Source organism: Aulonocara sp. 'chitande type north' Nkhata Bay, linkage group LG19, assembly GCF_057382095.1.
Source record: "Aulonocara sp. 'chitande type north' Nkhata Bay isolate Kocher_YH1m ecotype deep benthic linkage group LG19, A_spYH_male_GT1.1, whole genome shotgun sequence".
NCBI lineage: Eukaryota > Metazoa > Chordata > Actinopteri > Cichliformes > Cichlidae > Aulonocara > Aulonocara sp. 'chitande type north' Nkhata Bay.
In genome coordinates this window covers 27,799,971-27,872,059 of record NC_141362.1, presented here as the reverse complement: position 1 = coordinate 27,872,059, position 72,089 = coordinate 27,799,971, and the positions used below count along the sequence as shown (strand labels likewise).

At 40.5% G+C, this 72,089-nt stretch overlaps 1 protein-coding gene and 1 long non-coding RNA gene across 2 annotated transcripts; one reads left to right on the top strand and one right to left on the bottom strand.

Annotated features, from left to right (window-relative positions):
- Window positions 1-25,040: 25,040 nt before the first annotated feature.
- sox11a (SRY-box transcription factor 11a) lies at window positions 25,041-28,220 on the bottom strand. Its single transcript, XM_086274956.1, has one exon. The coding sequence runs from the start codon at window positions 28,045-28,047 to the stop codon at window positions 26,956-26,958; it is 1,092 nt and encodes a 363-aa protein (XP_086131082.1). The 5' UTR covers window positions 28,048-28,220; the 3' UTR covers window positions 25,041-26,955.
- A 10,617-nt stretch (window positions 28,221-38,837) lies between these two features.
- On the top strand, window positions 38,838-53,460 carry LOC147307223 (uncharacterized). The gene is made up of 3 exons (XR_015126395.1): window positions 38,838-39,034; window positions 50,107-50,187; window positions 50,376-53,460. It is a non-coding gene; the product is annotated as an uncharacterized LOC147307223 (long non-coding RNA).
- The last annotated feature ends 18,629 nt before the right edge of the window (window positions 53,461-72,089 follow it).

Here is a 72,089-nt window from a genome sequence, read left to right as displayed (position 1 = left end):
TTGAAGGCTTTTACTAAGCAGTTTCATATAGACAGACCAACTAACCAGCCCCCCATCATCTGCCTCGCACACACGAGGACAACTCTGGATGATCTTTCATATACAGTATCAGTTTCCATTCAGTGTCAGTCTCACATTTTGTATTCACACATAAGCAGGAAATCTGTCCATTCTGTATCAGTGTGAAATATGCTGTCAGTTTTTTTTTTTTTTTTGGCTCACTTTCCATCAGCTTTCTACTGCAAAATCATAATCATACATGGCTATAGGCTGCCTGGATTGTCTCCCTGTGACATGCCATCTTTAGCCGGCAGTCATGTTATATCTTCTCCCACAACAAACAGCATCTGAGTGATTATGCACATTCCCATCCAGTGGGTGTTGCCCAGCCCAATGTGAGGAGTGCTCTATGGATATATCAGCTTTTCTAACGGCAACACCTGATGCAGCTTTTATGTATCTAAACCTTATAAAGACCGGATCAATTTGTATTTGAGGCAAAAGCAAAAACAGGCAAAAGAGAGTGTGTGTGTGTGTGTGTGTGTGTGTGTGTGTGTGTGTGAGAGAGCGAGGGAGAGAGAGTTAAAAGACCGTCTGCCCTGCATCGCTTCATAGCCACAGGCAGTTGCACAGCACAGAAGAAATGTGCTTACATCATCACATGCAGTCCAGGCATCCTGCAGAGGGCACTGCTAATGGAAGAAACACAGAGCAGAGAAGGCAACCAACCAACCCAGGAGAGACTCAGCAAGGCACTCCTACGCATCTAAGATATCTGACATTCTTGGCAGCCTTTCAGAGAGGTCAGTGGTAAAATATTCAAGCAGAACTAACCTTAAAGAGGGACCATGTTTGAGCAAGCTGAGACCAGAGGCTAAATTTGTCACTAATTAAAGTCTGCATGAGATATGGGGAAGAGTCTTTTCCAGTGAATCTCCAACTCCGCTATGCAGAATAATAGTGCTTTGATTTGGATAAGATGTTTTGCCATTTTAGGCGCTGGGTGATATCATGGAAAGTGTGCTGATTTGCTGAAATGGTTTTCCTCTAAGTGTAAACAGAGAGAAAGAGAGATTTTGCATCTCCCAGTGTGACCCAGATAAGGGCCTTGCTATAGAGATGTGGGATAGATCACACATGTAACATGTGAGTTACGAATGCTGTTCTCAGTCTAGCTCTAGGGCACAGGGTCACTTTTCTCAATTACAAGCTCAGGTGTACCAAAGTGAATATCACAACAAGTTATGAGCATGACTGCGAGGAACTAATTCCACATGTTCTTATCTTTCCTAGTCTACAGGCGTGGCTGCAGTGGATATAACAGCAGAGAGGGATCGCATAACAAACGTGAGAGCAAAAAGATGAGCAATGTGAATACACTAATTATTCCCATTAACCACAGTTGCAACTAAATCTTTGTGGTTAAGTGAGTATGTGTCTAAGTGTGTGTCTTTGCAGGTTACAAAGCGTGGGTTGCCAGCTGCAAAGCTTTTCTGGATGCTGATTGGAAGTGAACGTTGAGCACTCAGGACAATTATTGAATCATTACTGCTACCATGCCTCAGGCAAAATATGAACACCATGTTATTTGTCAACTGACCACAGCTTCCTAATCAACCTCACATGCGTTTGTATGTTTGTCTTAGTGTGCACATATGTGGCAATGTGTGTGTGTGTGTGTAGCTTGTTGGCAGAAGGACAGGAATGTCCTTCAGTATGTGGGTGCACATGGTTGCAGAGAGTAATGGATGAGTCAGGAACCCTGCCCAGTATTTTCTTATTTATATATTTGTTTAAATTGGGGGTGGTATCTAAATGAAGTATAGCACATTGACAGATGCCTATGTATATGAATATGTGTGCATGGTAGTGACTGAGGAATGCCCTGTTGAAACGCAACTGTCTAAACATGTCCCTTTCAGCTGTCTCTCCGCTCCCTTCGTGGAAAAATAACTTAACATGAGTTGTTTGGTATTTTCACCGCACCCCACACTACCATCTCACATCGACTGCTAAGAGCTTGTATGCTGAAATTTCCCTCTGAGGCTTAATACTGGAAAAGTGTCTTTCAAGTGCACCACTAGACTGGTAAGGGAGCCTAAGAAAGAAGGGATGGGGGTAGAAACCTGGGGGAGAACCCATCATATTCAACTTTAACTCTTTTCCTTCTGCCTTCAGGAAGACATGTGATTCATCTCTACATTTCTGGGTAGCAAGTGGTGGAAATGTTTCAGGAAGGTTTGATTAATTGACTTAAAGAATGATAATAGAGGTACTATTCATCACAGGTGCACTCACTTCATGGCATGAACAATCAAGTAGTGTGTCAATCTATCAAACCACGAGCAGCTAACTGTAACATTTCTGAACAACTTACAAGAATGTGAATGTAATAACATTTAGCCTCTGTATACCCAGTCTATCTCTCACTGTCTCTATGGCAATGTGCTAGTGTGCTTGGGCTTGAAGTTTTGAAGGTATCCATCAAATCAGCGACTGAGATATGAGTGTTTTAAGCACACAAGCGATTAACAACTCAAACAATGATCACTAATAAGCCACAACAAGTAGTTATACATCTTTTCACCTTATCTACAATACAGAGACGTCCTCTCAACATTCAGTTAAGTTGATCTCTGTATGTAAAGCAATACAAAAAACAGACATTTCCTGCCCTGATGAAATCCCCATTTGACATAGCTAACCATGATCCCTCTCGACAAAAACACGCCATCACTATTAGTCAAAAGAGATCAAAGACATACCCCAGCGTTTGGGGTTGCATTATCCGACAACCATCTGCGCTGGTAAGACAGGAACAATCATTAAGCATTCAGACCAAAGGAAAAAAAGTTTATTCTTAGTGTCAGCTTTGATAAATTTGTGCAAAATGCACTCTTCTCGGTATGTAGAAAACTTTAACAGGGAGGGCGAAAGAAAGGGGAAAGTGGAGAAGTTTTAAGAAGGTGTGGTAAAAAGATAAAATGGGAGAGATGATAAGAGAAGTGGAGGATTGGCAAGGAAGACAAAGGGGAAAACAGTAAGACTCTCTGTCCCTCAGTGAGATAAATTGGCAAGAAGTTCACAGTGGGTAAACATCTTCATCTGAAAGCCTGTGGAGCAATTGATGCCCAGAACAAATCAACACGTTTCACAGCTTGCCTGCATAAAACGCAAATACCATCAGCTTCAAAAAACTATGATCTTCCCTGGAGCATATGAGCAGGGGTTTGCTCCTCTGGGTTCCCTGAATTGGTCTGTGAATCGATCACAAAAACAGCATTTCAAAGGGTTTGAAAAACTATGAGGTCTTTCTCTTTCTCCTACTTTAACAAAACAGACTCTATCATAGACAGCCCTGCAGACACTTGTGGCTGTGGGGTCCCAGAAGGCTTAGAGATGTCTCTAGTCTTTCACTACCACTCAGAAGAACTTAGCGAAAACAGCAGTGCATCAGTCTAGTACTTTGCACCAAACACAAGGCAAAAAGAAGTTAGAAGTAAACTGAGAAAAACAAAGAAAATCACTTGGAAAAAAAAAGAAAAGAAGTATAATAAAATAACGGCAAAATAGATAATATAGCGCTTTTGGGCAAATTATTCAGATGGTGTGGAGAACAGGTACCATATGTGCTTTGGTCACACTGACCAAACTTACCTACATCCTGGGCCTCAGTTGGAACATGTGTTTTGACTATCAGATCCATTAAAATCCCATTATATAGTGCAACAAGAGAGATCACAAATCTTGTTCTAAGATTTTAAAAATCGTTTATCACGTAAATTTACCATGAATGATATATTTACATCCAAATAAGGATGCATATTTTTGACATTTAATAGGTCTTCTACAATTTATCACTCGTATGGTTTGATAAACAAATGCAACACAAAAACATTTAACTGGTGGACAATTAGCAAAGAGGCTTTTTTTTTCCGGAAGACCACTTAGAGAAAAAAAAGTGAGAGGTCATCAGTTGTTTTTCACGTTGATTGCTATTGTCAATTGTAAAGTCATTACAAATGGTGTTGCATTCCTTACAGTGTAGGCTAATGGTGCTCTGACCTGCAGGGGAGGAATGCCAACTCTCACCACAGCTGCACACTGAGGCTAAGAGCCAGAGCTGACTTTGGGGTCAAAGGTTATCCATGATGTGACTTGAAACCACACAATCAGTGGATACTGGGTTCAGGCCTGTGGCAATCATGTTCTTAGTGGGGTATACCAACTGGACAAATGGAAAAGTAAAAAGGGATAGAAAAAAAAACAGAATGAAAGAAGAGAATAAAGACAGAGAATGGACATGGACTAGAGTAATTTATCTATATTTAACATGGTTGCATTAAAAAATGGAGATTTTCTGGGTGTACATGCATGAGAATGAATTTTAAATAATGAAAATATATTGGATGGATATATGACCCAACTTTCTTATCATCCCACATGCAGAAAGTCCTAACTAAGCCGTATTTTAGAATATGAAACTGATCAATTTGTACTGATGATTTTTAGACAGGGTCACTTAGTTGATGACAAACACAACCAGCCAACTAAACAGATAATGAGCAAATTGTATTGAGTGTCTGGGTTTGGTGGGTCAATAGGATTCACAATTTTGTGTACAGACCATTTTATTTGCAGCCCCTGGACACAGGCATAAGTTCTGTAAAAAACACAGCCACTTTATAAATGTGTTCATCATTATGCCATTCCATCCTCTAAATGGAAATAGCAATTTGGTTCTGCTTTCACCCCAAGGAGGTAGATAAATAACAATTATGTGAATGAACCAACTCCTTAAATATTTTTTACTAGTAAAAATTTAAGTGCCATTGGACCCATAAATTTAAGTTTGCAAACTGGGATTCGGGGGTGTAAATGCTCATAAATGTGGAGTCACCTCCACAATGAGCAACAAACAGGGAGAGCCTTTGCATTGGTCCATTTCACACTTCATAAAGCCACGACATATTTATTCCATGCATTCATACTTACATGTCCCCTCAACCAGGTAACGGCTCTATAACTTGAAATGATTCATTTGCCCAGTCATTTTCCCCACTTAGCTTTGAGTTTAAAGGGCAGGTTTTAGGCTGCTGCATTATGCAGCAATGCTTCTGCATGCTGATTTTATCTGAAAACAAGGAAAGCATACCTACAGTCTTAAATAAAAGCACAAATGACTATACATTGCTTAAAATGAGGCTTTAAAAATAATACCATAACCCTGAAAGGGCAATTTAATAAACCTTGTAATTACCTTAACAAATATCATAAAAAGAACTTTCTTTTGTTCCAAATTAGTGAACAAGATTTTATGATAAAGACATTCAAACTTAATCAGGAATATGATTTGTTCCTTTCACAAACATGCAGAGCTGAGGTCAAAAGGCTAAGCCTCAGGTAAATGCAAGACAGTGGGGGCATGCAGTTCTCCCTCTTATTCCTGTCTGATTTAATAGAATCCATAGGGGGGCTGTGGTAAACACAGCAGGGATGTGAACCTTCAGGAGGAGGAGAATGAGGAGCTGGTGTTCTACTTAGGCTTCGTATAATGACCAACAACTCCCCCTTTCTTCAGTCCCCACATACCACCTCCCACTCCACCTCCCACTCCACCATTTCTGTTTTAATTCTATAGGTTTGACCACTGAGACCCTCATTCAACCTGCATATAGGAGAAACCTCTTCTTTTTCTCTCTACTCTTTCCCTTCTCCAGTTCAGTGATCTCTCACTCCAATGAGAGGCAGGTCCTTTTCAGTTGGCTGGCCAAGCTCCCGCTGTTTTATGGGAAGTATTGTGATCCCACAAGCTCTCTCGGGGCAGGGGGGATCAGCTCTTATGAGGGCTGATGGAGTTGCTGATTTGATCTTCTCTTTTTTCACAGCCTTTATCTAGTTTTCATCAAAACTTCTCAGCCCACTCTCCTGAAGAAGCCTGGTACGAATGCGATTCGCCATGTCTATGAAACAGACATCATCTGTGAAAGTGCAGAGGCTGATGAGGACAGGAATACTAGAGAGAATAACGGCTAAACTTCACATCAGCCAAACTAAATGAAAGCAATAGAACTCTAAATATTCAGCAATCCTTCCTTCAAACAGCTCTTCCAATATTTAAAAGCCATTCCTTTTAGCGGGCAGCATGAATCATAAGAGTGCCCTTGCAAGAGTTCACTCGCTTTAAAGGGGAATAAATAATCAATAACTATAATTGAGCTCTTTTAAAGTCAAATGAATTACAGATCTCTTGCAGAGTATACAGTGGCCTTTTATTATCCCGCTAAAATCAGTGTTGGAGTTCAGTAAAAGACGAGTCAAACTTTGTTTTGGCAGTTTAACTATTCCTAGTTTGTCAAAAACACTGTTTGCTATGTATACTTTTCTACTGTCATTTTTTACTTTCTTTCCTGTTAGGCAAAAAATATGTAAACATACACAGAAATGCATTATATAAGCTAAAAACAGAGTTTGCCCAATTTTCAAGAGCTTGAAGGTCAATATGTGGTATAATCACCTTTACTGTTTAACACAACCTGAACTCTCTTAAATGTCTTTCTGTAAATAGTCTTTTGGAATACTTCTCGAGGCTTCTTGAAGGATATTTAAAGCACTTCTTTGGATGCTGGCTGCTTTTTAATCCATTTTCTGTCCAGTATAAATTGACTTAACAAACAAACAAACAAAAAAAACGCCACTAAAATGGTCAGGTAAATGAACTGGACTGAAAATGAGTGAAACAGCAATCAATGTCTAAAAACTAAAAGCCTGAAGAACTATTGCTCTGAAAAAGACCGCTTCAAAAAGATTACAAGAAACCATGGATGTATTAGATTCCAAGTTACCCTAAATGAAAACTTTTTAAGTGAGATTATGTTTTGCCCTAACCCTTTCCTGAGTTCAATTCCACCATCAGGCCGGGGTCTTTCTGTGTGGAGTTTGCATGTTCTCCCCGTGTTTGCGTGGGTTCCCTCCGGGCACATGTCTATAGACATGCAGTTTGTGGGGATAGGTTAATTGATTAGTCTAAATTGCCCCATAGGTGTGAATACGGGAGTGAATGTGAGCGCGCATGGCTGTCTGTCTCTGTGTTAGCCCTGCAACAGACTGGTGACCTGTTCAGGGTGTACCCCGCCTATGACAGCTGGGATAGGCTCCAGCACCCCCGCAACCCTGAAAAGGTTAAGTGGAAGCGAATGGAGGGATGGATAGATTATGTTTTGCATTCTAAAGTGAAATTTTGCACAAAAACTGGTTTGGACCCAATTCTAAATTTCCCATTTTTCCTGGTTAGCTAATCCAATCAAGCAAACATCTGTCACAATTAAATTACCCTAATCTTTATGGATTATATCATTGAAAACAGGTGTGCATTCCCATTTAGTAGCAGAAGGAATTTATTAATGAACCACTCTGGAGATCTTTAAATAGATATCAGCTTCGTCAAGGCTACAGGACTTGTGACACTACAGTGCTCGGACTTATATCCAACAATGATGAGACAAACTATAGGACAGAGGTGCAACAACTAGAGTCATGGTGCCACGACAATAACTTGGTCTTAAACACCAAAAAGACCAAGGAGATCATTGTAGATTTCCGGAAGAGGGGTCATAACAACCATCTGCCTCTCTTCATTGGCAGTGAGGCGGTGGAGAGGGTGAGCAGTTTTAAATTCTTGGGGGTAACTGTGACCGAGGACCTGTCCTGGGGCAACCATATCACCTCAGTTGTACGGAAGGCCCAACAGCGCCTCTACTACCTGAGGAGACTGCGGAGCGCACACATTCCCAGATCTCTGATGTTGAACTTCTACAACTGTGCCATCAGCAGCGTTCTGACGTATGGATTTCTAGTGTGGTTCCCCAGCTGCACCAAGGCCAATCAGCAAGCACTCCAGCGGGTGGTGAAAGAAGCTGGCAGAATTATTGGAACAAGTCTGCCAGAGATCAGTAATATCTTCCCCACTCGCTGTCTGAGGAGGGTGCACAGTATCCTGCGGGACCAACATCACCCTGCGCGCCACCTTTTCCATCTGCTGCCCTCAGGGAGAAGGTACAGGTCTATACAGGCCAGAACATCCAGACTGGCCAACAGCCTGTATCCACAGGCTGTGAGGCTCCTGAACTCTCTGCCCCCCTCTCACGGACAATAACCATATCCAACTTCTTAATAGCAATGAACTGGTCTGCATTGGTGCATCATATCTTTATTCTCTTCCCCCTCCTGCCCCCCCCCCCCTCTTTCTTAAATAGATAACTATCATATCTGATATCATATCTCACAGTACAATAATATTGAATGGGTTGCATTGTTGTATTTTGTCATGTTTCTCAGGTCTTTGTCTGAATTTCTACGAACATTATTGCTAAGGATTGTCTTATTGCATTGGAGTCACACTGGGTTAAATATGTACACTTGGGTTTTAAGGGGTATTTATTATTTTCTTCTTTTTTTTGGGTTGTATGGAAGCCCCAAACGCAATTTCATTGTTCTTGACAATGACAATAAATAAATAAATACTAAATACTAAATACAAACAAACGTACTGCCTAAACTTACTGTATAATTTCCAGCTGACAAAGCTTTTTGGTGTTTTAACTATATCTCTGTGTATTTATAATACTGAACCCATGTGGGTTAATTAGTGTCAAACTAGAAGTGAATTAATCATGGAAAGACCTCATATCACATTCTTTAGCGAGACAGGCCTAATTTACAGTTATGTGGAAACTACTAACACTTGACATTTTGTGTTTTCTTAAAAGAAAGGACTAATTTATGAAGTGCTATGACTATTCTTATGGTGTTACCACGATATGCATACAATGAACATAATATATTGAGATCATAATTCATGTATAATAGCATTTTTACACACTTACTAATAAGTTACTTACTAATAGTGTGTTGTGTCGAACATCTAAAAGCCTTTGTGTCACTGATGAACCAATCATTTAGTGAAATTTGAGTTTTTTTTTGTTTTTTTTACTCTTTTGAAACTTTGGTGATACATTTTTATATGAATACAGGATACCTAATCAGTAGTTGCAGACACATCCCATTTTTATTTCCATATTTATAGAGCTGCAGGTGACTATGTCCTTTTTCAGAAAGATCAACAGTGATGGAAAAAATGGCAGCTGATAATTTTTTTGCACTTTTTTTCCTTTTATCGCTCACTGTTTAATTAAGTTAAAGCACTAACAACTATGTAAAATAGATTTTTAAGGTTAAAAAGAAATGGCTGTATGCAATGTTAATCTTGCACACTGCAAAATGATGCAACAGTGCCAAGTGAAAAATGTATTCTATACCATGACACTCCTGATAGTCCATGATAATCCTGCAACTGTTCATATGATAAATTTTAAGCATTTCGTTTTGTCACTGCCTACCTTCACAGTCTCAGAGCACTGCTGTTCTAGTATGTTTGACTTTGAATATCTTTCATTTAACATATGTCATCCAAGAGATCAAAGCAAATTAGATACCTAGTTCATAAAAATTGACTTTTTATCTAGAATAATCAACTTTTCAGGTCAGCAGTGCACAATGCATCAGAGGAATGAGCAAAGGAACATTGCTAGCTGTCAGGATATCCTCTGGTCTTTTGGTTCCTTGGCCCCACTACTTCCAATGTCCTTGCTTTCAATATCTATTCATTTTCTTTAGCCCTTAAATAACTACGGTTTCAGAGGGCCAGAACCTATCCCAGCTGACATTAGGCGAGAAGCAGGGTACAGGCCGGACATGTCACTAGCCTATCACATATCTAACACAGAGCGACAAGCTACCATCCACATTGACATCCACACCTAGAGTCTATTTAGAATCACCAATTAAACTGACATGCATTTATGTGGCTTGTAGGAAGAAACCAGAGCACACATTGGGAAACAAAACATGTAAACCTCACATATGAAGGCCCCTGCTGACCAGCATCAGCATTTATCCATTGAACATGTCGTGCTAAAGTTGTAAACTAAATACTTTAATAGATACTAATAGGTAGTACTTTAATGTTTACCCTAGCATGATGCTAATGGCTTTTATTGTTTTTAGAGTTAGCACTGGAGTTTTGTGTCCTCTGCACTTAATGTTGAGAAATGTTTTGGAAGTGTAACTTATAACTCCAAGTGTGAACAATCCTTCTTTTCAATATATCACAATTTCCTGATTTCAAAATTTAATTGAATCACTGCTTGTAGCAGTGCTGCTGTATGAATATACTGGGAAGAATTCCTTTAAGAGATCATGACAGGAAGTTTTAAAACCAGAAAGTAATCCTTAACACATTAGTCAACAGTGAACAAAACTATTTCTCCACATTTATTGTTCTTTTCACTCCATTTTTACAGGATACAGACTCTTTTTTTTTTCCATGACTATTGCAAGATAATGTCATTGAGTGAAGCCACACAGACTTGTTGTATTGTGTTTTGATATCCTTGTGGATAACTGCAGAATGCAGAAGTTACTGTAAACTGATAGCGAAGGCTTATGTGGGGAAATCCCATTGGCATAGCCAGCATTTACTGGTATACCAAAACACAAAGCCAATAATCTCTGTGTCATTAAGAGTGATTTTCCTCCACTCAACCTAATGTGATGACAGAGATAAAAACATGTTGGTCTAACTGTACATGAGAACGAGAGGTGCTATTATCCAGAAAAATGTTCACAGCAACACAATGAACTGACTCATAGTTGTGTTTCTCAAAAGCAGCACTGATGGTTGATTAGTTTCTCACTTACATCTGTAATTAATATGGACAGTTTAATATGGATAATATAATTTAGAAATCAAAGGTTTAACTGAGAATATTTAATGCTTTTAAAAAGTTGAATTTTAAACAGTGAAACACAACATCTAACGTGAAGAACCCTTGACAGCACAAAGGTATTGCCCTCACTATATTTTCTTTTAGGGAAATTTTATGGGGTCATCTAAATCATGTAAGTCCATAATGATGTGTTCCAAAGCACCTCCAACCAGAGGGAAAGAGCTCTTAGACAGCACTTTTCACAAAGATAGCTTTTAGCACAGCAATCAGTGGTTAGCTACATGGAGAGGTGGCGTGCAGGTCATGCATTCATTTCAGAAACAAGTGAAAAGTTGTCACACAGAAGCCCTAGCTTAATTACCACTGGCAGATAACCCTTGCAATCTCTGCAGATACGAAGACTTCCGCTGCAGCTCACACAGGCTCGCACAATTGTCTCCAGTCCTTTGAGGGCCTTGTTATACATGTTTGTTTTGGTTTTGACAGGTTTCTGTCAGACAGACAGAGACAGGCTTCTCCAAAGGCCGACTATTTTCCCAGTTGTTCCACGCTTTGTTTAGTTAGTCACTGTGTTTCAGGAGCTTAATAGCTTCCTCTATTTTCCATCGCCTCCAGCTGAAGCTCAGAGCCTACATGCCTGCACAAAAATGTCTCCAGGATTATCATGCATCTGTGTTTAAGCAAAACCTGATTATTTTTCCAAGTGCATTTCTTTGCGGTGCTCTGTGTTAGCGCGTCTTAATAACGCTGGAATGAGCCGCCGCTACCCCATGGTGCAACAGTCGCTTGCTTCATAAACATCATTTGGAAGTAATTCAGTAAGCACCCTCATGAAAAAGAGATGAAAAACAGATTGCCATTGGGTATATTAACACCTGTCACATCAGACCAATATCATATTGCACTGTTGTAGTTACGCAGCTTTCTATTATTTTTCTCAACTCCCAAAACGTCACCTTGCCTTCTCAATCTACCGGCGTAATTACCTCATCAAACAGACCATCAGCAAAGCCGCTAAAATAGGATATGTGGAAGTGGAGGAAACAAAAGAAAATAAAAAATAAATAAAAGGAGAAGCATATCATCACACCCAACATTTGAGTCGTGTGACGTTGAGAAGTCAGGGGAGCAAAGCCTTGAGGGCATACAATCAATATTACATTTTCCATTGCCACCTTCATAGCTATTGTAAATGGCTTGTGTCAAAAATAATAACAGGTTGTATCAGGAACCTTGGGTTTGCAATTTCGCTCCTAGTGCTCGGAGGCCCCGTCTGCTCTCCCTCCCTTACTCCAACACCACTGGGTGTTAATGATGCTGTGGTGGCAGACACTTCTCACACCACAACTGACTTCCCCCACCACCACCACCACCACCCCTCCACCCCTTCTGCCCATTCTTTATCTCTTTACTCCTGACAGTTCTGAGAACAGCGGGGAAAATGTGTATGTGTAAGAAAATGCTTACTACTAGAGATGATTAGCCCTTTGTGCTTTTTTCGGCATTCAGCCAGTAGCTTAGTATTATTAGCAGGGCTGGAGAGATTAAATATATTCTCACTTCTGTTGTCATAGCACTCTAGGCAGCAATGAGCGAGATGAGATGCAGTAATATGCACAATAGAGGGACAGACTCCTCTTTACTAGAAGCAGAGCTACTTTAAGTTTTATTTTATTTTTTTTAGAGGGGAGAGAGGGGTACTTAAGTGATTTTTTTTAGGGGATTTGATTACTTTATCTCATCCAGCCATTATCTCATGTGTGGACAGCTCAGACTCCAAGATTCTTAACAAAGAGAACGTGAGACAGATGTAGCCCTTAGCCCTCATTTAAAAGCCATCATTCTTTTAGATACCTACTCGGTTTTGTGCTTAACTTAAACAACTTTTCCACTGAAAACAGATGCTACCAACACAAGGAATAACTCACAAAGGTCACATTGAACTAAGTCTGTAAAACAAAGTGAAATTTTATTTCAATATTTATTTTTCATTGAAATGCATGCCAAACCCTGCAATATTTTTCTTAGTTATTTGCTATTGTGATCACTTCTGTTGCAGGCACTCAAAACAGAGCACTTTCAAAAGCAGATTGTCACGCTTTCAGAAAAGGCCCCTGTGATATATTACAGTAGTGTCCATTCCCTGCAATGTGATAAACGAGTTTCAGCAAAGAGTGCAATTGAGGTGTGCAAAAACCAAAACTAATATAGTATGACAGGATGATGTTGTGACCAGTCATCATGTCAGCAGCCAAGAGCCTGGTTGCATTGACTTTTGTTGTATTTTTTTTTCTCTTGTAGCCTTCCAGAAAGGTTCTTTTATACTCGTGTCTTTTTCTATGCAGGGCTTTTAAATTGTTCTCCCTTATCAGAGGAAGAATCTGCAGGAAGTCACAGAATCCCAGCTTATCTCAGCTAATTGTGGATGTGTTTGTGTGTGTGAGTGTGTGTCTGTATAGCAAAGGAGGAGGTGACTTGAGAGGGTGCCAAATGCCGCAGGATGCAGCAGAGCACGTCGGGACAGGAGAAGCAGAGACACCAACAAGACTGACAGACACAACACTAACATCTCGTGGAAACAAACATCAAAATTGCTTACAAAATATCCTCCATACATAAACTGATTAAAATACCCAGTGCTAAGGTGACATTTAATCTGTCCATTATACTTGAGCCAAAAGGCAGATGTCAAGGATGTCCACATGCTGGATGTGCACTGTTTGGGTGGTAAATGTTAACACTATAAACAGTGTAAACAATGAGTTGATTGCTGACATGAAACAATTTGAAAGCACAGAATATTCTCCAAGGTTGCTTACATACAGTTCATTGGCAAAACTGGATATACAGATTACAGATTGCCCCATTTTACCAACAATTGGAGATACAGAGAAGGGATGTCCAGTCGTGCGATACAAGAGGTTCCTTGAATGAGTGTTTAAGGAGGTGATAAAAAGGTCTTTGACCCTCCTCAAATGAAAACTCCTCCATGATTTGAGAGCAACAGCCATGAAACATGTTTTTGAGGAAAAGGAAGGTGGGTGGTCTGTTGCTGAGATCATGCACTTGTTTCTCTATGACACAGCTAAAATGTACATCTTTTTATTGCCTGTGTCCACCGCTTGCTTAAAATTAAGAGAGCACGTTAACCTCGAGGCACCAGCAGGGGTTAGTACTGAGGGCGAGGTGTTTTGGCCTTGGAGTGAGAAAATGAAAATCTTCAAAAGAACATGCTTCAGACTGGCATATATGGATTTTACATTTCTTTTAGCTTATATGTAGTATTGTTATTACTAGCTCGTAGGCCACAACAATAGAGTTACACCACCAACTGAATATGAATAACCAAATAATGATTTAACTTGATAATGATGTTTATGAAAGGCCTGATCTTTTTAGTGCCTATAGAGGGACCTATAAGTGGCTGATGCCATTGCTGATATTGATGCTTACACTTGTGCATCATGTGTTAATTAGCCTGTGGTCGGGTCGCATTGTTTTATTTACAGTGCTAGCTCACAGAAACAAATCTAATGATGTGACTTTTTCTCTCCTGTTCTTTGTTGTAGTAAAGCAAACATATGTGTCCCTGCACATCAGGTTACAGCAGGTTACAGAGTTTCAGAGGTGTTTGCAGTTACAACATGGCTACAGTGTAAATTTCATGCTGAAGCATAAACAACATAGGTTGGCAAGTATGTGTGACTTAACGAGCAAATTAAGATAACTTATACGAAAGAACCAAAGTGGGGCATAGAGGCATCGAGACAATGCAGACACCATGAAAGGACTGGAGCAGACCAGTAACAGTAGAGACCAACAGGCCTAGAGTTTTAAATATCCAAGGAAAATACAGGCCAGGTGTTGTGCATTTCCTCCTGAATCTCCACCCATGAAACTTCTGCAACACAGAACACCAGCACACACCAGAGCCTAAGGCCATAACAGCGCATTAAATAAAAAATATACTGAAGACAACAAAGGACAAAAATAAAAATAATATTACATATGCGAGTCACTTACAAATATGGGGTGTCTTAAATCTATAGTAGTTTATGATCTAATCAGCAACTTGTACACTTTAAAAAAACATGTCATGTCACTGTGTCACTTCATAATGAAAGTCATGAATGAAATCCAGGAAGAGCTTGCGCTTGTTTTACCCTTTCAATTCCATATTGACGAACAGTACTTTTCCCACTGGCATTTAAATCATAAAGGGCATTCATATATAGTGATCTCTCCCAGGCACAAATGAGCAATCAGTATATGAGCCACACACCTGGTAATACTCTGAAAGGCCATTGACGCACCAGGAGAATTGGCTTCCTCGTAACAGAGATCCTGGCAGATTATTCTCATTTGATTGTCTAATGACCATCTGAATGAGATCCCTACTCCAATAAGCATCCTATTTGACCAGACGCTGCAGGTGTGCAAGTGTCTGTTAAATCCTTGTGTATTTGGATTAATACAATTCAAATTATGCATGGGATTTGGAAAAGTGGATTTTTATCCTTAAAATAATATGTATGTTGTTTAATCAGTCTAAAAGTGAAAACAATGAATGAAACATCACAGTTCACACAGCAAAATGAAGGGAATAGAGATTGATTAAAAATTTTCAAGTGGCAGTTTTTGACCTGTCATACCATAATCCCCATTTGTCATTGCTTTATCAATGTTCACAGGGCTATTTTCAAACAGTTCTCCAAGGGGGAGAAACACTGCGGTCCCCACTACCACGATTCTCAGTCCACACATATCGGTGCTCAAATGAAGTTATTGATTATGCCCTTGCAAATATGGTGAGGTGAAGTAATGACACTCCACTTAGAAACCATTGCACAAATGTGCCCTAAATCACAAAAATGGAGAGGGGGAATCTGCTTGCATGGGCGTCAGTCTTTGCAAGGGTGAGTACTTGCGCATTCACTCAGTGTTTAATCAATGGATAAAACTGTCTATCCATTCAAGTATTGATGTTTCATATGAAAACTGCTTATCCACATAGAGCAGGGGGGACACCGGAGGCCTTTCAATCATCTGCCAGCTGAATGTAACACAGAAAAGGAGAGGTGGGGTGAGACACATGAATCTCTAATACTGGATTCATGGTGGATGCTCAATTATCCCATTGCCACAGTGCAAGGGAAAGCAAAGGAGTCAATCATCATGTACATAGCGCAAATTCTGCCAGTGTGTGAGAGCTCGACTCGGTTAATCAATATGGATTCACTCTTTTTGATCTGTTGCCTCTGACTGACAACAATCGCTAATAACAGTATAACTGCAGTGACCATAACAGTGCGCGTTGTGATCACTTCACACCGGTGGTGGAGGAAGAATGAGGGAGAAAGCACTAAAGCTGTAGACTATCTCTGTCACTCTGTTACATGTGCACAGATTTCTCTGTTTCCCACATTTTGTGGTATTGCAGTAGTGTCTGTGCAGTCACCTTATTAAAGTCATGTTTAGACACATATTGACCTGACTGCAGCTCTGATCAATCTGTGGTAGGAAAGACAATAATGCACAGTTCATCAACACGTTGCGCAGCGTCTCTAGGCACATAGCATATGTCGTACACTTGTAAAAAACAGCAATTATTTCCCAGTCCCAACAGTAAACGACTGAATCTATAACAGTCAGAAGCCCATTACTGACTATTAATTAACTATTTTGGAAATGTTGCCCATGACAGTATATCAAAAGCACAAAATGAATGTAGACTTAGATTTACTGAGTTGCTAAAAGGAGTCTTGTATGATGATGACAGCCTCTACCGCGTCTAATAGGACCAGGCTCACTTAACATTTGATGAGTAATATGGCTTCTTAATCTGACTGATACTGTGAACCTAAGACAAATCTATGAGATGATGAAGCAGACTGGTAACATAATAAAGGCACCCTTCTTCTCACTCAGCATCTCTCATATTAATATTTTCATCCTGTAATAACTAAAAGCTATTTCATTACTCATTAATCAGTATCTGAAGCCGCCGCTTTGCAGTACACATAGAAATATGATCCTGCGCGTTCGCAGGAAGAGCGATATACAATGACCGTGCAGCTGGCAGGGTAATAAAACACAGTATGCAAGTTGTCTGTCAAGAAATCTTACCTAGGCATGCCAAAACAACAGACAGGCCAATGTGATCTACTGCGCTAATTCCATACAGCAACATATAGATATTGCAGTGTAGTTGTACTTTTTCCAGGCAGTAAAAAAACTGTAAAAAAAAAAAAAAGTGGAATCAGCATTTTTGTCATAAAAGAGTGACAAAATTGATTTGCGGGAGGTTCATTCAAGCTTTCAAGGGAATTTCAGCAGCTCTCGATGTTGCCAGTCAGATCACTTATGAAATCCATATCAATTCTGAGCTTATGAGTTTTGGGTGTTTATTAAAGCGAACGAAGGATAAATAAGATAGGTCAGCATAAAACAGCAGATCCTGAAATATAAGGATGCTGAGTCTGATTTATGTGTCTGGTCATCTGTTTCAGAAGTGGTGCGCGTGTGTGCATGTGTCCATGCGTAAATGTGTGTTTTCTTTGTGTGTTTAAATCAATGGTCATCCCCTGATACGAGATGGTCTCATAAATCATTGTTTGTTGATCACTTGTCAGGTGGTAGGGCCCTTATGGCGTTCTCCTAATTATTCCAGCTCACAGCCCCACTGGATGAATAAGGACAGGAATGCCAAAGCAAATCAAAGCAGCACACTTTGCAGAAATGTGGCCATAAAGGTGGTTTGGCTTGGATGGATGATGCAGAGGGTTGCAGAAGTTTTAGGAAAGGGAGAGCCAAGGATGTGGTGGTGTAATAGGCTTGGACTATTTGGGTTTTAGGCTGAACTGATTTGAGAAATCTACAGTATGAGGTTTCAGTCATGCAATACGATAGGGGACCCTATCACGACTGAAATGAGCCAGGTGCCTCATTGAAAATGGATTAAATCAACAAAATCTGATATTGTGACTGTTCAGCCAGCCTTGTATCTCTATTTAAACACAATTTAGGTCTCTATAATCCACGATTGAGCCCTGTGCACTAATAATCCTGTAGTTTTCCGTCCGGGCATACTGGTAAGAGGCTTTTTTTTTCTCTTTTGCCGTTTTTGTAAAATTAGAGTTAAGTGCAAAGAAGATAAACATGAAATTCATCAGTTTCTTTTTGAAAATAAGGAACTGTGTTATGACAAATTCTGTCAAATGGCAGAGCTAAGTGGTCAGGATACAGTATTGGCTTTCAGTGTCATTAACTTTTCACCAGTAAGCAGGTTTCTGTCACCACTGACCAAATTGCTTTAAAAACACAGCCATTACATAGTTGAGGCTGGCAGTTAAAAGATGAGTAGAGTATTTCTATAACGAAGCCTAATGGGATTATTAGTGAGGTGGAGTTTTTTTTTTCTTATTGTGAGCTGCAAGGGAAATTTGCAGCTCACAGTAATACTGGTAGAGGGATTAGACAGTACGTTTCAGTGATATACTGTACCAGCCGGCTGGTCCTTGGGTTAATTACTGGATTACCCCTTCTAATTGGGAAATCTGTAACAGGGAGTTTAATAATTCATTGGATAGCAGCCTCAGATTTATTTATTTATTTTGGTTACTCTCTCTTTCCCCCTCCATACCAATTTTGATTTTCTCTTTATTTTTTTCATGTCTTTTTAACTCTCCCAGACTTCTATATGAAGACACAGAGGCAGCAACACCTTGTTATTCTGTTAAAATATGTTCGCTTGAGGCTTAAACATGGTCATAGCATGTTTAAATCATTTTGGACATATCACACAGACCCATGCAGCCTGTTCCCTTTGATATATTTGCACTATAACGTGTGGTTTTGAAAATCAGCCGGTAGCCCTCTTTTGATCACAGCGGTGTCCCTAATCATACCACTCTGTAAAAATGGAAAATGACAGTCCCGCCACAGAGGTGAGTAACATAGAGACCTTACATGTAAAGAAGCCGAGATTCAGTGCGTGAGTCATGTCCGAACAGCAAAACTCAGTTTATTTACCAGCAGTCTGGAATGTATGAATAAATATGTATACTCAGTGAAGTATTCAGTGTTGCATACATAAGGTATATATGGACGAGTCAGTTGCATACATGAAAAAGGAACATAAGCATGTAATTGTGGGTGATTTTAGTGTGTTAAATAGAACTAGTGATGGTACAGTATGTTTGTCATTTTCAGTCTTTTGATATATGACACAAAATAAGTATTCTGTGGTGTCATGGTTTTGTGAGGTATGAATTATCCGAAAGGGGGAACTAGGTCATTCAGAACACCAGCAAACAGCAGCAGTCAGGCAGTGGTATGCAGGCCCACATCTCTCTCTCTGTCCTGTATCTGTGAGGACATTCGCAACTGCTTGTGGGTATTTGTAATAACCCAGTGACAGCATTTCTCCGCTGGCGGCTGAGGTGCTCAACAAAATGAATAACTCTGACCACAGAAAGAAGGTGTGTGTGTGTGTATACATGTGTGTGTGAGTGTATTTGTGCGTATCACTGGCGGGGTTACTTGTCACATCTCTTCAGACACTACTTCTCCACTCCCCACTGGCTACAACAACAATCTACGGCCACACATAACCTCCCACAGAGGTTGTGTGCACTGCGATTGTGCCATTAGCCCAAACAGTGCATTTCTACATGGTCTCGCTTGTCATCTTGAGGAGACCGCAAGCTTCTAAGCCTCAAAGTCTGCGTTGTGATGGGAGCGTCGCAGAGCCAACAAAATCAAACTACAAATCCTGTTACAAGAGGTGGGAGCTGCCAAATTTGTGCTTAATTCACAGAAGTAAATCTCAGGGAACTAGATTTATTAGCTCGTTCCCCGACAGTCTTCGAGAGGTAGCTTATGGTGTGCTGTATTTTTTATGAACGCAGCCATTTCTCCATAATGGATATAGACTACTGTACATTCAGCTTGATGCATATGAATTGTTCATACACATATGTATTAATTATTCAGCAACATGATTGGTTTTGCCCTTTCTGGGGTTCAACATGCACAGGAGGACATGGAGGGAGGAAAGTTTTCAAGTCCCACTCAGGTATGGGCACACTGATCTCTTGAAATAACATCTAAAGTTGTCGCTGCATCTATAGTTGGACAGAACCATTAAAATCTATATGCGGTTAATGGATTTTTTGGCAGGAGTTGTCATTTTTTTAAATAGAGGCAATCCTGATGGGGAATTACTTTGCGTGAGTATCTGCTCTGCAAATCATTGAGGTTAAGCATCCATCTAGCAATTGTTTGATATTTCTAGTTTGATAAAATATGCTTTGCTTTACCACAATGATGAGATTATTGAAAGTAATAGAGCTCAAGTAGCTGCTGTCATTTGGAACGAAAGTTTATGTTGAACTTCGCAGCACAGTGGTGTTGTTTCCACCATCTCAGTGAAGTGACGTGTACATCAGCATATTAATTTGGCTGATTTGTTAACATAATGACATTTAATTCCGCAAAGTTCCCAAAAACATCTGTTTTCAAGAAAATTCTTCTGCTTAAGCAGACCTAAAAAGGTAAGCAGAGTATTTCCCAATATAGGCAAAAGATTTAAAATAATCGTATAGCCTTCATTCAGATTCACATTTAGAATTAATATTTGGTGGGTATATTCTGTTTCTTGTTGTCCACACAGCAGCATGATGCTTGCTATCAGAAACCTTGTAGGAAAGCAGTCATTAGAACCTTAGCCCCCCTGTTAAGCAAGCCATGCTTCCTGTGTAGGGCCCCCAGAGGATTCAGTGGCTAATTATTTACTGAAGCAGCAAAGACTATCAAATGAAACCCTGTGTTGAGTCTAACTATTGGGGTGGGGGTGCACGGGTGGGGTTGGGTGGGGGTGGGGGTGTACCCTGACAGTGTAACCTGGGCAACATGCAAATAGACTCAGACAGGGGGAGGGCAAGAATGAAAGACAGGGAGGGTGTATAATGGTCAGAGTGCGCTGGAGGAGTCGAGGTTCACTGGTGAGTCAGGAAAGGTGGGGCCGCTGTGGGGCACAGCAGCAGGGTATTAGATTTCAGATGCATATGAATGACCAACTGCTGGCTGTGCTCTAGCTTTAGGGGGAAATTGCATGGGCTAACCTTGGGCTGCAGTTTAGAATCTAGATGACTGCCTGACTTAATCCTGTGGTGGGAAGGTAGGCGGTCATGAATGTCTGTTGTTGGTATCATTAAAATGAAGAGTTCCAGGAGAGCAGGGTACCTTTCTTAAACTCAGTTTTATTACAGCCAGAGAACCAAGTGCCATAAATAAAATCTTCCTCATTGTGCTCACCGGTAATTGCATTTCAAGTTTTATCTTTATTGCTAATCCAAAAAAAAAACAAGGAAAAAAATAATGCATTGCAAGATCACTTACAGCCAAATGCTCACGCTTAAAAGCAATCACCAACACCAAAAACAATGAAAGAGGCAATACTGCAGTCTTAGTCCAGGCATTTGGGCAGAAAGCCCATGTGGACTTTCCTCTTCAGGCACACACATGTAATAGAGGAGCGCTGAGCTTTAATAATACAAGATTCAGTTCATCTGATTAGCAACAGCACCAGCGGCTTGACGGCAACTTTTACAGCAAACATGTATGGACTACTGAATTATCCAAAGCAATAAAGACTACACCAAATGTATGTGCTTAATAAAAAACACACCAATACAACCCAATCTCGATTAAAGTATGATTTCAATTTAAAAATTCTGCATATATTATGAGTCCTTTAGACTGTAGGGGGTTTATGACCTTTTTCTTAATGGAAGTGCAAGGGGCTCCTGCAGCTGCCGTAAAGCCGTAAGATAAATATCTAGCGTGGAGTCACAATTAATTCCAAACAAGATTATGTAAATCCTGAACTGACCACAATCAGGCCAACAGACTTGTGTGATTGCACTCTAAACAGAGCTAGATGTCATTACGAGTTGACTGTAATTACACCGGGCCCATTATTGTGGCATTTTCTTTCCTTTTTCTTTTTTCTTTTTTAAATGAAAAACGGCTCCATTTATTTTCCCTCACACGCTGAGTGATGCAAACAGAATGTTTGCCCGCCATCTAAATCTGCAAAGCCCACATCCAGAAAAGTCCATTCATTTAGAGCAATACTCACGGGCTTTGGGTTTAAAAAAAAAAGAAAGAAGAAGAAGCAGGTGTGCGGCTGAGTTCCTGCCCTCTCACCAGATAATTCAAGTGAGTGATGTGTGACCTCCAGCAGCTCCACACAAAACATGCGACCTCCTCGCGATGAGATCTTACCAGGTGTCAGAGCAGATTCTGGGAGGAGTGATTGAACTGTTTGTTTTTTTGTAGCGCCGGGACAATAGTGCTGCCAGCTTAAACTGCTCATGGCAACCTGCTGTGTCTGCTTTCAGTGCAGCGCCTCCCTCAAACTTCTTTTCAGTGTCTCTTCGCCTCTTGCTAAATCGTGAAAAACTGCATGCAATGATGCTGTGAATGGAATGCCGAGCAGGTTTCTTGTTTCTGTTTACACTCATCCATTATGTCGTCTTTTTTGCATCCAAGCCACATCAGGTTAAATCAGAATTTAACTCTGTTTTATATGAACAGCACTTCTTTTTTTTAAACTCTTTCCATTTGCCTCTGATCTCTCTCTTCCTGTATGCACATGTGTGTATCTGCCAGAGTGCTAAAACACCATGAGGGAATTGGGCCTTTGCCACCCCCACTTCTCACAAATGTGAGGGGATAGTAAATATCAGCGTGGCAGATGGGGCCGATGCTCCCTCTCTGCCTCCCTCCCATCCTTAGAGAGGGCAGAGCAAATGGATAGCCATCAACAGCAGCAGGAGTCGCCCCAGGCCAAGACTGGAGCAGAGGACACAGGGACTACACTGTTGCTCAGGCAGGCAATTTTACAGACACATTTTCCCTGACTATCAGCAAGGGAACCACACAACATTAGGAATAAGTACTCATAAGGTCATTGCGTCTAAGATTTCATGGTATATAGACATCTGAGTAATAAACATCTTGTTTTCTCATATATATTCACAAGATGATTAATGCTATTTATGGTTCAAATAGCTTTATTTTGTTATTTCTTTTTTTCCCCATTTTGGGTTATATTGCAGTTACACAAGAGACCGACTGCTGGTGTGTCATTTCAGTGCTCTGTCACACACCTCGCAGGACCTGTAAAGCACTGGCAGTGTGAAACAGCATGACATGCTTGTATAACATAGCAGGGGGAGGTGGGGGGGGGGGGGGGGGGCTTACTTGGCCAAAACTGGTGTCAACACAATCTTGATCACAAAACAGGAGATCTTCAGCTGATAGAATAAATCCTGCCCACTTAACAATCAACAATCAGTAAACTGGTTTAAATTTGGGCGAGCTGAGATGTTATTGTTGTGATGAAACCTCCAGCTAGGAGAGCATATATCAGTATTCCCACAGCAATATCAGCTAGCCTCCCGCTGGGGCAAGAGGAGCACATGTGGATTAACGATGACACAACATGGAATCTTACTGAGCGGCGGCACAGACTAAGCAGTGATGTAATGCCTCTGAGCTCACTGGCGAGAGGAAGAGAGAGAGAGAGAGAGAGAAAGGGGGAAAAAAAGATGTGAAGAAATCATAACATGCCTTATTGTTACTGGATTTAACATGATTAGGATGAAATAGAGAGCAGAGTTTCATCCTTGAGCACTGTGACATTGCAGACATATATTAGATGATCATTCGCAAACTAAAAGCTTTACCTCCAGCCCCCTCCCCAAGCTCTGCAGCAGGGACTTTATATAGGTGTCACGTACTGTGTGTGTCTGTGATATTGCAGGTTATATGAATGATTTCAGCACTCGTGGGATTGGAAATTACTTTTTCGTCACCACAATAGGACCATCTGGGGCGGAGTGTAGAGCTGAATTCCTTGGAAGACAGTATTTCACTCAGTGTCTCCCAAACAATTTCGATTTCCATTTATTTATTTAAGGAGGAAATAGAAGGAAATTTCCGCGGGTCGCTAATTTCATTTCAACGTGTACCAGTGGCTTTAGCCTTGAGCAGATATTTCAGAGGAACACAAAATCAATGTGGAGATTCTATTGGGAATAGCTCTGAAACCCATTAGCAACTTTGACCAATAGGTCAGGTAAAGTAATAGCCAGATAAATGTTTTATTACAGATTTGCAAACTGACCTAATGGAGGAGGCTAGTACCTGGGCAGCAGTGCAAGGCAAATATTCATCATGAGATGCTATTGCTTTAATGAACACAAATTTCTCAGTGGCCAAGGCCTTTGGTTCTTTATATATAATGCGTGAAAGATTGGTCGCTCTAATCTGGCCCCAGACAAGACAAAAGGCAGCATCTGTTGTCCTCGCACAACACTGGAGCGATGCAATCACTCTAAAAGATTTGTTGTTATAGGGCTAATGCTTCATTTATATTACATCATACATAGCTGAGATCTATTGTTCAGAGAAAAGAAAATACAGCGGAATCAAGGACTAAGATTTTGTATTTAATCTGCTCTGGTGATAAACAGTTAAATAATTAAAATCAGTGATATAAGTGTGTGCTACATACAGATCTGTGCCAGTTTTAAAGAAATCATCTCATTCTATTTTTTCCCCTTTTTGTTTTTGTCCCATGAATTTTATTTATTTACTGTCCAAACAGGAAATCAGACAATAAGTGGGTAGAAAGAAAACCCTCCACTGACAACCACTGGGATTATTTTTTTTAACCATCTTTACTATTCACAGTGATCTGCTAACTGTGTGCCCCTTATGCACATTTAACTAGTGACAAAATGAAGAATTTGTGGTCTTAGTTGCCCTTTAAAGTTTTCTTTTACATAAGATTTATATTCTTCCTGATTTTTTCCAAAGATTAAACACTAAGTGCAAGTGCCATTGTTTATCCCTGAGCTGCATATGCCACAGATCCTTCCTTTCATACACTTTTCATGCTGCTCTTTGCTGGGCAGTATGCTAGTTTTCTGAATGAAAGCCAGACAGACTGAGAGCTCCCACATGCAGAGAGGAGCCGCTCCTGTTTCCAGCTCAGTTTCCAAGGGGACCACCAAGCCCACCAATCACATCGCTCGGCGCAAGCACGCGGGCAATTCAATTTCTTAAAGCCGCAGTGTCCATTATCAGGGAGGTGTAGAGAAAGAAAGTACAGCCAAAAAAAATCCAAAAAACAACACATTTGAAAAAGAAGACGAATAGAAAAGCACCTCAACGCTGCAGTTTAAAAGTGTTTTTCCTTTTTTCTTTTTATTAAATGTGAATTCACATGGTAGTTTGAGCCCATCCATTTAAAGAATCCGCCTAAATACAAAATAGGCATCATTCCGTCATCACATCCTTTTCAAACGCAACAAATAACACATCTGTGTACATATATTCACAAACTGAAAGGACAGTCGATGGTGGTAGGTACTTATTTATTAAAAGATGAGTCAGAGACAGATTCACACTTGGAATGTGAAGTAACTACTGCCTAGAACTTCCCAACAAAATGTTTTGGCATATAATTAGGTCATATTCCAAAACTTTTTTTTTTTTTATCAAACAAACTTCATATGTAAGACCCACATAAAAATAAACAATATCTGCTTTTTTTAAGTGCAAGAAATAAAAAATACAGGTTTATGGTTAATGTTTTAAAAAAAGAAGGCAGTCTTCAGTTTTAAAATAAAGTTTCATTTCATGAAACAGGACTATGGAATGTTCTTTTTTTTGCTTGCTTGTTAAAAATGCCAGACCACCACTGTATGAGACTATGCCCTTTTGGAGTTAGTATGATTTTTTTTCCCTAATTTGCAGTCAGGTTTAAGATGTTTGGTGTCAGATATGCCCATTATCTGATATCATGCGTCAAATAACATTCAAATTGCGATATCAATGTGTTTCAATAGCATGTATCACACCATGAGGCCATATTAAATTGTTTTGTATCAGTTCCAGCTGATTTGTTTATTTTCCTGCCTGGACAGGCTTCAGCATCATAACATGAAATGATGTCGACAGTGCACAAGTCTGTTTTTCCATCACTTGCTACAATTGTTGATGGTCTGTATCTTAAGAGTATATATTGCACAAAAAAATGAGAAGGGGGGAAAAAACAGTATGTGCCATAAAAAATACCAAAATCCAGTTTCACACCTGCGATTGGGACCCATCCACATATCACGAGTATGATATACATAAACTCCTAACTTTACTATATTACAGTACATATACAATCTTGAAACTAGTTCCAGCTCTGAGGTATGTGTTCCCCATGATGCCATTGTATCGTCTACAAATACTCAACAAATCTGCTCTACAACTGTACAAAACCTAGTTTAAAATCACAAGGCATTTTTGATGCAAGTTTTAATTTAACTTAATCCTTAAAACCAGGACTCCCTTGCATGCTAAAAACAAATGATAAAGGGAAGAAGTGCCTGAAACTCACTGAAAGCACAGTAAGAACATTCCCTTTGCAACTGTACAAAAATATGCCTGAAAATATCTTACTTTTCTTTTAAAAAGATGAGGTCTGTTATGTATCAAAATGTTTCCTCCACACTTGTATTCTGCAGAGGTTTAGGCTGCTTAATTTTTCCAAACCAGGAGGTAAAACGGAATCAGTTACAAAACAAACAAACATTTGCGGCATTAAGAAAAAATTACATAAACCGTTGTAAAGTAACATCCTGAACAATTTGTCAGTTCACAGATTTGCTTTGAGACAGTCCACACAGTCCGTGTTCAGCTCCCTGCAGTTTTTGTTGTTGTTGTCGTTGTTGTTTTAAGAGGAAAAGATGCATAGAAGTTCATGTATTTTCCCTTTGTGGTCCGTTTTAAGCTGAACAGTAAATGCAGACCTACGAGGGAAAACAATCCATAAAACCCTGTCATGCTGCCAGATAAAAAAGTCTGCAGACTTTGCTTTTTTTTTTTTTTTGCTACCAGCTTCATAAGCATCTCATTCCTCAAACCTCACCTCGCCTCCTGGTCCTCCACCTCCCTCCAGGACCCTTAAGAAAAAAGAAAAAAAACCCACAGGAGGCAGGGCTGGGGACAATTTGACCAGGACATATATAATTTCATATCTCCCTTCTCTGTTATTACTAGCTCAACTGTTTTTTTCGGTTTTGTTTTTTGTTTGTTTTTTTCAGTATGTGAAGACGAGGTCGGAAAAGTTCGCCTCCAGCCAGTCCCCGGCAATCATCTCACTGAGTTCTGGCGTGCAGTAGTCTGGGAATTCAAAGTGAGAGCCCAGGCTGCCCTCACTGAACGAGTCCAGGTCCTTATCCACAAGAGACAGGGAGAGGTTTCCTGAATTGGGGTTGCCCAGCTCAGAGCCCGGGGCGCTGGGAGCGAAATTTAAACTAAAGTCAAACAGCAAATCGTCCGCGTCGTCGCCGGAAGAGGAGCTGATGCTGGACGAGGAGGAGGATGTGGAGACCGACCTGGAGGATGCTGGTGAGACGGAAGCAGCGTGCAATGTGCTTTGCTTGGTAATGTTTTTGATGCTGTAAAACAGTCTGTTGTTGTTCCGCACCTCTTCGTACATACTCGTCCCCTCGGACTCTGCCGAGGAGCTCAAAGTTGGACTAGCGGGAACTTTGGCTACACTGTACGGCCTCAGGCGCTCCTCCTCACCCGGCTTAATCCCCATCCGGTAGTCCTCTTCGTACTCGTCGTCATCGTCCTCATCGGTGAGCTCACTCTTTACAGTCTTTGCAACTTTTAAGCTGGGAAACACGCAATCCTCCGCGTAGCCGTGCGTGGATTTCGAGCCGCTCTTAGTTTTTATCTTTGAACTCTTCTTGTTGGGAGTCTTTGCAATCTTGCCGCACTTCTCCGGAGACGGTGCTGATGATTTTGAACTGTCGAGCTTTGGTTTTTTCTTCGGTCTGTACTTGTAGTCGGGGTAGTCAGCCATGTGTTTTAGCCGCAGCCTCTCGGCTTCTCTGATAAACGGGATCTTTTCGCTGTCCTTGAGCATCTTCCACCTCTTCCCCAGGCGCTTGGAAATCTCTGCGTTGTGCATGTCCGGTGACTGCTCCATTATCTTTCTCCTCTCGATTTTGGACCACACCATAAATGCATTCATGGGTCTCTTGATGTGACCGGTGGCTGTTTTGCACCAGTCCGGGTTTATCGCTACCGGACTGCATGCCATAAATTCACTCTCCTCCGAATCGGTAGCCTCCCTGGACATGCTCCCATCCGTCTCGCTGTTGTCCGTGTGCTGCACCATTGTCCTGTTTCAAAGTCACTTTGTTTCCGGACGCTGCAGTGTCTTAACGGCCCCACACTGCCAAGACGGCTCAGCTCTCTGTGTTTTGCGCCGGTTCGTTCACGTCCTCTGCGTATTGTGTCTCAAGCTCTGCACTCTTTTTCCAGAGTTACAAACTGCCTTCTTAACTAGTTATCAGCTTTTTCATGTCCCCTGCGTCACAGTCACTCATCCAATCACGTCCCTTCCACTCCGCCCAGCAGACTCCATCCAAGACTCCCCGTAACCCTATTCCTCCCTCCCGAAGCTCTCATTGGAGTGGAGGTGGGGATTTGTGGTACACAGCGTCTGGGGCAACACGCCGGCCGAGACAGGCATATTAAACACACAGTTAACGAAATGCGCTCTTGAGATGAGCGTCATGCGCCAAAGCGCACATAAGATATATGTCTGTTTCCTTACTTTAACTTTAAAAAATGTGAGAAGTTGCTCTTAAAACAAATACAATTTTGCATATGTATCTTGAGGAAAAAGATGTAGGCTGTATGATTGTTTTTTTCCCCTTCTTCTTCCTTAGGTTGAGTACTGAAGGTGGCGCTTGGACACAGTTGCAGGCGCCTGGATGCGTCGGTACGTCTGCTTGTCTGTTGTAAAAGGATGCATTTTAGTAGCCGTTAATGGCTTTTGAGGAAGACTTTGTTTTTTTGTAGTTTTGTTTTTTAAATTTATTTTTTATGTATAACATTGTACGTTTGACACTTTTTTGTGTGTGTTTTGAGTGGCCACGTGTTATCACATGTTTTGGCGTGGCTCGTTCCTGCGCGTTTCCATGTCTGTGCTTGAATTAAGAAAATAGGTCAGTAGAACACTCTGCCTCACAGATCCTGTTTATAGTGTGTGAGCGCTTTAAACACCTGCAGCATCACATAGACCCCATAAAAATAAAAATACAGCTATAAGAGAAAAACACGTCATGCGTATAAATAGTAATTAATGTTATTGTGCTGACACTATGTAAAACTGGGTTTCTGTAATCTGGACGGTAAAACACAAAAGCATGCTATATATATATATATATATATATATATATATATATATATATATATATATATATATATATATATATATATATATATATATAAACCTTTCAATAGATGCTCATATAAAACATGCGATTGAATCAATAACCCTTATTCAGATGGTAACATTAGTGTATACAGCTTTGAATCGAGCCCATACAGCCAGGGATAGATGGAAGGCTCCCCGCTGAGTTTGCTGTGTCAAGAAGCAGAGTAGCATCTAGCTGGCGTCTCCTGCACACCCTCCACCCTCTTCCTCCCCCTTGGCGCTAGGTGCTAGCCAGCAGTGCTATTGGAGGCTGGGGCGATAAGGCGTCCTGCTTTTTTCTCTCTCTCTCTGCTTCGTCCCCTAGAGGGCAATCACTTACCCTTTTGAAACCCTCCCCCCACCCAGCCACCGTATTTTCCCCAGCTGGGGTTTAAGAAGTGTCTCTCCTGATACAGAGAAAGGGAGCTAGAAAGGCAGACAGAAGGTAGTGGAGAGAGGGAGAGAAATAGGGAAAAAGAGGCACACAGGGGGAAAAGAGACAAGGCTAAGAAGAGAAATGCTAAGATAGAGGGCGTCTTGCCTTTCCATCCTTGGAACACTGAGGCAAACCCTGTGTCTGTCTACCCAGACAGAGATAGGACTGAAATGCTTTATCATGACCACCCCTTGCTGATTAAGCCTTATCAGATATATGTGTCAGAGCCAGAGTCTCATGGGGTTGGCACACGCACATGCATGTTTTATTGTCAGCCTGTTTTTTTCTGTTGAATTAATTTGAGCAGTATTTGATCTTCTGATTAGTTCACATGTGGTGAAGGAGGTTATGTCAAATTAACCGATGGCATTGCCTCAAATGTAGGTGTGATTTATTTGTGCCAGTTACTGCAAATATTTGAATGAAATTGTATATATGTATATATATATATATATATATATATATATATATATATATATACATATCCAGCCCTGTCTCTTTATATGATGGTTCCATGCTGGACATGAATCACAAGACTGCTTAATGATGAGCGTGCAGGGCGGCTGTCCTGCTCATTAGCATGGCTCATTATTGGCTGTGAATGAGGTGCTGGTGTCAGCTCATACCGCCTGTGAGTCATCTTAGGGAGGGTCTCATCGCCATGCCTGTCTCACACAGATGCACCAGTGGTATTCCCCCCCCACACAAACCCATTCCAGCTGCCTCATTCAGTGACTGGGACTGTCATCAGAATGAAGAGAGTTGTGGGACACTGAAATTTGCCGTGTTTTTTTTTTCATTTTCACTCTAGAGATGACATATAATTAAACAGTAAAAGCTGCATTATCATGTTTGCTTTCTAATACCCTTTCCAATACCCCAAAGGCAAATGCTTTAATGCTTATTTGCTGATTTTTGTGCGTGCGTGTCAAGGGAGAGGACATTTTATTCCAAAGCAATGGAGTGTTGAATTAAGTGATGGTTTTCATGTATGAACATTGAAAGTGGGTTTCAGGAGAAACAATTCCCTTTGCATTGCTTATCTAAAAGCCCCCCAAAGCAGCTGCTGCTCTCACAAAGGGCCAGTGAAGCGTTAGATCAATACTAACCCTTGCTAGAGGCTATCTGATGCTCAAAATGCATGGATCCATCTCCTCTGCATAGCCCTGAGACAGGTGTGGAGTCCTGGAAGCCACTATCTGATGGCTTCACAATGGGGTAAAGAAGTGGTGGGGGCCTGAAAGCGGGCGGTGGGGCAGCTGGGCTTGTTTTCATAGCACAGGAAAACGCAAATTAACTGTTCACTTGACAAATGTACTCTTGGATATCCTATAAAATCAGGTTATAATGCTTATTGGTGTGCAGTAAATTGGTATTTTCAGGCCCGTGCAGCGGAGTCACTTAATGTTGCTCTGATGTTATGCATAGAAATAATGTAACAAGTTCCAGCAGTGTGCAAGTGAATATACTTCACCCACAGACACAGAGTCATCTCTAGCCATGCATTATCCAGCTTATGAGTCTGACGATTTATTGTTTGTAAGTTTATACCACTTACCGCAACCCAGTTTGTTATCTTAACTTGTGAGATGATACTAAAACAAGTTGTATCAGCTGCCTGTGTGCATTTTACTGGCTGTCTGTCGCTGTGGTCTCATTCCTTAAAGATCATGCTGTCTTTCTCTCTCAAGATAAGAAAAGCTTTGACAATGAGGGTAATCTCACAGCAGTTTGTGGGTAGTTGTTTTACCACTGGAGTGTTTGGTTCCTCCAAGGGCATTTTATGCCTTGTTGTTGCTTTACATTCTCGACTCAATGCAAATGTATCTCCAGGGTGTCAGGTTCTTTGTTGACCTCCTTGATGTGGCCTCTGTCTTTCAAGGTCTGATACTTGGCGGATACTTGAAACTTGAGTATCATGTCGTGAATGTAAACAGCTGACGTTTGAGCACTCTGCTGGAAATGTTTGTCACAGGGATACACAAATACAGTCAGAGGCCAAAGCTGTAGGTACCCTTCGTACAGTTATTTTGCAACAGCTCCCAAGTTACGGAAGCATGTCAGTGCGTCTTGTTAAGTAAATTTATATTCCTGCACAAGAACCTGTGCACAAACGAGTTTTACGAGAATTAAAGTGCCCCAAATTGCATTTGACGTGTATGTTTGATGTATGGTGGATATTACCTAAGGAGTAACTTTACAGAGTCATATACATTACCATAAGGTAAACACCAGCCAAAATGGCATTTTACATTTGTAATAATAATAATAATTATAATCATACTTAATTATGATGTATAATGACTTTGTAGTTATTGCCACTTATCCTTAAATAAAAAATGCACATGCTACATTCATCAGTGATGATATAACCAAATTCAACAACCACGTCTTTAAATACTCGACCACTCCAGCATGCAATAATTCCACAGGGAGACTATAATCTTTCAGTGCAGCCAGAGAGAGACACGAGGAACAGTGTGGGTGTAGAACACAAGTATGGTAACTGAATACTATGTGACTAAGGCAATTCTTTCACTTAGGAATGTGGGATATCTGAATTAGACTTTTATTAGCTTGCTACGTATACGCAGCCTCTATGGAGATGACAACTGTTTGAATTCTGTGAAAGAATTTTTTAAAAAAAGCATAAAAGCTCTCTTGTCTCAGCTCACAGTGCAGATCTGATCCCCAAAGCAGAGGGAACCCAAAATGACCTGAAAGGGATTACATCATCCTGGAGCAACACTGGCTTACACAGTGCAGTACGTTCTACAGTAATCATATTGCCATGCCATTCCCCATAAGCTCCGTCTATTTAAATCCTTTAATTATGTACCAGCAGCACCGAAGCAGTGTTTACTGTAAGAGTCCCGGGTACCTAGTTTTGTATTGTACTTGTGCCTTGTGTTAATAAACTTGGGTGGAGGAAGAGCCCTCCAGGCACTCACAGCAACTGTAATGAGAGTGTGTTTAGTCTAGAGTCCGTGTAAGACTAATACTGATTGATTGTATGGCTCCAGGTCAGGTCTTGCACTCTTACATATTGGTGGAGGCTTATAAAAGAATCAAGGAAACGTTTCATGAGGTCATGCTCTCTCCATTTATTCATTTGAGAAGAAATGGCGATAATGTGTAGTTTTGAAAAACTACATGTTGTCACCAGAAATAATAAAGAGATTGTTTATAGTTTCTAGCTGTCTGGAGTGGTCACAAGAATTCATCAATAAAATGCAGCTGCTCTAGTTAAACAAGTAGCAAAACATCAGGATAAGATACCTAGATATGTTGATAGTGTTTCACTCAGAAGTTCATTTTCTAAGAATTAGCGAACTTTTCCCACTGAAGCCACGCGGCTCTGCTTCCCTACTAGCCAGCCCAGACTTGCCCTCTCACGAGATAAGATAGTGTTGACTACAGGCTAGTGTGTAGAGACTAGTGTGGGGCCTCCAGTGCGCTTAGTCACCCTCATTCACATCCTGTGCTCTGAAGTTTTACTGGTTTATGATCTTTGCACCAGCAGTCGAATCCTGACAGTTCAAAGTAGCATGACAAATTGAGAATCCCTGCCCCGTGGACAGATCCTAGGCAGGATTTTCTTAGGCTGTTGAGTTTTTTTAATTACTAGATAGAAAACTGAAAAAAATGGATTCAGGTTCTGCTTTTATTTTTCTTTTGACAGATTTCTCACATCTACTTTTTTATCGATAGTTAAGGTAAATTAATTATTATAGACTACACAAAAAAACGCCCTTGCAATGACAGTTCTAAGCTAAAATGTGGGGTATCTACAGTATTGTGTAAAAGACTTGAACCTACCCTCCTTCATAGCTTTATAGGAAAATGTGGAAAATGTGAAATAGTTGCAAAAATATATTGCAACATATTTAAACATGCATGGAATTATATATAAGGCATAAATAGAGTGAGTAAAATTCCAACAAGCTTGAAGAAGAAAGCTTATCTGAATTTGTTCCTCAACAAATTCTCAACTGTCTTAGATAAGCTTTCTCCTAATTTCTTTAAGTAGTCTTAAGAAATAGTTCTCCAGGCTTCTTGAAGGACATTCAAAGCTCCTCTTTGGCTGTTGGCTCCCTTTTGTTCTGTTCTCTGTCGAGATGATCCCACACTGCTTCAGAAATGTTGAGGTCCGGGCTCTGGTAGTGTTTTTCTATCCATGTATGCTTTTACTGCATTGGCATTGTGTTTGGGATCATTGCCCTGCTGAAAAATGAAGCTGCATGTCGGATCAAGAATTGACTGTAGTTTTCTGCATCGATAATTCCATCAATTATGACAAGCCCACCAACAGCACAGCAATGCAGACCTGAACTATGATAGAGCCTCTGTTTAGTTTCCTTAAATTTGTTTAAGAATACACCGCACACCCTGCCGAGATATGCTATTTTTGGCTAATATACAATTTAAAATGCAACACAAGTTAATCCCTTATGTTAGATGCCCTTTTTATGCAGGGTTGATTCATAGGTCAGTTTTATGTGTAAATGGTCAGGTACAAGAGCTGGACTGAAGAAGAGGAAAAAGCAGCCAATGTCTTAAGAAAAAATGTATATCCTACAGTCTGGTGAGTTTTTATGTTCTTAAACAATCACAGCGCTTCAACGTGGCTGGACAAAACAGCACTGGGAAAAATCAACCACATCAATCAGGCTTTAACCTTGAAAACAAAAACAAGAAGAAATGGACCCTTGGAGAGACAAACACCTGAAGCAAATCTGAGAATTCACTCTTGTTTGAACAGTGACCAGATAAGATAGCTCAAAGTTATCAGCACAAGATGAATTCCCAGAGGAACCTCCAGGAGGAGTTTCATCAGAGTAGTGGGAGGGAGAAAATCAATCCCTCAAACCACATATAGTGACAAATAACCACCAAAACCTGAAGCAAAATTAGTTATACCCTCAACAGCTTTATTTAGTCAGAAACCACAAAGTCTAAATTGAAAAAAAGAAAAAAAAAAGTAATTTCCGCATGACTGTAAAAGTTCCTAAGTAAACACTGTACAACTGTGTAAACACAATCAGAATCATGTGGCCCACAATGAAAGCATACTTTTATTTTTCCCAGACACTGAGCCAACTCTGGTGATGTTGCACGCAATTCTCAATTCAAAGAGACTAACCATATTCATTTTGCAAACTCATTCATCGCATTCACTCATTCATTTTGTGTCTGTCGAGCAGTAAAAAATGTATTGTCTTGCATGCAGGTTTTACACTCCTTTATATACTAACGAAAGTCAATACAGAAGGTCACTTCAATATCATCTTTTATATGCTGACTGAATCGCAAGTAAAGTTTTCCTCAAACATATTTATGCTGTATGTCTGCAGAGAGCAATGGTGCCACAGAAAAAGGAGAAAAAAAATCTTCAATAGAGTCCTGTGACTTCCTTTTTACTTTGCATTACATATGCACATATAGACTGGTATTTTCTCCATCCGTATCAGAGTCTCAGTATGTCTTCTCCATATACTGACTCACTGCCCTTTCCTTCATGCCTCTGAAGGATTTCTAAGACAGGCTTCAAGAAAGATTTTCATAAATGTCCACTTTTGCAAATCCTCCACATCCCTCTGTATGTGCCAAGAGCTATCTTTATCTTAACAGTAAAGGTCATTGGAGGAGACTTAGGGATAGGCAAAGGGTAAGCTGTATTCATTGGACTCTACTTTTCTATCTATCTATCTATCTATCTATCTATCTATCTATCTATCTATCTATCTATCTATCTATCTATCTATCTATCTATCTATCTATCTATCTATCTATCATTAACATTATTATGATTTCTTAACTCCTTAATGTAATGTGTGGAGGTAATCTATGTCTTAAAACATAAGCAGGATTTATCCCTGCATACAAAATATTAACACAGATCTGATATGAGCGACACAAAATCTCCAATTTATTATTCCAGTCTCATGGGATCTTTTTAAACTGAGTTCGAGTGTCAATAGAGGAGCTCAGGATTACAAGATGAGAGCTGTAAGACAATTCGGATAATGAACAGGAAAGCAAAGTTTCGAGAAACCATAGAGAGAATGAATTTAGTCATAAAAGTGTGAGCGGATTAGCGCTTCTCTTATTTCTAACATTTCCTCTTTGAGGTTCTTACACTAATCTCATTATAAGTGTCTGTCAAGCATACATGACAATTCATTTTAACAAGGTAGAGTGTTCTGCTCCCTTTAAATTCGCAGATTGCTTCACAAATGAAAACACAGAGAGAAGTTCCTTTGGAACAGGCACAGACTAAAGAAAGAAAAGAGAAGGTTGAGGATTTTTGATCATTTCAAACCCAGAGTAACAGTAATGGTTTAAATGAGAATGTTTTTTTTCTTCTTTGGAAAGGAGTTCATTGTGACTACTGCAGTGTTTAATAGTAGCCAAAGGGAATCAGTTGTTGAAAAGTAGGAAAGGAGATGCTGAATAAATTTTCATGCTTAATGTTTATTCTTTTTGCACAATATGATTCATTGTATGAATCCTTGTAATGAATAAGTGCTGGGAATTATGATTGCTGACTTTCAGACAGAAGCTTTGTTCTCATTTTTCACTTCAGGAGTTTTTATTCCCCTTAAGATCAGCGCAACTATTGTCATAAAGAAATAATACTGTGCTTTAGTCATATTGCAGTTTTACCACGAAACTATTGAAAGAATAAAAGGGCAGCTCATAAAACACTGTGTTCCAGATAAACCTGTGGAGGAAGCAACACATAATTAGTGTCTTGGTAATTGGGGAGAACCATTATAGCGCACTTAGTGTGATGCTAGACTAAATTGTTTGCCAACAGAACATAATGATTTTACACTCTGTAATTGTGTTTTTTATAATAGCTGCCTCCCTTTTCTTTTAACAAGAAAATGTGAAAAATATCCTGAGGCATTGGTTTTGAACTACTTTTATATAACAATCCCACTGCATAAATATTACACTGCCTCTTTGAATGTGCCTGCTGATATATGTAACTTTTAAAGCCACCCAAATGAAAGTGGCTATAATAGGCCTCATACTAACTATCAAGATATATCACAACCCCTGTGATCTCTAGGTGTCCATCACTGGAATAATCTGACCACTATGGATAAATACCATGAGGGGTCTTCAAGCACCAGGAAGACCAGCACCTTAATCATGGCTAATCCCTGGTAGCTAGACATGTCTTGGGGGGACAAAGGAATGGACACATCACCCCAATTAGTAGAAGCTCTAGCTTTAAAACCCTGTCATTAGGAGTCCATAACCTTCCTATCACTCAGCATAGCCTCTCCTTGATGCAGTGTTACAATTTGTCACTTTTATGCACAGTAATCTTGTGGTCTGGTAGTATGCATACATGCTCAGAGCTATACTGTAATAATATGTGTATTTACACACAAACATTACACAGAGTACAGGAAGACAATCCAAATATATCATTTTTGGTGAGGTAAACTGGGCCTGTGCCATGTTGCTTGAGAGTGTATAAACTTACTGGGATGACTTATGTATGATATTCCTTCAAGCATTAATATGAATAAACAGGGAGTGTTGCCCAAGCCACACAGTGCCTGCAAAGGTATGTCAGTATAGTTTGTGGTTGGCATATTGGAATTATACTTTGGAAAGAAACTTGCATTTCAAATACTTTTTCTTTTGGTTAATGAACGGGGAACAGGTACATGGATTATGAATGTCCATATAAATATCAGCTCAGTATGCAGATAGGGTCCCCGGTGTTTTAGTGTAAGATAGCATTTGCAGGTCTTTGCTGCTAGACAGCGGAGCATTAACCGTTATCTCGGCACAAGCACTACCATTAAGCCTGGAACAATAAGACCTGGGTCAAGGATGAAGTTGAATGACAGCTCGGGATGAATATAATTTGCAAGGAAGCGATAAAAAGGGGTCTTGTACTCACACTAAAAAGCAGAATAATAATTTTTTTCACCAGGTTGTCGGCTCCAACATATTTCCATTCTTCGCTCCATTTTCGAGCGAAGGGGTCAGATATAAAAGAGGACAATGACCAAGACGGCGAGATTGATGGTGAGAATGAACAGGCCAGCGGAATCTCGACTAAATCAAAGCCATTCACCGTTAATGAAAATAAGAGAGAGACCACACTGTAAATCATCTTATGGTTTAACATATTAGTGATAATGAATTCACGCTGCCACGTTTAACCTTAGTTTTGCAATTCATTATATTTGAGATTAACAAGGGAGGGAACTTAAGTGAACTGTCTGTAGGGAATTACAGCTGGGGCCTCATTGTCAATCAAGGATTGTGTTTCGATGTCTTTCATTAGGGTTGGAGGAATTAAATAAGACTTTCTTTTAATGGCGAATGGCTCTCCTATTTAACGCTCCTCTTGCTCTCCCAAGATGGTTAACTCTTCATTACCCAAATTAAAGGCATCCATCTCTGTTGGCTCCTGCCACATTGCCATGACCTCTACCTGTCAAAACTTTCATGTAAGCACTTGAGTGATGGATGATACCCCCGAACCCCGTTGTCAAAATTATCCAGTGACTGTCCAACCCTCTCTGATCCATTCAATCCATCTCCCCAGGCTACCTGCCACCAGCCACGGTGTAACAATGAAGCCGAGGTGCTAATTTACTCTCATAGAAATTAGAAACTACCTTTTAATTATATGCCTGGGAGTGTTCTAAGAGTTCACAAGGATCACCCTGAAAGCTTTTAGCTCCACATTGTGGGGGCTGATCATTTATATTCTTCAAACGTTTTATTTCAGGGGTCGTTCGACATACTTAGGACCGGAGGGAATTTGTCACACCATCAAGAACGGGAAAGAAAGAAACTTTTGGCATCATTTGAAGGTCACTGCTGTTGTTTAAAGAAGCGATAAGTTAATGCAGCAAAATATTTACGTTCATCTGTTTGATTAAAAAGTTTTAGGACAGATAATTGAATTTAGTTGTCAATAGGGACTTGATGACTGAAATACAAACCCTAATATATGCAGCTCGGGCTCTGATCAATAGATAGAAAAAAAATGTGGTTGTTACTGGTTCCACTCTGGAATTGCATCATGTTGAACTGTTTATAGAGACTCTTTGTCGACAAAGGAAGCAAAGTTGTCTGAACTTCTTCCCAGTTTTTTTCCCTCTCTATTTGCATCACCTTCAGACACATGTAAATATTCAAACACATGCCACACGTCATACATAAAACATGATATAAGTGGTCCCATTCTTGTCTGACCTCTTGTGCTCCCGCTTCTTTCCAAGACAGATGTAGATAACACTCCAGACACACCTCACTTCCTGAGAGGAGAGTTATGGCTTCCTGCAAGAGGCACAGCCATCCCCTGGAGTCCTGAGGAGTTAGACAGCTACCTATGGAGAGGGCACATCTCTGACTTGTAGACCTGCTCTGAGGCTTCTCCTCTCACTTTGAGATCCTCCATGTACCTGTCAAAGGGTCAAAAGGGTACGTTCACTGTAGACAAGAGGACTGTGTTTGTGTTTCTGGGTGTGTTGTTGTGTGTGTGTGCGTGCATGTACATGTGTGACCCCACCCCCACCCAAGCTGTGACAGATGCCAGGCTGTTTATGTGTGAGGTGTGGGAATGCTTTGCGGGCAGGTGGGTAGATATGCATGTATTTGCGAGCGCATGTGTGTAGGGAGGTGTGTGCGTGTGGTTTGCTGTGGTTGGGTTTGAGCAGCGGTAGTATAATGTGAGAAACTGCACTTGTCAGAGTGTGCAGACATGCATGTGAATTTATTTGCGCACGTGTCAGTACCTTCACACACTTCATCTAACTGTACAAGGAGTCAAATGAGAACTTGTTGCCAGGCTCTGTAGAAAAAAAATGAACCCCAAAACTGCTGTCCATAACCAGAGCACAACAGATGGGGAGCTGCTGTTCTCGCAGCCAAGCAAATGATGAGCTAATTGTAGTGAACGAGGTGACCAAAGTTGGTCATATCTTATTCAGGATTATGACTCAATCCTAGAAGCTTGTGGCACTTAGGCAATTATTCAATCAAAGAGAGGATGTGTCAATAGAAGTCGACAAGAGATTAATTATAAGTCAGGGATGGGTTCAGCTCTTTGTTTTTCCTGGTCTTCTGTCACGGTAGTGGCAAAAATGAGAGCTGATGGGTGAGTGACAGCTCTAGTGAAGCAGGAATAATCACAGTGGTATAGTTAACACAAACTCCCTTTAGCACGGACTGAGATCAATTCAGTGCTGTCCTTGATTAAAATGTTTAATTAGCTGTATTAAAGTGGAATATGAATCTTAGGAACACAGAAACATTCTTGAGTGAAGGAAATAATTATTTGATCCCCTGCTAAATTTGTAAGGTTGCCCAATTTTAAAGAAATGAACATCTTTAAGTTTTTATCATAGTTTGATTTTAATAGGGACAGACAGAATATCAACCACAAATCCAGAAAAAACACACACAAATAAAGTATTTTATTCTCAAACAAAACATGGCTTAGTACTTGGTGGCAAAACTTTATTTGGCAAGCACAGCGACGAGACATTTCTTGTAATTGGCACTAGGTTTGCGTCTCAGGAGGGACTTTGGCCCAATCTTCTTTACAGAAAGTCCTTCATGTTTCCTGACTATTTGTAGGCCTTTCGAAGTTTCAGCACACTCCACAGATTGTCTCTAGGACTGAGGTCTGGAGACTGGCTAAGCCACTCCATGACCTGCTCCATAATGTGCATCTTGTCTGGCTGAGCGAAGGAGATTCTTGTCTGAGATTTTATGGTACATGGCCCAGTTCATTGGTCCCTCAGTGCAGTGAAGTTGTCCTGTACCCTTTGCAGTTTACACCTGCATGCTTGACTGTCTGGATGCAGTTCTTTAAGTCACACTCAGCATTTCTCTTCTTTCAAACACAGCAGGTCAAGTAACTTCAAGTACATCCGACCACATAACTTTCACAAAAGCCTTTGCCGAATCATTTAGATGTTCACTGGCAAAGACGGGTTTGTACCCTGTATCTTCTTGAGCAGAGGAACCTTGTACGGACTGCAAAACATCATTTATTATGGCGTAGTGTGTTAAAAATGGTTTTCTTGGTGACTGTGGTCCCAACTGTTTATCATCCTTAAATCACAAGGCAGGATCTTGCATCGTGAGGTCCAGACCACGGGTTATTGGTTGTTGATGGTCATTTTGTATTTCTTCCATTTCTGAATAATCATCTCAACAGTTGTCACCTTCTCACTTAGTTTCTTGCTGATGGCCTTGTAGCCCATTGTGCATGTCTACAGTCTTATTCCTGACATCCTTTGACAGCTCTTTAGTCTTCCTCGTGATCGTGGATAGGTTGGAATAGAAGAAACTGATACGGTGGACAGATGTGTTTTATACACATAATAAGTGAGCTCAGGAGTATCTGTTATTGATTGATTGATTGCAATCTGTGTGCCACATGGACACAGCCAATCTGTGGTAGTCTGGCTACGTTGTAGGGAATCGAATACTTATTTCACTCAATGACATACAAATCAGTTAATAAATTTTATGTAACATGTCTATCTATTAAAATCAAACTAGCATAAAAATTAGAGACCATTCATTTCTTTGGAAGTGAGCAAACCTACAAATTCAGCAGGATATCAAATAATTATTCCCCTTACTGTAACTTGAGGCCTTTAGTATAAGCTAAAGCTAACTTTTTTCTGTATCTACAGCCCTCGTTGGTGGCTTAGGTAATATAACACAATGCAAATATATAGCTGCACATGGGAATGTGTGTGTATGTGTGCCTCTACAAGCTCTTCAACAGCTATAGGAGATTAAACAGGCCAATAGAAGGTCTATGAGTCACTCAGCCAATCCTTAGTAACCTGCCATTACTGCCATTATTCATAGAAAACTGTACAGGGATAAAAAGCACTGGGAAATTTTCTCTTTGTTATCTGCCAACAGGTTCAAACGAATAACTGTCATCTCTTAATGTATATGCCCTTTCAAGTTTGAGGGAGTGACCAGTATCTTGACATCTCAGAGACTGCAGCGATGATTTATAAATCAGACCGTCCACAACTTCTCACCTTCAAACACATAACCCGAGGAAATGATAAATTTCAGCAAAAAGTTGTGCAAAGATTTGTTTGTGTTTTACTTCCTTTGTTGAAATATGTAGTTACAAGTTGTTAAATTAGTTTTAAACAAAGATTATTTAATCTTTTTCATCTTTCAAATATCAGTCATCAAAACATTTCAGTCCTCTAATCAGCCTTTGTTCCAGAGAGGATTGAGACAGTGCGACTGAAGCGTCATGTATCCCGATTCCTCGGGATTCCCCTCCATGTGTTTTATCGAGTCCTGCTGTTTTATTTGGCTGACGGGGAACAGGATGTGAGATTTACACCAGCAGAGACAAACAGGAGCAAGCTGAGACACAAAGATGGATTTGGTGGTTAACTCCCCGATCGTGTCATCAGAGAAGAGAGATAAATGGTGAGAGGAAAATAAGCGAGGGGAAGCGGACTATTTTTCCTAAAGCTCCACGGAAGTTTCTAATTATATCCACTCTGAGACCTGCAACCTCCATTGAGACACTGAACCACCCACTGACACATTTTCGACACCAGATATATGCACATACACACACCCTTACTAAGACCTGACCTTCGCTGGCTTTGTAGTCCCTTCTGAGTAAGAACCAAATTAAAGAGAGGAAAATACAGCCATCTCTCTTTGCTGCTGTTAAAGACCACTAATCTCTTATTTAAAGTGACATTAATATGCAGCAAGTTTTCACACTAACATACTTCTGTCACTAAAAAAAAGTGATGGGAGAAAGGGAATACAAGAGGAGGGAAGATGTGTATGTGTGCATGTGCATGCGTGTGAGGTTGATTGAGGGCAAGGGCTGTCAAGCCTTGTAATATGGAAGCTAAGCCACAGAGCCCCCAGCCCCAGGCGGGCAGATGGTAGGGTGGGCAGTGAGGGGCGAGGGTCCACTATCTCTAATTCTCAGCTGTACTTGTAAGATATGCACTATGTATAAAATGTGCTGGCAAAGATCCATGTCCTTCAACTCCCTATGTACCCCTGTTGGCTCCACCCTAGCCAGCTGTGTCTGTGTGAGCTCACTGGGCAGCAGGGATCAAAACAACATGTGAACCTGCCACGACACGGACCACCATCAAAACAAGCGAGCACCCACGACAAGTCTCCCATATCTACATCACAAGAGTTGAGGTGTGTTAAGAGCGGCGCCGGGACTTCTGTGTGTGTTTGTGTCTCCATCAAACACGACGATGGCTAATGCATTAGTCAGTGATTGTATCACACTGGGATGAGCACAATTAGCTCTTTGAGCTGCAGTGGAAGCAAAACGTGAGCCGACACGAACCACAGAGCTTTGTATTCAGATCAAGGGAAAACTCAAAGCTCTACCAAAACTTTGTTACCTTTTTCTTTGTGTGTGTGAAAGTGAGTAGACACACTTACAGAAGCACGCCTCACAAAGACAGTGAGAGCATGATAGACTGACAAAGTGAGTAAGTGGAAGAATATGAAAAGAAGATGAAAGTATGTGCGTATCCCTGCTGATGTTACCATTCAGTCCGCACGGTCCAAAGACAGGAAATGTGTGCCTTCCTGTTTGATCATGTTAAAACAGAAGAAACATAAAAATAGACAGGACAGTAGAAATATTTAACATGCCTGCTTACTTTTAAGTGAACAGGTGAACTTAATAAAGAGGCCCCATTGTGGAACTAGTTCATTTTGTGGGTATAAAAACAGGGTGGGGGATAAAAGAATAATATGGAAAGAAAAATGAGGAAAACATCAAAGCAGATGACAGCTCAATCAATTCATAAATGCCTCTGGACAACTGCAAACCGAGGATTAAATTAAAGAGGCCTGCCTGAAGTACCTAAATACATTTACCACATCAAAATCTCTTATTAACAAATTTAATTCAGCCAATTATAAGGGAGAGATTGTGATGACTTAAAGAGAAAAAGACATACTACACTGCAGGCTTCCCCTCATCTCTCACGCGAGCGCGTGCATGCACATGTCACACTTGAACTATGTTCTCTTGGCAGCGAGGTATTGTCTGTAGTATTTGTGGGTGACTGGAACAGATAATCAGTTGTTTAGCTGTCCTCTTCTTCCCACAGGAAAGAGCTGACAGCTTTAGGCCATCACTTAGGTCACGTATTAGAGGCTGTATTATCATGGTGTCTGCACAAACACATACACACACAGACCCGCATTCGCGGCCATATACACACTCAAAATGATCCCCTGTGTGGCAGCTATAGCAGATGGAGTCCTGAGTGACATGTCCTGGCAGAGGAAGGTTACATCATGTAAATAATGTGATACTCTGCCAGACTTTAATGACATTAGAATTAATTCCAACTCTGTGTTTTATGCCCCACACATACACCCAGTCAAACACACGCGCGCACACACAGAGACCTCATTCAGTTGTTTACTATGCTCGTTTGCATCTGTAAACCTCAGCTGGCTTTGAAATTACATTTCTGGTCGTTATAAAGTTGATTATGACATTTTAACTTAATGTATTCTAAGGTTCAGAATACTTACTTGCTAAGTGAAGTTTTTTTTTTGGAGATATTCTCCACTTTACAGTGCAGCTCTGCTAACCATATGCTGTTTAAAACTGATTATTAGATTTGATTAATGTGTATCATGCACAATTACTGGAATATAATTGAACACAGTGGTCGCTTTTGGCACTGCTCCCTGACAGTGGACATGTGCCGACACGACTGAGGGAGTTAAAAAGGCCAAGCAGCTGCCGAGACAGACGTGACTTCTGCTCGAGCCAGAAAAAATGTAATATGTTCAAACTATATTTCACTGTATTGTTTACTTTGAAGCCCCCAGATGTTGTGAACATGTGGATGTTTTATATGGTAGTTAACAGCAGGTCACGCTTGGACTTCCACTCCCTCAGAAACAATTAATAAACTATAAACAGTCTAATGTCCCCTCCCCTGAGCATTAGGTTCATACTGCTTCCGTGCAGAGAAGAAAGGCGGTGAAAATTTGCTTTCAGTTCACTGGGGGGGGGGATTTCTTTTAACTTTTTACAACTTCTCTGCTGCGGAGCTGTTGCTGTTCATTTGACCAGCACTTAGGGGACGGTACAGTGAGAGCAAACTGATGATGTGGCTGAACTCCATGACTCCATGTTTCTCCCGGCTGTTTTTGTTTGCTGCTGTACACAGACACCTTATCCAAAGTGTAAGCGTATTTTGTTTCAAGTGAGGCTTGTTCTGACATGATGCAAGTAAATATATCTGTTGTCTGGTGGCGTCTGATCTGATTAGTGTGCCATGAAAGGCTCCATTGAGCGCAGGAATCTGGTTTATGCAACATGTCCAATTATAAATGTATAAATGGATGACTGGATTTCGGCTTTGAAGGCAGATGGAAAATTCATTACACCAAACAAGCCTTAAAAGGAAAACATGGAAAAGTCTAGCTTTTGTTTATGCTTTTCTGGTTTGAGCTTCACCTGTCCTTAAGGATGAATGCATTAAACATTTGTTTTACTGTAGAGGAACTGAGCAAAAGCTTATCAATTTTTTAAACAACCCCCCTTTGCAAATATTAAATAAATCTGTATCAATAGAATTTTATGCATAGGACAGATTGTGTAGGTTGGATTAAGTCATCACAGTCCCTGGGAGCTAGCATTCTCAGTTTCATCATCACAGATGGCTTATCCCTTACCCGGGATCCTCTAGCAGGGGTTCAGGGGTCACCCTGCCATCAGAGGAAGCCATCACTGAGTAGCTGACCCCTCCTCTAGCCCCCACCTTTCATCTGTTTCTCTGATTAGTTTACCCATGTGACAGATAGCAACTCAAAATGAAACACCCCATGGACACCCTCCTGGATTTATATATATATATATATATAGGTGTTTCACACAACTCACAGGCTGAACAATATATATATATATATATTGTTCAGCCTGTGAGTTGAGGTGGACGGCCTTGTCTTGGTAGGTTTACAGTTGTGCCATACTCCTTCCATTTCTGAATGATCGCTTGAACAGTGCTCTGTGGGATGTTCAAGGCTTGGGAAATCTTTTTGTAGCCTAAGCCTGCTTTAAATTTCTCAAGAACTTTATCCCTGACCTGTCTGGTGTGTTCTTTGGACTTCATGGTGTTGTTGCTCCCAATATTCTCTTAGACAACCTCTGAGGCCGTCACAGAGCAGCTGTATTTGTACTGACATTAGATCACACACAGGTGCACTCTATAGGTCATTAGCACTCATCAGGCAATGTCTATGGGCAACTGACTGCACTCAGACCAAAGGGGGCTGAATAATTACGCACACCCCACTTTGCAGTTATTTATTTGTAAAAACTGTTTGGAATCATGTAGGATTTTCATTCCACTTCTCACGTGTGCACCACTTTGTGTTGGTCTTTCACGTGGAATTCCAATAAAATTGATTCATGTTTGTGGCTGTAATGTGACAAAATGTGGGAAAAGTTCAAGGGGGCCGAATACTTTTGCAAGCCACTGTATATATACATATCTATATATATATATATATATATATATATATATATATATATATATATATATATATAGATATATATAGATATATATATATATATATATATATATATAAAAGATAGGGTTAAATTTAGAAACTGTACCTTTGAGTTAAAATATATATTTATAATTTTAATAAATGACAAATTAAAAAGGCATGAACATTTTTTTGTGTATTTTGTGAATTTTGTGTATCGTTGCACCCCTAATATATATATTAGGGGTGCAACGATACACAAAATTCACGGTTCGGTTCGATACTTTGGTGTCACGGTTCGGTATTTTTTCGATACAAAAAAAATGTTCATGCATTTTTAATTTGTCATTTATTAAAATTATAAATATATATTTTAACTCAAAAGTACAGTTTTTAAATTTAACCCTAACCCTTGTGCGTGTTTTTTATTTTGACAGTGAATGCGCACCTGCGGACCACTTATGTGCAGCCCTGGTTATTTAGCTCGTCATATTGCAGCCACAGAAATTATTTTGTCCATGAAACCATAAAGCTGCACTTTCTTTTTGCCTTATAGTCTGATTTGTCATAACTTCTCCGTTTTGTGGTAAGCTTTTCTTTGGCTGTCACTTCTTCACCCTGACCTGTCTTGTTTGGCTCAGCAGAACTGAAATGCTTTTACACACTCACTCACATAAGCTCAGCGATTCTCTGCGCGATCAACCTCTCACATGTTTAAGCTGCGGGAGATTTCACTTGTCATGTTTGCATAGTAAGCTAACGATTAATAAGACGATGTCAGAGGAATTGGTGCGCAAATTATCATCACTCACAGATCAGTGCTGTCGCTCTCTATACACAGTTCGCACGATTGCAAAGTGAAAGCAAAAAAACAAGCGCAAATTCAAACGCGATTTCAATATGTCACATATTGACAGTGGCTCACCGATGCCAATGACATAATTACCCAGCTACATTTCTGAAAGAATGCAAAAGCATTGACATATATTTTTCCTTCCTACAATAGCCCGACGGGCAGGGTAGCCCGACTGAAAAAATCGCTAGCCCCAGGACGTCAGGCTAGCGATATTGCAAGCCCTGTATCTGATTGAGGAATCACTCATCTTTGGAAAAGAGAGTTTATTACAGAGAAATGGCTCTTTCCAAAATAAAAGCTATACTATCCGCTTCTTCTGGGCTATATTCTCAGCAGCATAAGGAGAATCATGTGCTAACAGCTGTCTAAATGACTCGGCTAAAGTTAGTAGCATGCTTGTTGTTTTTGTCTTTGCACTAGGATGATGTCGGCGTAAATGTGCAGTCATATTCGTTGTGTTCCCACTAGTGCTTTCAGGTTAATCTCGTTGAAATGACCTTAACACCACAACACGGCAAATCTCGAGCTACCGCCGATCGCCCCGTGCATGGGGCTAGACGGCTAACACGTTAACGAGCTAACTGCGCTAACACACTAGTTCCCACCCATGTAATTGAGCATTGCATGGCACATCCAACATACTGTTTTACTTTAGTCCATGACTCGCTTACCTTCAGGGTCATACGTCACATGAAAACCAAAATAATTCCAAACGCCAGATCTGAATGAGGGTGGGGGAGGTGCCCTGCGCTCTTCCTTCTGACTATGCTGTCTGTGTGGAGCACTCAGTGGATCTGTGCTCGACAGTGCAGCCTAGGCGGAGTAGTCGAACGCAGATTCACTGAGCGCTCCACACAGACAGCATCGTCAGAAGGAAAGTTGATAAAATAAATTACAAATGTTGTATTGTTCGATACATATGCGTACCGAACCGAAAGCACTGTATCGAACGGTTCAATATCGACACACACACACATTCTGCTAGTGAATGCACTTTCAATTACAAGAAGAAGAGAGTTGAGCCTTTAAATGTTCACGACTCGCAGCCCAGGGCTCTGCTCTGTTGGGTTCTAGAGAGCAAATCCATCCACTTGCCTTCAGCTGCATATCAGGTGTCCTCTAGCTTGTCTCTCACACGTGATTGGTGCGTATCTACCCCGCAGCCACAAATGGGGCTCTGCTAAATGCAATGGCATCCAGTACTCATTCAGTCTTGACATTATGTAATGGACAGCTAGCAGAGGCTCAAACAAAACTTCACAGTCTGTACATCTGTACGTGGTTGCTGTGTTTATAAGTAGAATTAAAGCATTCTCCTTTACGCTTATTCTATACAGTAACATTTCTCTATAATAAATGCCTGTTTTTGTTTGGACTTTGCACAGGTTGTAGTCTATGTTCTCTATCGTACATGAGGTAGTCGGTTTGAAAGAGCTTATTATATTTGAAGGATGTCACATTGTCAAGTTCATGACTTGAACATTAAGCCCTGGTCTTAACCCACTGTGGAGGAGTGACAAAAATGAAGTGCAGCATGGGTCTAAAGGTGCTCTTTAGACAACAGGTACCAGCGTAAGGGCTGATTTGAAGATTTCCCTTCGCCATACACTTAGAGAAGTGTAGGCTGCATGTTGATGCAGTCATCAGGGGGTGATTTGGCTGATATACGAGGAGACCTATTGCTCATCAGAAAGCTATCCACCATGCTGATTGAGTCATATGTAGAGCCGCTGGGATAATTTGTCACAGGCCTGCCAGGTCAATGGACTTTGATTGGAACACGGTATGAACTCGAGGATTTCCACTGAGTTGAGTACTCTCACACACTCTCTCAGTCTCAAGATCTTTTCTCACCGTCATATCACATCTTTTATTATTTTTTTTGTTCTTTATTTCTAAGTTTTCTGAGTTGCACTGTTGCCTTGTTCCTTTTTGTTTCTTCCTTTGAAAAACTTACTTTAAAATCTCAACATCTCCTCTCTGGTGTCTGTATTTTTCCAGCCTCTTTTCTCTTTGCCTCTTTTTTTTCCCTGGCCTCAGCCTGGGGCCCTCTGCTTGTTGAAAGGTAACAGAATCTTCCGGAATGACCTGCTTGAAATCGCTGGGTTGATTTACTGATGTTTCTGTCAGGGAGAAGCACACAGCACAGGACTGTATCCCCCACACTCCACAAAACTAGAGGTGTCAATTACAGTAAAGATCTATGAAAAGGGAAACAAAAAAAAGAGTGGTCCATGATCCAGACTGAACTGTTAAATGTGACAAAAAAAGGAGATCAGCAGACATACATTTCCAGAAACCTTGTCTGAAGCACCTGTTCATTTTGTGGTTAAGCCTGAAACATTAAAACATGTGGCTTAACTGGGGAGCTAGCTGTAACTCTGCCAAAGGCTTGAATATACAAGTTCAGCTGTGCACTGTAACTTTTAGCACTTCACAGTGAAAATCATAGCCTTCGCACTTCTAAGCTGAGCAGTGCAGTTCCCCTTCATTACCTTTCTCCAGGAAAAAAGAAAGAAAGAGAGGTTTGAAAGCAGGGAGAAAGAAATGATGTGAACTTGAATAACTGAAGAAGAAGAAGCATGGCAAAATACCTGCAGTGACTTTCAAAAAACCACAAGATCTTTCATCTGACTGTTTTGGCATTGCCAGGTGGGAGACTCTGTACTGACCATAACATAGGTATGCCTAATCCTCTTTCATCTGCAATATCACACAATGGGAGTATCTGTCCGAGTGAAGAGGGAGATTCATGCAGACATAAAAGGCCGACGAGGGAGTGTTGCATGTCTGTACCAACATTGTCCTGGTCCTTATTATTCTTTGCACATAGCTGTAAGTCTAAACAAGACCAGCTTCCTGAGGAGGACTGCTGTGCACTCTCTGCACTCACGCTGGCCATGGTGTTGTTCTGCTCCAGTGTGTATGTGAGCGAGTATGTGTTTGTATGTGTGCAAGGAGGCTGCACCGTTAAGATGACCCTGCTTTCATTCTATAGGGGCTTTCACTCGGCAAGAGCTCAGCCCCTGTAAAGAGTGAGACTGTGCTGGTGCCTCTCTTAGCCTCTCTTTCTTGTGCAGACGTCTCTTCTCTTTCATTCTCTCTCTCTCTCTCTCTTTCTCTCTCTCTGCAGCAGCAGCTTGAGTACTTCCAGCTGCCGACATTGGATACCACCTCCTCCACACACGCAAACTCTCAAAATGGACATACACAGGTACAAACTGGGCCAGTATAGAGCGCATGTACCAAGACTTCCCTCTACATATATGCATTTGCTGAAATGCCTAGAGTTTCTAATTGTGTCTGCATTTTTTAGCCCATATTGTTGTGTGTTTATGTAATCGGTCTATGTGTGCATGCAGACAAATCAGCCTCGTCTGCATCCTCCGTCTGTGTCCACAGAGGCTGTGATGTACCATGGATAGCTGACCAAGGAAAGACACCCCACCTTGCAATGTGCTGCTTTAGCTTCTCAACATAAGAAAAACTCCAGCAAAGGAAAACAAACGAAGCAGAGAAGACAAACGTCAAATGTGACCTGCTAGAAACTTTGAAACAAACAGATGTACACACTCCTCATCCCGCAAGCAGTTCCTCTGTAGCAGCACTATGTCTGTCAGTTCTTTCATCATGTTATGAAATAAGAAGAGAGCACAAGAGGAACTTGTTGCTGGGCTATAAGACCAAAGCAGCCCAGAGAAAAAATGGTAATGCAAGCAAGAGCAGCGGCAGGGGTCTGCCGGGGTGTAACCATAGCTGCTAAACTCGCATTCAGGCCTTTTCCAGAGCAGGGCTCAGAGTATGCAGACGACCCAGGGGCTAGAGACTTAGGGAGGACTTTAAGCTTCTTTGTCAAGCTCCTCGGAGCTCAGTCGACTGCTGTGAAGAGGCCGAAGCATGCAGCTGTCTAGCAACAAGAAACCACTCATACCACACATACTGGCCTGTGGTTAAGGAGTGCGAGTAGGAAAGTGTACGTGGTTCATATTGTGTGACTCAACATGTGGGTCTGAATTTGTGAAAGTGCACCGCTGATGAGTATCACACCAGGTGAGACATGTGTTTAGAAGGCTGATAACATGCTTTTAATATTTAGATTTCAGACTTTATAACACAAGTGTAACACCAAATACACAGTTTGTCTATGAAAACATGCAAATGTAAAGAATCGCTTTGCATTTTATGAACACATCACATCTCCATTTGTGTCATTAAAACTACGCTTAACGTGTAAGTAATGAATCAAACACCTATTCAAAGAAAGACACCCAGTTAAACTGTCTAACTCAGCCTACTAATGCCTGATTTAGAGAGGTAGGTACACTTAAGGACTTAAGCAATTTCACATGGAATAAGGATGGTGGATTCTGTCTTCTGTCACAACGCTTAAATTGCCTTTAAAGTGGGATTTCCGTATGGCTGCTACAGGCAAAAGGGATGACAACAGCCAGCAATAACTCTTTCAGTGTCCATGTAGACATGTATTAGTTTTATTTTGATATGAAAAACAGTGAAACTAATTGATCATGAGCCTTCTTTTCTGGCAATTGTAACGGCCAATATATTATAAAATTGTAGAGGCAGTATAGCAGTGACAGTGATTTATCAGTATATGAGGTCTACAGTGTTTCTTATAGGCCTCATCTACATAAAGTACGGTCCTTACAACGAACACATCAATATGCATGACTCATTCTCGAGTCCTGTGAGATGTGGCGCAGACAGAGCCACAGACATTGGACAACACAGCAAACCTAAGCGCTGTCTTTCAATGACAGTATTATCAGTGAAACTAACACCCTCTTTGGAATGCCACAAACCTGCCTGGAGACATGGAGCAGCTAGTTTTATGAAGCCCATCCCTGCACTGCCCCAAATGAGCCATGGTGAATTCTCCACCGCCAGTCAATCCCTGGGGAGGCAGTCAAGAAAACCCTATTATATTTGGGGGCAGGCACCGCTCAAACTGACAGCAACTGCTGCGACAGCAAAGCTCGCGGAAAGAGGGAGAGAGAGGGAGGTATGTTCACCATCTCTACGTGACAACAGGCTAAATTGCTCACAAGTTGGTCTCATTTGCTTTGCATGGCGATTGCGCACACAGAACAATGCACTTTGCAGTTAAAGATGAACAAACCTTCTGAATTATGCTAACAGCCCAGAGTGCTCGGGCTCCCTCGTCTTACAAGTGCTTCATCAGTTTCGCACAAAACCCAAAGTAAAAATCGAACCATAAATACAAATTAAGCTTTGCTCTTAAAAACAGCTGCTAAATTTATTTGAGTGCTATATGATTAGCTAACTAAAAAAAGCTACGTTCATTAAGTTGCACTTTTCCAGATGTCTCTCTACGCTCAAACCATTGGGCTCCCCATTGTATGCGTCTGCAATTTAAGATCAGTTATTAATTTTATAGTCCACTTAAAATAGCCGCACCTGTAATTAGAATCTTAAATTGTAAACTGTGCACATGCTTGTGTGCGTGCATACACACACACACACGCACACAGAGAAAACCACAAACTGGTCATGGAATATAACCAAAGCAGGGAAATTACCGCAGCGCATACGTCTGGAAGTCCCTTCTCTGTGAAATGCGTATGAAGCATTAAAGCAACAGCAAAAAAAGTAGCATGAACAGAGTGGAAGCTTGGGAGGACGTGAGTCCACAAGTGCTGGTTTCAATCTGAGGGATAACATGGAAAAGGTCAAGTCTGAGTCGGCAGATCACACATAATCACCTCCCACACAATGCTGCTGCCCTATTCCACAGAAGCCTCCTGATGAGAAGAGTAGATAGACAGACAGGAAGAGGCTGACAGATATAGGGCAGTGGAGGGAGAGATGGAGAGAAGGAAGGAAGGAGAGGAAGAAAGGCCCAAATAAAGGAGAATGAGGCATTATCATTCCGAGCATCAACCAAATAGCAGATGGGCAGCTTGTCTGTCTTGGGCTGCGAAGGAGTGGCATGTGACCCTGTTCACCCCAGGCCTAATGAAAGATTGACTGACTGACTCACCTCACTACGCCAGCGTGTATGTATGCTCGACCAAATATTATTGGATGCAGGGCCTGGAAATGATCTAGGAGCTTAGAGAGGGAGGAAAAAACGAACATTGCAGAACAGTGACTGAAGGCAGGGCCACAAAGTGAACTAATCTGAAAATGAACAGTGGTTCTGTGTTACGGGCAGACCACAGCGCAGTGAACTGAAAATAAGTGCAGTTGTGCCATGCTTTGACATGCAACTGAACACAAGGCTGCGGAGTAATGTTGAAGCTTATTTCAAATCACAGTCTGTGATTTAAAAACTACAGAAAAGGAAAAAAGAGTACTTGGAGAAAAACTGGAATTGCACAAGTTATTTTACTGTGTTTAGAATTACACAAAAAAAAAACATATTGCAGGTAATTCTTTCTGTGACTATGATTGAATGGAAAATCAGAACTGTGCACTCTCTCAAGCCCAAACCAAGTGTATACTGAGCAACCTTGGTTATGTATAAATCATCTGTACATGCAATAAAGTTTGAATGGCTAATGCTTGCTTTGTGCTTCTACAAGTATCACACAATTAATGTTATCCTGGAGGTCAAACAGGAAAGATAAGTGGCTAACCTCAACTGAATGCAAATAGCCCACATGCATACGAGGTGAGCTACTGACAGGAAAGGACTCATTTAAGTGCCTTATGAAAGGGACATTTCTAGAGAGAAAGGTGCAAAAACACAGTTGTTCAGTGTAGTAATTAATTGTTACTTCCACGGTCTCTGGTTCTATATTCTTTATCACAATAGCATAAAACGGCAGCATTACTGCAATAATTCAGGTTTTAAATAATGTTCACTGAATGAATTAGGTTCTCCAAATCAGGTGTGTGCAGCTTAAATCATGTCAAAATTAATAATGAATTCCCACAGACATTAAGACCGGTGACTCTTTTTGGCATATCCAATTAGTTCTTCAGTGTCGTCCGGGTGCCTTTATAGTGTCAATCAGCAGGCAGTAAACATTGTCTTTCAGCAGCAGTCTACCTCAGGGGCACTGCCTTTAAACAACAAAGTCAGCTCTTTGATACCTCCCCTTCTCACCTTTCAGCACAGCCATCCCCAGACGTAAAAGCACACCTTCCCATAAAACACCGCCACAAAACACTAATACACCCTCTTTTTCGACTTTACAGCCTCTCGTCACACAATTACCCATGATCACACAATCAGCATTTCTTTTTACGACTCAGACCTGAGCTGAGTGTATGTATTTTGAGAGAGCGCAAGCAAGCGAGTGAGGGTCCGGATGGGGTTTGTGTAGGGAAAAAAAAAAAGAGGCATATTTATATACAGACGGACAAGCTCACATAGATGCAGACAGGGAGCTGAGCAGACACATGCACCCAAGCACACACAAACGGATCTTCCCCTCTGCCTGCTGTCTCTCTCTGTGGCCTTTCTCTCCTTGCCCTTAGCTGTTTCCCAGATTCCAGATGACGTCCTGACAGGAGGGCTGAGTGACTGGAGGTGAGGCTGTGTGATGACAGACCAGGGCCTTTATCAGTGACCAGCACACTGCCGGCTTGCTATTTGAAGATTAACTGGCAGATTGAAACCCAAAACTGCTCTCATTCCTGCTTGACTCCCTGCCTCTTTACATATTTTCCCCTTTTTTTACTCTTTTCTTTTTTTTTTCCTTTTAACCCCTAGCTCACTGGCTGTAGGAACTCACAGGGTTTAATGTAATTGGCCTATTTCCTGCATATGAAGTTCCCGGTTTGTTGTAATTGACTTGGTCTTTTATTGGCTGTGAGACAGGTTAAATGGGAACCAAATGGAGAGGCAACACAGGAAGCTTAGGCCCAGGCTATCTGATACTCATCAAATCAGTCAACCTGGATGCAGAACAGCAAAGTGCTGAGAATGTGGCCGCAGTGATTAGCAGCTGCATAAGGATTAGTAAGGTAGTAACATCTTGGCATATGTTAGTCAATCTTGGCAGTGAGTGATGTTGTTAAGGCGTAGTCTGTCCCACAATATGGCACTAGTTTACTGTGCAGAGGAGGATATTTTCAGCTCTTTTTCCACGTGGAGCTATTTATTGCTTATGGGCAAAGCTGAAATCTTATCAGCCAAGGATGTCAAGATCAACTTCCTTTTTTAAAAAAAAATATATATATATCTATATTTGATTATGTTATTTTGTAGCTTCAGCTGATGCAGTCTCTCTGCTGTTTCCTCTCAGCGGAGAAGAGGCATGGAGATAACCTTATTCAGCTTGTTTCATCAAAACATCTCATGCCACAGTAAATGACATTCAACAAAGCTGATCTTCTGCTCTTTGATGTTTGCCAGAGTAAATGGACTATCAATGCAAAGTATAAACACTCCTCTATGCTAATGTTCCTCTGGGGGTCTTTGATGGCACCAGTAGTATCTGTGAAGTGTGTTTTGAAAAATTGCATTGGTAAGCCATCCAAATAGCAAGAATTAAAGCCTTTTCACTCATGGTGCCTTTTCAGCCAAAGGCAAAAAAAAAATGTTTCTCTGTAGTGGGAAAATTGGAGCACAAACAAGGTACAGAGTAAGTGACTTGTAACAGACAGTACGGGCCAACCAAACTGGCAGTGTGGCAGGGGTCCAGTTGACTGCCAGGTGACATCATTTGGCATTGTTTCACCACTCCATTTATTTTATTGTGCTCATTGTCCTCCCACATTCACTCAATCAAGTGGGTCTTTTTGTGCTGGTTGTTTAGGTAGTCCAGGTGCACCATGCTAGTGGAGGCTTCCTGTCTCCCCAGAAATCTTTTCAATACCTCTCCTGCCGCGGGTATTGTCATATCCCACAGAGCATCTGAAAAGAAGCAGCAGCCCTGCGTAAATGTCAGAGAGGTGATTTGTTTTTAACTCTTAGCAGTCACTAAATGCCTTGTGTGGGAGTCTGAGTGTGGGTGCGCAAGTGAATAAACACACAGCTGTCTCTCTGGAGCATTTCCTCACTTTGCTGCAATGTACAGTATTTTATAGTAGGGTTTGCAGTGTGGCGCCCCCTGTTGATATGGTGCTTTTTTTAAACAGAGGTATCCTTTGACTGTAACTACTGCATTTTATTTTCATACAAAATGAGCCAGCTATGAGGGTTTTTCTTTTTCTTTTTTGGAGTGTTCTTTAAATGCCTTGTTTTTAATACATCAGAGGAAGAACAAGTCTGGATTTATCACATAAAACTGGAGGAAAGATGCCCCGGGCTTTCATGTGGAGGTACAGTTTATCTAGGAAAGGCGCCAGCAAAGTTTTCTTCAGATGTAAGTTAATTCCACTTCTCCCTGACACCCGAAATAACAAGGTATTATTCATTTAAAAGCGAGAAAAGACACTTTTCTGATTGGCAAAGAAAGTTGAAAAAAAAAAAATCAGTTTTCAAAAGTGTGAAAAGACTCAAAATATAGTGACAGCTTAATCATCTGCTCGGCTTAGTTTTTTCACCAGTATTTTAGGAGATTTCACACTTTCCAGCCGGGCCTAATGTTTTGCAGCAAAGAGATAATTTATTTTAGATCACAGAGGTGCCACCGTTTCCCTCGCTCTGTTTTTTTAGAAGGTCAGAAGGACAATGAGATGAACTTTTCTAATGACTGAAGCATGAGTGAGAAGACTAGCAGAGACCAAGCCAAGGAGGAAGCCACATAAGTAAAACCATGTCAAGTTCAATTAGACCAGCTGAAGAGTTTAGCAGGCAGAGCTGACACAGTCCAATTTGCCCAACATACTCAGCCCACCTTTCCCACATGTGCTCACTGCTCACAGCTTTCAGCACCAAGTTTGGACAAATATTCACACTTTCCCACATAAACCTCTTGGGAAAGATGCCCCGGACTTTGATTTGAGAGGTGCTGTTTATCTAGGAAAGCCATCAGCCAAGCTTCCTCCAAACGTACGTTAATTCCACCCCCACTCTCTACTTGACAAAGTATTATTCCTTAAAAAGAGGGGAGAAAAGACACTTATCGGTCTATTTTTTCTTTCTCCTTTCTTCTTTTTTCATTCACCCGCAGCCTCTTTCTGTTGTACACACACCGAAACACACAGAGCTGTACCCTGTGGTGAATGTCTCACATATGCCATCCAGTTAGCAGGATATTTTTGTCTGTGTGAGTGGGCAGCGGTGTCACTCAGCGAGCTTTGAGCTTAGCGGAGGGAGAACTGTGAAAGCCAGTCCCTAACAAGCAGAGAGATTCCCTCCCCGTGTCCCACAGCCAGATGGCTAATCTGGGCAGAATAGGAAACATACTTTATAATCAGATTTACAAAAGTGGAAAAAAAAACCCATACACAAACACCATAACAATTCAAATGCCTTGTGGTCACAAGCTGTCTGGAATGAGGTGACAACGACATAAAACAAAGTCCCTTCAAAATGGTTTCAATAATTAGACGGACTGGAGTGGCTTCGGTTAGCCTATAAAACAACTGCCGGGGCTTGAGGCTGGTCCTGCAAATTGGAATCATTTGTGTCTCTGCGTTTGTGTCAGGTCAGCATTAAGTGGATGACAGCTGAAGAAAAAGAGCTTTTTATTTATTTGTTTTCTCCTTTAAGGATCGGGGCAGTATCCAAGTCTCTTTTTAACCACTAAAAAATAGCAATAATAAATAATATATACATATAAAAGACTCTCATTCTGTCTTCCTCTGCCTTTGGCCTGAATGATGACAGGCATGATTCCTGCTGGTGCCCTGCCAGTGCATTGCCCAAGGAGGCAGCGTATCCATTAGCTACCTGTGTAGACTGCTCCTCTGGGATATTCAGAGACTGATGTCTGCTTTCCTTCTATTGTTGAGACTCCTGAGCCACACAGACCAACACACGTGCACCTGAAGCCAACCATCTGGCCAAGACGTGAGGACCACGCTGCTGCAGCCTCCGATGAGCTGACCACTTACTCCTCTTCCTGTCACTCAGCCTCATCAGCTGGTGCTGTCAACACAGGTGGCATTCCCTTATTCCTTCTCTACTGAGGAAAGAAGAAGCCGACGGATATATTATGCTTTAGGCTGTAAATATATCATGTGACCAGAAAAACACAATCCGCTGTATTACAACATCTCTGCGAAAACTGTACAGCTGAGAAATTTATGGAGTTGTTGTTTGTATTGTTTTTATAACAGTGTAAGGACAATAAATGCAGATTGATTTGGCCTAGCTATTATAGAATTTAAGTGGCAATATGTACAACAAAACCCCTATAATGTACTAATTAAACTTGTTGGTTGCTTGGTTTTTTGCTGTTTTGGTGAGTAAGGGTGGCCTATGTATATTTTTTGCTTTTCAACAAAAGTGCAACATTTTGAGGAGGTTTTGAATTGTGCAAAGAATGCAAAGCCCAGTCATTACTGTTTACACCAAAGTGTGGAATCGGACACTTCATGTTGAACACCGGGAATAAGGAACAGCTGTTTGATGGAGAAAAACTAATGATGTCATGCCCAAAAACATCAGCGGGGACACCAACACCACGGGGGCTGTCACTCAACAACAGAATGTCAGCGGCAGAAGGGTCTCTGTTTGGGGAAGGCTTTTGTCAATCATCTCTAAGGTAGCGGGGAAGCAGGTGGGTCGGCCAATCGCAGAAGGTCCCAGCACAGCAGGCCTGCGACCAGGAAGTGGAAGCGCCATCTGGAGTGAGGATGAGCTGTGAGTGGGCAAAGTAACGACATGCTGGAAGAAAGCTGGTGGTGTGTGTGTCTCTGGATATAACAAGGGCATTTGGATTCATGCTGCCTATCACACCCACTCTGTTGCTGATTTTACTAGTCAGATGGTGCTTATTAAAGATGTGCACCAGCAGCCATTCCTCTCATATAGGGGTTGAAGACCAGTGTGTGATACCTAACTGGTATGATGGGTAGAATACTGTTACTGGCATTAATGTGGCATGCAAGACACTGTATCCCCCTACCAACACTGATTAGGGCAGCAGACCTTCCATCACACACACATATATTTATCATTGTATTTATGTTATGAGCTGGCAAATTGTCAACTGTGAATGTTAAAGTGACACCCTGCTGGTGAAAATAGACTAAGTAAAACTGGCAAATTGAAAATTATGACATGAGTTTGATTTGGGGGAGAAGGGTGAAAGAAAAATCCATTAAAACAAGTTCTGCATGGAAAGTGATCCTTTTCTTCTTTTTATGTAACAATGATCTTTAATTCCTTTGATAAGAGACAGATCTGCTGAGAGATAGGTCAGAGGAAATGGAATTGAATGGAAATCTTTGCGCTACATTTACCGAATCATCAATGTGATTAATAGCAGTTAACACCTCATAAAAATAGAGCTGCAATTACAGTGGAAAATTAGAGGCCAGCATTACCATCATGCTAATAAGTACTGACTGTAATTACATTTATCGCAGCATTGTCACAGAGATTGATAAATCCACGCTCAATCTCGTTAATCTCTCAATAACATCCAGCAAAGAATTTAACAATTACTTTTTATTTTAAATTCTCGTGAATGAAATAAAGGTGAGAGAGAAAAAGGGGGAGAAAGACTGCGAAAGTAAGACAGAAGTACGGGGAAAGATGGAGAGATTCAGCGAAAGAGAAAGAGAGAGAAAAAAAGAAAAAGAGGAGATATGCTCCTGTCCATCCCGGGTATTTTTTCATCCTATTCCCAGCAGTAGGAATATAACAGATAATTACCAACTCTAAAAACTGTGTCTTTGTGTGCGGCTCTGAAAGGAGAAACTCTCCAGCACTGAAGAGATAAAGCTCAAAACAAAAGCAGCCTGAATTGGACCAGGATTAGCTTTAATGGTGGTAATTACCAGAGGGGATAACAGCTCAGTCCTCTCTGCCCATCACTGAGGCCTAGAGCAGAGGACAGCAGGAGGGGGAGAGAAAGACCTGAATCAGGGCCTATGCTTGGCTGCCTGTGTGGCTGCATGGTGGCAGTAGTTTAGCACATTCAATTGTAAAACACTTGGACGACCCATCTATGTCTGGCATCTCCTGTGCTAAAAGCCACTACTGCATCTCACTGCTCCTATAATGGCTGTGCATAAAAAGGACCGGGCCCTCCACACTGTTGCTTCTTGAATTACAATCTGAGCTGATGGCATAGATAAGAGTGCCCTAAATTATAGCAGCGGGGGCACTGAGGCCTCTCTTTCTCTTCCCCTGTGTCTGTCTCTACCTCATCTTTATTGCTGAGTAGCGTCAGTAAGCTGCACTGTGTGCACCGATAAAACGTTATTATTTGGGCCATTGACAGTGATGGAGTCTGCTGCCTAAAAACAAGAGAAATTAAAATGCAACACGGTGCCACCTTGCACCCACAGTGGAAGATGGCCCCCCAGACATCGGTGGAACAAAAGAGGAGCGAGAAGAGCCATGTGCAGGACATTCAGCTGCTTAGAGGGCTATAATTTATCTAGATTTAAATCTCTGCTTCCAAACCCTAATTTGAATGTCAGCCCTCAAGCCCCAAGAGTATCGCACGCTGCATCTAAATGAAATACACTGTATCAATATGCAGCTGATTTCCCCTACCCCTACTTCAACTGCCTCAATACAATAATTCTACAGTGTCCATATTCCCAGGCTGTGTGTGGATGTCTGACCTGCGGTGTGTTTGTTTCCTGAAACTTGGATCAATAAAGAACAACACACTGGACAATCAATCCACAGGGAAGACGGATCTATAAATATCTCATATGTCCAGCTGAGCCAGACTGTCCGCACACTGGACTGCATTAACTGGTCTCACAGATTCAGGATGCGTAGCATAAAATGCTCTCCCCGTCTTATTTATCTTCCCATTGATCATATCAAATGTGTGAATTGTTTGTATATCCATACCGAAGAGATGTGTTTATTGTTTCTTTATCAGTGTCAAACACTTGAGGAAGAAGTTCCTTGAGCCTTCAAGACTGTACAAGTAACCTATTTCCTCTGTGTGTTTAAAAGGGTAAGTATATACTCCTAAGTGCAGTATATACATTTTTTTGAGAATTATATCATCCAGCTTGGCATTTAGGCTGATTTCAGAGTTGGACAAAAATGTAAAAAATGTTTTTTGGGGAGGATGCTTGTTGGTTGTTTAGCTCACATTAAGAGGTAAAGTACTGTTTGACCCCCTCTGCCTGCTCTGTGTGGAAATTATGCCACAATAAGCAGAAAATTATATTTGTGTGCAACATGGACTGTTTGCAGGAATATTTCTGGTTGGTGCTCCAAATGGATACAGATGACTTAATCATGACTAGATTTAGCACCGTTGTTTTTGCACTGGAATTCTAAAGTGATGTCTATGATTAGCTTACATGAAGAAGGTGATGCAAGATAGCTCACCATAGCTGAGTTACATGAGTGGAGTCAGCATTTGAACTATTTGTGCAAACAAATTCTTTGAGGCTGACATCAAAAGTCCAACCACATGTCTTCTGATTGCCCTTGCGAGAAAGTCAGAATGGAAATCCCCCCCCAGCTCCACCCCATCCCGCTGAAACATGCTTGTGGCTTGCATATTTTTTTTCTCTCCTTCTTGTTTTAATCTAAGAGAAACTCCGCTGATGAAAGCCGAGTAATGATGCTAATGTGTGCGATAGTCACAGCTACATAAAATCCACCACAATAAATTAAAGACCACAAGTGTTCATCTTGGCCTCATGTGACCAAACCCCCCAGATGCACTCAGACAAACAGTCACACAGTCATACATTGTCCTCCAACGCCCTCCAAATCAGAAGCAGCCAGCAGGCAGGCGCCCACATTCCCCACTCCAGACCTATCTGGCTGTGGAGATAAAACCATACTGTAAACACAACATCATTTGAATCATCTCAGTGACATCATTGGAAGCTGAATAATGATGAGGAAAACCTAATAGCTCTAATGCACAGGAGAAAATTCTCTTAGTGACCTGTAGCTTATACAGCTTCTAATGTTTAAGTTCTTTTTTTATAATGTGGTACAGGTAAAGCTCGCATGAGTCTTACGACACAGCTTCCCTGCTCTTCATTTCTGGCTTTGCTTTAATGTGTTTACATCTTGCACATCATATATGTATAATTATTGTACGTATAATTTAAAATACATCCTTCTGTGGTGCTGTGCTTTTTTGGAAATCGAATTTCCCAGAGGAACCCACCCGAGGGATTAATAAAGTTCTATCTTATCTTCTCTCTTATCTCTTCTGCTTCACACATCCACTGTTAGACAATTTATGTGACCTCTCCATCACTCTCTCTTTCTCACACACATACACACACAGCACCCATAAAATTCAGATGTCTCCACACTCCATCCTTTGTGAGACCTTATTGTCCTGGTTATTACCCTGGGTATTGTTAAAGAGAATTGGTATGCTTATCAAGGCCTGTAGTCTAAAGTTGATACGACACTGGCCTGGCAGCTTCATTAAGATTGATATCCTGCCGTAGCACACCCAGATGAGCTGATCTAGGACATGCAAGGGAGCAGCCGAGCGGAGTTAGCGAGAGGACAGAAAGAATGAGAGAGTGGGAAAGAAAAAGAGACTGCTGCTCTACCTCCCAAGTAGCTCAATTGCTATCTTCCGAGCCACTTGAGCTCAGGAGAGGGCTCAGGCATGCATACCTCTCTTTTAAGGGGACATTCGCCTCTGTAACCTCACCCTGCCAGTCATAAATTACCTTCTTTTCACAGAAGGCCCCTATAGCCTCTGTATGAGCAATTAAAGCCCCAATAGGATAGTATCAAACCACCCTGACCTCATCCAACCTCTCCTGTCATTGTGGCCACCTGAAAGGTCTTCTCCACTTTGTCCCCAGAGTGCCACTGCTTTCTGTGTATGGTGCAGGCGGAGTACATTTTACTGGCCACTCACCATTGTTGTTTCAGGGTTTTATCTTGTACCATATAAACAAGGTCAAAGGTCGACTGGACTCAAAAAAAATTTCGTGAATGTTTTTGAGACATGATTACAACTGGTTAAATACAGCCCAGCTCACTCTAAGTGGCCCGAATGCTAACTTTGCCATGTGATTGGCTGTATGACAGCAACACTGTCTCATTTAACAGATTATTTTCATTCCAGCCAATGGCCTTTCTGGACATCCTCTCATTCGGGCCACATTCAATCTGTGTAACCAGCTGGAATAAAACTTCTGCTTTATGAGGAATCCCATGTGCTAAATTCAGTCTGTGTAGGTCAGAGAAGATTGCAGTGTGTATATTAGCCCAGCACTTTAGCGTGTCTAATTTGCTGCAGTGGACTAAACAAAGGCTTTCACTGATATCTTGATATCGAGTCATCCATGTACTCAGTGGTCCTGGTTTCCACTGGCCAGACCGAATGATTTATTGCACCGCTGACTAGGCATCGCACTATCTGATTGGCAGGGCTGGAGCCCATTAAAAGGCACATATTTTTAATCATTGTTTACCATGTCAATAGCAATACTAATCGCTTCAAAGGTGTATGTATATTTCATTGCTGGGTGAGGAGGCCCCGATAAACAAGAGTGAGTCCTTGTGGTACTTCTTTTTAAAAGCTTCATGAAAAATGACATTGAGTTAAGCATTACATCTAAAGCTTTAATTTCACCTTTAAGAACCTTCATCACAGAAAGAAACACTAAAATGCAATTCAGCGAGCTAACATCTGTTATTCAAAGACACCACATTAAGCCAAATGTGCAACATTCTCCTTGCTGTGACTCTTTATGTCAGGTTTAAATAGGTGAAATGCCTTTCAGAAAATGATAAGACCGATATGGTGCATTGAAATGGATTTCCTTAAGATAGTCATTTGCATTTCCTTTAATACTTGCAATGACATTGTAATGGTGTGATCCTTTATTTTTGTCCTATCTGTGTAATTTTATGAACAAAACAATAATGTTTCTAACTCAATGTGTCACTACAGCTGGATTTTGATGATGTTACATTTCTGCTAGAATCTTGAGAAGAATGGTGTTATGTGACAGCGAATTTAATGCGCATGTGGTATAATGTCATTAAGCGAAGCCCACTGGTCAGAGCAGTGCACACAGAGTGGTATTATGGAAGTAGGGCAGTTGCAGCAGGCCCCTCTGATGGCCTATAGAGTGCTCCCTACATACAAACAGAGTCACTAGGCAGATGTGACCATGCCAGCAAACAGAGGCTCTTTGTGTCCATGGGATTTAGGGTCCCCTGGGCCCCCTGACTCTAAACATTAACAGACCTACTGCAGAAGGAGAGGGAAACTAACTCTGCTGACATTCAACATTTACTGAGACCAACTCTCTCTCAATGCTTCCACTGGCCTTGTATGTAAAGTGCACATGCAAAAAGGCATGTGGGGATTTGATGTAAAGGTAGCACAACAGTTCTCAAAGATGCTAAATATGTGAAACTGTGCACTTAAATATACTAGTTAGTAATATTAAATATCTTAATATTAATTCTATAAGTCTCTGAAACCCCGGCAGAGAAATGGGACTCCTTTCCAAGGATATTCCCCTACTTGGTGATTTGATATCTGTGGGAGAGAGCAGCGTTTAATAAGTTCAAAATCTCTCAGGTGTTTCGCTGGGCTAAGATGCAGTGACCACAAAGACCACAGTGTATATCACATAATTTTTATACACTTCAAAGTACTCAATGACCCATTGAATCATATGAACAGAAATGGGAAGATTACCAAAAACTGTATTCAAGTAAAAGTAAAATTGTCTTGGTAATAATTTTCTCTGGTAGAAATAAAAAGTCAGTTGATATGTACTTTGTCTATGTCTATGTTTTGATAATAATGCCTAAAGAAAAACAAATGTATTACAAATCAAAGGAAAACATACATTTCTTCAACTATCCATTAATATTATTGAGGAACAACAAAATAATTTTTTCTGTTTTATTTATATAGCGCCAGGTCACAACAGTCACCTTGGAGCATTTTTATTAGAATGTAAGGACCCTAAAATATAAGAAAAAACACCCCAACATTCAGACAGCCCCCCTGTGAGCAAACACTCGGTGACAATGAGAAGAAAATCTCCCTTTTAACAGGAAGTAATGTTTGACAGAACCAGGCTCAGGAATGGACAGCCATCAAGGTCACCAGATCCAGCCCTAACCATAAGCTTGATCAAAAAGGAAAGTTTTAAGGCTGACCTTAAAAGTAGAGAGGATGTCTGTCTCCCAAACTTTAGGGTAGTTCTTCAGAAGAGGGGCTTGAGGGCTTTGCCTCCCTTTCTACAGATATGAGATCTGGCTTGTGGGATAGATAAAGCTGGGTATCATCTACATAGCAATGAAAATATATGCTTTGCATTCTCATAATGTATAGCATGTATAATGTAAATATAACTGTTATTGACAACATTTTTACTAATGTCATGGATTTCCAAATTAATAGTGGTCTGCTTGTCTGTGATATAACTGACCACTTACCAGTTTTTACTTTGTGTGACTGTGATTTAAAAAAAATAGATACCAAGATCATGATAGCAAAGCGAACAATAAATGAAGAAGCAATTGATGCCTTCAATTTCGATTTAGCACAACAAGATTGGAGTTCGGTGTATGAAGAGTCAGATGTGGACAAGGCTTATGATAATTTTCTAGATATTTTTACTATGTGGTACAATAAACATTGTCCTGTAAACGAACACATGACAAAGAAAAAAAAGATAAAAAGTCCTTGGCTCACAAAAGGAATTATTAATGCTTGCAAAAAGAAAAACAATCTGTATAAACAGTTTATCAAAGTAAAAACAAAAGAAGTGGAACAAAGATATAAAGCATATAGAAATAAATTGACTGATATTATAAGAACAAGCAAACAACTTTATTATAGAAGAAGATTATATGAAAATAAAAACAATATAAAAGGAACTTGGGATGTGTTAAACAACTTAATTAAACAAGGATCTTCTGGAACATCATATCCTGAATATTTTACTGATGCAAATGGTGAAAATCACAACATGAGTAATATTGTCGATGGGTTCAATAAATTCTTCATAAATGTTGGCCCTGAACTAGCAGCGGACATCCCGTGTCATAAAAATGAAAATATCAGTAATATAAAATCAAATCCCTTTTCACTGTTCCTCTCAGCTACAAATGAGCAAGAAGTAATAAATATCACATTAAAATGTAAAAGTAAGTCTTCAATGGATTATCATGACATAAATATGTCTGTAGTTAAACAGGTTATTCTGAATATTGCTAGTCCCTTAACATATATCTGTAATTTATCATTTCAGTCCGGTTGTTTTCCAAAAAAAATGAAAATTGCGAAAGTAATACCACTATATAAAAGTAATGACAAACACAGTTTTACCAATTATAGGCCTATTTCTCTACTGCCTCAATTCTCAAAAATTCTAGAAAAACTTTTTAATTCAAGATTAGAAAAATTCCTTGAAAAACATCAAATAATAAATGTTGGTCAGTATGGTTTCAGAACGCAAAGAACCACTTCAATGGCGATAATTGAGGCAGTAGAAGAAATTACTGATACACTGGATAAAAATAAATATGCAGTTGGTATTTTTGTTGACCTCAAAAAGGCCTTCGACACAATCAATCACTCAATTTTACTGGATAAATTGGAAAGATATGGTATTCGAGGGAAAGCTGGTAACTGGTTAAAAAGTTACCTAACAGGTCGGGAACAATATGTTAGCATAGGGCATTACCATTCAGAGAAACTTGGTATTACATGTGGTGTTCCCCAAGGGTCAGTGTTGGGACCAAAACTTTTCAATGTATACATAAATGATATTTTTGATGTTTCTCAAGTACTTAAACTCATACTGTTCGCCGATGACACCAACATATTTTTCAGTAGCGATGATTATACTGATCTTGTAATGACTGTAAACAGGGAGCTAAAATTAATAAAAAAATGGATGGACATAAATAAATTATCATTAAATATAAATAAAACTAAAGCAATGTTTTTTGGTAATTTAAAATATAATATAGAATTACCAATTATCATTGAAGGTGTACCAATTGATAATGTGAGTGAAAACAAATTTTTGGGAGTTATAATTGATAACAAAATTTCATGGAAACCCCACGTCAGACACATAAAAACCAAAATTTCCAGAAGCCTCGCAGTTTTGAACAAAGTGAAACAATTCCTTGATAAAGATGCACTTCGTACTCTGTACTGTACCCTGGTTCTTCCATATCTTACATATTGTGTGGAAGTGTGGGGAAATACATATAAAAATACAACTAATCCATTAGTCACAGTACAGAAACGAGCACTGCGTATTATTCACAAGGCTGGTTATCTAGATCATACTCACAAATTCTTTCTTCAGGCAAAGTTACTTAAATTCCAGGATCTGGTTAATTACAATACATCCATAATTTTGTATAAAGCTTTTACTAAACTTTTACCGGCAAATTTACAAACTAGATTTGAAATTTGAGAAAAGGTTTATAATGTGAGAGGCTTTGGAGAATTCAAATTACCCAGAACTCGAACAACCCGTAAAGGCTTTTGTGTGTCTGTATGTGGTGTGAAAATCTGGAACAGTCTGAGTTTACAATTGAAACAATGCAAAAATATTCATAGATTTAAATTTCTCTACAAACAGTTGGTCTGGTCACAGTATACTCAATGATGGGTTTTAGTGTGCTCTGTAATGTCTGTCCTCTTACCATTGCTGGTATGGATTCCAAAATAAAAAATAAAAAATAAAGTGTGCGTATGTATGTACATATATGTACTTGTGTGTGTAGATATATATGTATGTATATGTATGTGTGTCTGTTACTTGTAGTTATTACTGCCTGTTACCTGTGGTAATGCAATTTATAATTTATATATTCTGTATTCAGTTATGAAGGCTCTAATTGTTGGTTGCGAGCTGCCGCTTAGATGCTTGTATCTGCCCGGGGCTGTTGATGGGTCTGTATGCAATGATGGGCGTTTATTGTTTTTTTTTGTTGATGAGTGAGTATAGGGGTGGGATTTAATAAGTTTTCTTCGTCCCACTCCTTTTTCAGGCAAGTTTTGTTTTTTGTTTTGTGTATTTTATGTTCAATATAGGTATTTGTTGTGCCTGAAAATGAATAAATAAATGAATGAAATGAATGAATGAACTGGTCCTGGGATAGAACCGTGTGCAACTCCATAATTAACCGTTAGACACGATTAAAACCACTGATGTGCAGTACCTTTAATACCTATGGGATGCTCCGATCTCTGTGTTAAAATATTATGGTCAACAGTATTGAACACTGCACCTAGGTCTAGCAGGACAAGCACAGAGATGAGTTCACAAGAAGACAATTTGTAACCTTCACCAGTACTGTTTCTGTACTGTGATGAGCTCTGAAACCTGACTCAAACTCTTAAATAAACCATTCCTCTGTAGACGATCCATTAGCTATTTGACAACCACTCTTTCAAGATTTTTAGAAATGAAGAAAGGTTAGAGATTGACCTGTCATTAGCTAAGACAGCTGGATCAAGTGACAGCATTTTAAGGAGTGGTTTAATTACCGCCACCTCAAAGGCCTATGGTGCGTATTTTATTAATAGAGGTAGATTGATCATATTTAATGTTGAAACATTAATTAATGGTAGGACCTAAAAGACACGTTGATGGTTTGGAGGAAGTGATTATTGAAGTTAACTCAGAAAGATTGGAGAGAAAAATATCAGTAAATATTTAAATGTTAGTATACATAATGATACCTCTATAATGTGGGACCTCTTTGAATATTTGTTCTCTAATTATTAAAAATGTAATTGTATTGAAATTCATGAAGTCATTACTAGTTAGAAGAATACTTGGCTCCACAGAGGTTAACCTTGCTACATTATATTCAAGCTCTTATGTCCAAAACAACAGCAAATCTAATCTGTTCTAATGCATTACAACAATTAGTGAGCTTGTTGATATACTTCTCTAACTGAATTACATCCTTGTGCTCCAAAAAGACCTCTTTGCTCCATTAAAACAATGTAATCAGCCAGTGTTATACCCAGAAAATACCCTGAATATGTAGTAGTGCTGTGTCACTACTATGGATGTAACTTAAGTAAGCAAACTATGGAACTGCCAACCAAAAGTATTAAGGATGTATTATTGATAAACTGTGAAAGAGCACCAGAAAAGCTACTCTCTATTACCAGAAACAGACTTACAATTTAGTGGCTACAGTTAAATTAACTGTAGTTTGCCAAGATTGGATGCAGAATCTTTATAAGCTGCTAACTGCACATTTTTGGCAAAGCTTATACATCACAAACATTTCTTGGATTTTCTAAGTGTTGAATCTGTCCCTTAAAATGCCACAAATTTCTTAAAGCTAAAATAATACTTTTCATTTTAAAATCACATAGGTTTTACAACCCTTGTGACATTTCACATTGATTCTGTGACATTTTTTTACTCTGTTATGGAGGCATTTAAATTGTACTAAAATAGGCTTAAAATAAGCTTGCTTACTAAAGGCGCTGGTACAGCTTCTACAAAGTACACAAAATATATGCTTTGCTACAATAACCATGCTAAACATAGTTCATTTCTTCCATCACTATGGCAAGTGTCATGGGAATGGAAGTAACTACTCCTGTAAGGATATCAGTGAGTCATCGTAGGTTAAAGTGATAGCTCAGAATAGCTTTGTACTGCACTGACTCTTCCCTCTAAGAGGACAAATGGTCCCAAACCATGCCAGCATAATGTGCCCACAGCTTAACAGAGCCATAGATCCCCTCATTGTAAAAGTCATGGGTTCAAGCTTTCTTTTAATTTGTCACAAGTCTATATATTTATATGGCTACTTGTTCTTTTTTACATCTAATAAAGGCAAGGTCTCGAAGCACTCCACTTGAGCAGTCCAATGCCAATTCTGTCCATTTCATTTATTTTTATGCAGCAATACAAACAAAGGTCAGCATCCTTCACACATTTCAGCTCATCTCCCGTGATGTGACTCTTACTGGAATGTGTTTGGAAGACATGTCCCTTGCCAAACTGTAAAGGCTTTAAATAAAGAGCCTAATTATCTGTCAAGGATTGATGTTATGAGCCTGATGTACATAAACTTATCTGGTTTCTTAGTGCTTTCTCTCCTCTCTGTAATTGTGTGATTTTTCACCACTGTAGTTATAGCTGGCTAGTGATTCACTGATATTCTCATAATTTTTGCTAATAATAATGATACACCATTTGCATAAAGGAAATGAAACAGGTCTCATTTGCATATATTAAACATTTATATTTATGCATATAATATGTTTGCTCATTTTTTTAAAAAAAATACTCTTCAAGATAATAGTAAAACCAAGACAGGAAATGGAAGGAGCACAAATCCACGGTAAATATTGGTCTTCTTTATCTGACAATCCCCTGACACAGGAGGCTGTATCATTTTTCAGCAAAGAGCCCTCTGATCTTGAGGACTACGCCAGGCCTTGCTTTATTAAATTATCTCCCTTGCTTTGCAAATACAATTTCCTACATAAATCACTCAAATGATCCTTCAGACTGTCAGCTTCAAGAGAGAGTTTTTCTACCCTATCTGCCTCTGACCAGGTTATGCAAATCCCCACCACTGGGTTCGATATCTATTGAGATGCTTCAATTGTCTGCCTTCGGCCCTAAATCCTTCGCTTGTCCCCACATTATTCTCCTGCCCTCGATAAAAGTGACGTTAAACATCAAGCAGTAACCACGTTGGTAATCCTTTGCCAAAAAAGCCCATGCCAATTTAACTAAGCCAGAAACACTGACCCTTCAACCTTGACCTTGTAAACATTGAAAAGGGGGAGGCCAGACTTTTTCGCATTGAAAATCTACCCAGCAGAACACTGGGAAGGCCTTACTGCGGCCCCTAAGCTGGAGCTGAATTCAATCACATTGGAAACGGGCTTTTTACTAGGGGTCAACCATGAGTAAGACCCCAAAAACAGAAGCACATAGCTGCATCAAGTCAGCCAGATAAGTCAGCATTATCATTTACCAAACAGCCACCAAGCCAGCAGTCTAGTTCTGAAAGATAAACATCTGCAATGCATTGGCTCAAATGAAAGCCAGCTTAGAGTGACTTCAGCTTTATCCCAGACAGCTGTTGGAGGAACAGCTCTGGCCTGACTGCACTGGGGGTCTTGGTAGATGTCCTGAAAAGGGACCTCCAAAAGTCTAAAGGGACAAAGGGACCTCTTGAACAATGTTCTTGCTGATACAATAGTGTTGCACAGGGAGGAAGGGGCAAAAGAGCAACGCCTATTCTGGGGCATGAATGACCAGCACATTCCTCCCCAGTCACCAAGCAGTAAGCACAGTGACCAAGAGTGACAAGCCTTTGCACCGCTTTGTTGATACCCTGTACGCTTGACCAATACCTTCCTTCTGTTCTCCACATCACCCTCCATTTTTTTCTCTTTTTCTCTTTCCTTCCTCCTTTACTTCTTATTCAGCAGATGCACATGTATTGCTTTATTTTGTTTCTGCGTGCTTTGAGTGCACATAAGCGGTGTCAGTTTAGTTACATATTAGCTCTCCTCAGAAAAAAAAAAGACAGTGAACAGCATGCACATAAAATATACTTTGGGGTCAGGTCACTACCTAGCATTTACTGACACACATTTGAAACACATGTTTGTTCTCAAAGAAGCCACATATCAGCTGTGTGACAAGGGAAATGGATGAAAATAACATATGGGACAGTATCGAGGGTTCATGTGGAGGACAGGGAATTCAGGCTTTCTTCCTATCTGACACTGCTCTTCTCTTTCTCTCTCTTAGATACTCAGACACACACGCACACAAACCAGTGACAAGATCCTGATGTAAAATGGCCCAAAAACTGTAAAGTTATAAAACAATTGGATCAAAAAGGAATACAGATGTGAAGCACGAGCTCTAGAACAGCTGGAACTAAGAGAACTGTGCTGATAGGTTAAAGGCACTGACGAATAAAGAAGTTAAGCAACATACGTCTGATTAAGGCCTGAGAGCATTAACTTGGGCGTCGGTGTTGTCGTCAAGCCGTGGATTTTGAGTGAGCGGAGAATGTCGGGGAGAAAACAAAGCTCGACAGCGTATAGTTTTGGTGCTTGTTCTTTGTGAATAGCTGACTCCTTAATTGACTGGGTAAGCCTGTGTTAAACC

Coding starts and splice junctions, on each gene's coding strand:
- sox11a (XM_086274956.1), bottom strand. CDS start 28,047: ATGGTGCAGCACACGGACAACAGCGAGACGGATGGGAGCATGTCCAGG.